Source organism: Arachis hypogaea, chromosome 17 (assembly GCF_003086295.3).
Source record: "Arachis hypogaea cultivar Tifrunner chromosome 17, arahy.Tifrunner.gnm2.J5K5, whole genome shotgun sequence".
In the NCBI taxonomy this organism is placed as follows: domain Eukaryota; kingdom Viridiplantae; phylum Streptophyta; class Magnoliopsida; order Fabales; family Fabaceae; genus Arachis; species Arachis hypogaea.
The window spans coordinates 11098544-11170632 of record NC_092052.1 but is presented as its reverse complement, the minus strand read 5'-3'; the positions used below and the strand labels follow the sequence as shown (position 1 = coordinate 11170632).

At 34.0% G+C, this 72089-nt stretch overlaps 4 protein-coding genes across 5 annotated transcripts; 3 read left to right on the top strand and 1 right to left on the bottom strand.

The window, feature by feature from the left end:
* Positions 1-5687: 5687 nt before the first annotated feature.
* On the bottom strand, positions 5688-8038 carry LOC112766847 (photosystem I reaction center subunit IV A, chloroplastic). The gene is made up of 3 exons (XM_025812746.2): positions 6936-8038; positions 6194-6259; positions 5688-5946 (listed from the first exon to the last, which is right to left on the bottom strand). The coding sequence occupies exons 1-3, from the start codon at positions 7218-7220 to the stop codon at positions 5842-5844; spliced, it is 456 nt and encodes a 151-aa protein (XP_025668531.1). The 5' UTR covers positions 7221-8038; the 3' UTR covers positions 5688-5841.
* A 16974-nt stretch (positions 8039-25012) lies between these two features.
* LOC112766494 (small ribosomal subunit protein bTHXc) lies at positions 25013-26255 on the top strand. The gene is made up of 3 exons (XM_025812391.3): positions 25013-25660; positions 25751-25815; positions 25939-26255. Exons 1-3 carry the CDS (start codon positions 25531-25533, stop codon positions 26074-26076), a joined length of 333 nt encoding a protein of 110 aa, XP_025668176.1. The 5' UTR covers positions 25013-25530; the 3' UTR covers positions 26077-26255.
* Positions 26256-28588: 2333 nt separating this feature from the next.
* Positions 28589-32649, top strand: LOC112766492 (probable LRR receptor-like serine/threonine-protein kinase At3g47570). 2 transcript variants are annotated; one of them, XM_072223610.1, is made up of 2 exons: positions 28589-31878; positions 32085-32649. In XM_072223610.1, exons 1-2 carry the CDS (start codon positions 31443-31445, stop codon positions 32441-32443), a joined length of 795 nt encoding a protein of 264 aa, XP_072079711.1. In that variant the 5' UTR covers positions 28589-31442; the 3' UTR covers positions 32444-32649. The 2 variants fall into 2 exon arrangements, 1 of the variants encoding a protein (XP_072079711.1); XR_011875684.1 differs by having other exon boundaries at positions 29064-31878.
* A 5883-nt stretch (positions 32650-38532) lies between these two features.
* LOC112766931 (receptor kinase-like protein Xa21) lies at positions 38533-42227 on the top strand. The gene is made up of 2 exons (XM_025812825.3): positions 38533-41384; positions 41687-42227. Exons 1-2 carry the CDS (start codon positions 38672-38674, stop codon positions 42040-42042), a joined length of 3069 nt encoding a protein of 1022 aa, XP_025668610.1. The 5' UTR covers positions 38533-38671; the 3' UTR covers positions 42043-42227.
* Positions 42228-72089: the final 29862 nt, after the last annotated feature.

Genomic DNA, 72089 nt, shown 5'->3' with positions numbered 1-72089 from the left:
TATGAATATTCTTGCATGGAATATTAGGGGTGCTGCAAATAAAGGTTCCATTCGCACACTCAAAGAAATTAAAAGGCAATATAATCCAGATATTTATCTTATTTTTGAACCCAAATGTGGGGGAGTAAAAGCCAAAGAAGTGATAAGAGACAGTGGCTATAGACAGTACTTTATTGAGGAAGCAAGAGGCTTTGCAGGAGGCATATGGGTGATGTGGAATGATGATTGTGTTAGCCTAGATATGATTGAAGTTCACAATCAATATGTCCATATGGAAGTGAGTAAACAGGGAATGCACATGTGGTGCCTTACTGCGATTTATGCGAGTCCCCAAGAGAGTACTAGGAGGGAGCTTTGAGAAAAATTATCCACGATAGCAAACAGAGAGATAGAAGCTTGGCTTTTGATGGGAGATTTTAATGAAATCGCTGATGAAGGTGAGAAAAAAGGAGGAGCTATAGTTGATCTCCAAGCCTGCAGAAGATTCAAGGAATTGATCAATAGAAGTAAGCTTATTGATTTGGGCCATGTTGGCTCTAAATTTACTTGGAGGGGAGGACAAAGAGAAGGCTTGGATAGAGTCTTCAAGCGCCTGGATAGAGCGTTGGCGAATGCTAAATGGAGAACTGAGTTTGCGGAAGCAAGAATAGAGGTGCTACCAAGAGTTTTTTCAGATCACCACCCAATCCTAGCTCGATTACAACCAGAAAGATTGGATAGAGGTCCAAAACCTATTCGGTTTGAAGCGATTTGGAAAACTCACCCCCAATTTAATACATTTGTTAAAGAAGTATGGAAAGGGGATATGCACTTTCCAGCAGCAATGAAGGATCTTACAAAAAGTCTGCAGAAATGGAATGTTAAAGTATTTGGCAATATATTCAGGAAGAAGAGAAGAATTCTGAATCGCTTAAAAGGAATCCAGCAAGCTCCATCATATGGAAGGAACCCTTTTCTTGAAGAGCTCTGAAAGACAGTTAAAGAATGAATTAGAAAGTATTTTGAACCAAGAAAAAATACGTTGGCTCCAAAAGTCAAGACAACAATGGATAGTGGAGGGTGATAGGAACACGAGGTATTACCATACTAAGACAACAATTAGAAGACGGAAAAATAGAGTGGTAAAACTGAGAAGACAGGATGGTGCATGGTGTGAAGATCAAGAAGAACTAAAGAACATGACAGTAGACTATTACAAGAATCTTTACGAAGAAGAGCAACAATTCAGGCCTGAGATCCCCATCTTTTCTACCTTTTCAGGTATTGAAGAACAAGCCCGGACTCAAATTTTGAAGCCCCCTGACAAAAGTGATATTGAAAAAGCCCTCTTCAAGATAGGCTCCCTTAAGGCCCCAGGGGAAGATGGCATGCCAGCTTTCTTTTTACAAGGAGAACTGGAGTCTTGTCAAAGAATCCTTATGCCAGTTTATATCCAGCATGTGGAGAAATCCTAGCATGATTAAAGAGGTAAATTAGACTCTTTTGACTCTTATCCCTAAGGTAAACCAACCTGAGTTTATCACTCAATTTTGCCCCATTGCTCTATGCAATGTAGTATATAAATGTCTCACAAAAATTCTAGTTGAAAAGATAAAACCTATCTTGAATGAAAACATCGCTCCAAACCAATCCAGATTTATATCTGGGAGATTAATACATGATAATATAATCATAGCAAAGGAAATGATCCATGATATGAAAAGGATGAAGGGTCGAAAGAAATTCATGGCTATAAAATTCGACTTTGAGAAGGCTTATGACCGGTTGAATTGGAACTATGTGGAAAGGTGCTTAATGGAATTTGGGATCCCTAGACAAGTTACAGATATCATCAAAAGATGCATAGCTTCGGTCACTTATCAAATTCTTTGGAATGGTTCTAAAACAAAGCTTTTCTACCCAACTCAGAGAATCCGTCAAGGAAACCCCTTTTCTCCATATTTGTTTGTCATAGCTATAGACAAACTCTCCCAATTCATAGAAGAAAGGGTGGATAGGGGAGAATGGTTGCCAATGAAAGCAGACAGAGATGAGCCACACATATCGCATCTCCTTTTTGCGGACGATCTACTCATCTTTGCGGAGGCATCAACAGATCAATTACAGATTGTTAACTCAACTCTTGAGGCTTTTTGTGAAGCATCGGGTCTAAAAGTTAATAAAGAAAAAACTGCTATCTATTTCTCCAAGAGCACAGATCATAGATTGAGGGAAATCATTTGTAATAGTAGTGGATACAAAGAGGTGAATTGCTTGGGAAGATATTTGGGGGCGATGTTTACTAACAGCAGAAGCAAGAAGGAGAATTTCAAGAACATATTAGAAAGAGTGCAAGGAAAAATGAAGGGATGGAAAGCCAGTTGTTTGTCATTTGCAGGAAGAATAACCCTAGCTAAATCGATAATGAGTACCTCATTGAATTTTGATATGTTGCACAGCAAAATTCCAAAAGATATATGCCAGCAGATTGAGAAACTTCAGAGAAAATTCATATTGGGAGAAGAAGAGAATACCAAGAAAATACATGCGGTGAGCTGGGAGTTATTATGCAAAGAACAACTGAAGGGAAGAATGAGCTTTAGAAAGTTAACCATCATGAATGAAGCTTTCATTATGAAATCCTTTGGAGAATTCTCACTGAACCAAACTCCTTATGGACCAGAGTCTCGATAAGTAAATATGAGAGAGGGCTAAATTTGGTGGAGCAATTTCAAATACATAGAGACGATTCGGAACTCTGAAAAGAGTTGGCAAAAGTATGGAAAATGGTGCTACATAACTCATCTTACTCTATTGGTAATGGCAAAAGAACTAATTTTTGGACACATAGGTGGTTACAGGGGGAAACAACAGCTCTCTCACAGCATACAATTATTCAATTACAAGACAGTCAACAACAAGAAACTGTAACAGATTATGTTAAAAAAATGGCAATTGGAATTTTCATAAGTTAAGTACATACCTCCCTGATCATATTGTAAGTAAAATTCGAGCAATACCACCACCATCAGAGAAATTTGGAGATGATAAAATCTTCTGGAGCTTGAGTAGAGATGGGGACTTCTCAGTTGCAACAGCCTACAAAAGCATCACAAGCACAAAAGAAGATCTAGATACAGTATGGGAAATAATTTGGGGCTGGAAAGGGCCCTAATGTATAAAATGTTTCATGTGGCTCGCCTTGCATAACAAATTTCTAACTGCGAAGAGAAGGAAAAGAATTATGGGAACAATACCTTATTGCCATAGATGTGTGGGAACGGAAGAAACCCTTTTATATGCGCTTCGTGACTGTTTAGCAGCATCGTGGGTTTGGTCCAGATTAATCCATCCCTCAAAAATTGAAAGCTTCTTTAGAGCTCCCTTCAACACTTGGCTAAGGTGGAACCTCACCTCAGAGCTTAGTAACAAACCAAATGACCCTTGGATGGATATCTTCATGGTAGGATGTTGGTGGATTTGGAAGTGGCGAAACACAGAGGTGTTCAACCCAACTGTGAGCAGACCCCCAAGTCTTCATCAGCTTATAGCTAACCATGTTGAGGAGATTCGCACAGCCTTCAAAAAAGAAAGCCTCTTGAATACCGTCCCAACCAGATTTCAAGTGAACATAAAATGAAAAAATCCTCCACGGGGATGGGTAAAATTGAATTCAGATAGGGCGTCAGCAGGGAACCCTGGTCCGGCTAGATGTGGTGGAGTTGTGAGAGATAAGAATAGGCGATGGATTGCAGGTTTCATGGGGAATATAGGGACATATTTAGCATATCAAGCGAAGCTTTGGGGAGTGTATTATGGTCTTAAAACATTGTGGGAGTTGGGATTCAGAAAGACAGTGATAGAGTTGGATTCCAAGACGGTGATAGAAGTTCTTGATGAAAAAAACAAAGTAAAAAATCATCCAAGTAGTCTAATAAATAGAATCTACTCCCTTATCAATAGGGAATGACAACTCAAATTCAGCCATACATACAGGAAAGGGAACCGTGTAGCTGACTGCTTAGCTAAGCTAAGTACAGAAAAGGAACCTGGTTATCATTTTGTGGACCTGCCTTTTGGTATCCTTAGAATGATTGTTGATGATGAATTGATGATACTAGAGGAGTCGTTTTATCCCGCATAGTTACAGTGTATCCTCTCAGTCTTCTTAAACTTCATGTTTAAAGTCTTAAAAAAAAGGGAAAAAAAAAACATTTTTAGAATTTATAATAAATTTACTGTTAAAAAAATTTATAATAGACTTTGCTAATAAATGTCCTAACAAATATTTTAAAAATATAAAAATAGAAAGTTTTGTATATACTCCATCTTTTTCTTTTCCAAAATAAAAATGAGAACTTCAACTAAAATTTTAATAAAGTAAATGAAAAAAATATATTAAATGATAATTTTTATTATCTATTTAAAATTTAGATAGCAATAGTCTTTAATTTATAAAAGTATTATTTCAAAAGTGAAAATTACACTACTAAATACTTAAAATTAATGAAGATATATATTACAGTTCATTATTTGATAGTCTTTACTTAACACAAAAATATTATTGGTGGGTTTTCTAGTATTTTTAGATAATAATTATAGATCAAGTACATTAATTTTGGTCACCTCAAAATCTTCTTAAATTATTTGGACCATCTTTTGTAGGCGAAGAAAGTTCATAACTATTAAAACTTTTCGTAATTATTAATAAAATTATTGAAAATTACAGAGAATACCTAGTATTATTTTTATGTAGTTATTCTCTCTCAAAAGTTGTATTCTTAATGTTTTAAATATGTACTTTCATGTCTCAACACATCTTATATTTCACCAAGACAAATGAGAAGATGTGTGTCATCATCATCCCACTTGTTAAATAATCTATTTTATCTATTTATATAAAAATTGATACATAAGACTTTTTTTATCATTAGAGATCACTAGAGATTGATATTTTATCTATTACTCTATTTTTACATCAGCATTTTTTCTAAGTTGTAATTTTCATAGAATTTTGATTTTTTTTTAAATTATCTCTCTACGTTTAATAACTTTAACTAAGATTTTTTCTAATTAATAATAAATTTAATCAATAACTTCTATTAACATTATTTTTTAATTAATGACTTTAATATTATTATTAAGTTATTTCATAAGAAAAAACTATCTTATTATTTTTTGTTATTAACTCTATTTATTAAAATATTATTTTATTTTTATATGTTTCATGTTATAGGTCAAATGTTCATATATTATATTTTTTAAAGATTTTTTAATTAGAAATGAAATTAAAAGTTGTAAAGTCAATTAATATTTAACAATATTAAAAAAAATTGTTACAAAATTTTTTTGGATTTATTTTAATTTCATTCAGCCATAAAAAATATTTAGTGAAGTAAAATCTATTTAAGTTAAATTAAACTTTATTTGAGTGTCAATAAATATACTATTTTTGTAATTATATATTTTTTGTGTAAATATAACTCATTTATCAAAATCAAATAAAAAATTGATTCTCTTTTTTATACTTCATCAAAAATCTACTCAAACAAATATTTTAATATATATAATAAATTATTAGAATTTAATTTTCATGATACTATATGATTGTATTATACTACATAATTTATTATGCTATAATTTATTAAAAATTGTATAGTATTTGCGTTCTATGTACTAATTTAAAAATAAATTCAAATCATGAGCAATTGCACACACAACATAATTTATAAAGATTAGAGGGTGATGGATATAAGAGAAAATATGATACATAATTTTTTTTTCTTTTGAGATGAAAAATTCTTAAGCTAATTGCTGCAATAGCATGATGACAATTGTCAAAATTACAAACTTAGAATGGAATCATGCAACTTCCTCAATCTCATCCAGTGCATAATTGTTTGTTGATACATTTGCATAATTAACTTTGTTGAATCGAACCACAACAGGGTAGCGAGTCTTGGGGTCCTACACAATAAACAGAGAAACCAATCAAATTAACAAACATGATTACATGACTTAGTTAAGCAATTTGCACAGATCGCTCTAAAGTAATATCCAAATCAGTCTCTAAAACATTTTAGCCAGACACTTTAGTGGTCAACAAATTTTAATCATCATATCAGTCACTAAATTTTTATTTCGTTAGAAATACAAATTGAGCATGTGGTTAATTGTTAATTTGAGTGTAATTTGGAGTAGGAATAGTAATAACCTGATCAACAGCAACAACTGAACCATAGCCTTTGTACCAGTACGATTCTTTCCTAAGAATCTTCACCTGTTTTGATGATGAGTGTAAACAAAAATTAGACGCATGTTATTATTAGTCTACATTATGATCTATATATATAAAAAATGAAGTCTCATATCATATAAAGCCACAAAAATCAATAAACATCTAAGTGGATTCATAATAGATTAAAGGTCTTAACTCTTAAAGATTATGTATTAAAAAAAGTTATACTACAGATCACTCAAGTTAAAAAAAAAAAAAAAAGTTATCAAGCCAGATTATCAACTCAATTAAACTAATTATCGAATAGAATATCAAGGATTTCAACACTGACATTAATTTTCATTCACTAAAATTCTAAATTGGATCAGAATTACTCGTTAAGAGTACGTTGTCCAATAAAAACTTCACTCTGAACAAAAAAGTGTTCCATTTGACGGATTTATCTAATAATTGATTCATAATATTACTACCCTACATGTATGTCAAGAATAATCCACCAAAGTATATTCGTTGAAATACAAAATACATGTTGAAAATAATAGATAATGATTGATTTGGCTACTGAATTTGAGCATAGCATTTTTTATATAATCTATAATCTTTCATGTACTTTTGTAAATTTTATTACAGTACTAAGTAAGAAGTAAGAATAACTGAACAAAAGGAAATTAAACATTAAATTATGTAACTAACCATAACTAATTAATTAAAACCCAACCTTAGTTCCTCTCTTGGGGCCAATTGGAGGTGGCTTTGGTTTCGGAACAGCAGCAGCTTCACCTTCAGCCGGTGGTGTTGCAGTTGCAGGTGCAGCAGAAGCAGCAGCAGCTTCGTCTTCAGCCTTCACAACAAGCCTGTTAAAAGAACCACCATTGTTGTTGTTGTTGAACCTTGAAGGGAACATCACTGTAGAAGTGACTCTCGAAGAGGAAGACGAAGAGATTACGTTGCCGGCTGACAGCACAAATCCAGATGCAGCTGATGCCATGTTGCAACTAGCCATAACTATCTGAGTTCAATTGAATTGCTCTCTTTCTTTCTCTTCTTTGTATCTCTCTGCTGATAATGGTTGATAAGTGTGATGACAAAGGAAGCAAAAATAATATTGAGAGACTTGGAAAGAAGGTAGATTTTCGTTGGAATCTGATCCACACAGAAACGGGAGTCAAAATCGTTTCCTCCACTAAGGTCATGCCACTTGTGTAACCATATCCAATTTCTTTGGATAACGTTTCTACAACTCATCCATTTCATCATGGTCGTCTACCCAACGAGTCAACTCGTTGAGGGCATACCTAGTACCTACTTCTACTCTATTGGAGTGGCAATAACAAAACAATAGCCAAATATTTAAGATAGATTTTGCATTCTTAGTTCATTAATGAAGTCACAAAGAGTCCAAGAGTACATCTTTTTGTGTGATACATTCAAAATTCTTATTGCAAAATTATTTGTATTCTAAATGTTTATAGGATTTTTTTAATAAATAAAATAACTTTAATATTTATCAATTTATGCAAATTCTATATTATTTATATTTTTATCTTTGTTACTTATTTTGTTTACACTTGTAAGTAATAAAAATTATGTTATTTATCCAGTTAATATTAAGTTCCATTAACTTTCTATCTTTATCATTGGATGTATCTCAAAATAGGATAAATTACATTATAAAATTAATTGTTTCTCTAAATTATACCATTACAATACCAGTATTTTTTTCTACATAAACAATTGAGTCGTAGGCAGTTAAGTATTGTTATTGTGCAGCTTTGTATTAGTGTGTATAGGTAGCTTCTATTGTTTAACTGTTTTTCATTTGCACGAGAATTTGCAATATGGCTAGCAGTTCAAGTGATGTTGAACAACGAAGATATATTGGGATTCAATAAGGAAGTTATTCTCAGCCATTCGAAGCGGTCACTTCGGAGTGACTTTTCCAAAGAGGATAAAGAAAGGAGGGACAAAGGGTTCCATTTGGAATCCTCTGTTAAGGATTTTTCAAAACTCAATAGTTGTAGCTATTTATGTGTTTAGATAATCGATATAAAATGTATGAAATCAAAGAATTAATAATAGAGATCAACCTCATTCATATCAGAGGATGTGAATAAGATATGATAAACTATAAAGTACTATCAAAATTCTAAAATAATTTTAGATAATAAAATTTATCAAGAGAGTACTTTTTCAATATATAATATTTTATATACATTTTTTATTACCTGTTATTTATTCAAAGATTTTTTGGTTTTTATTCACTATTTTTGTTACTGAAAGTGAAAATAAAAAAATAGATATGTATTCATAATAATAATAATAATAATAATAATAATAATAATAATAATAATAATAATAATAATAATAATAGCAATGACACAAATCACAGTACTATATAGAATTATATTTTTATGTAATATAATAAGAATAGTGCCAATCAAACAACTATATAAAATCATACAAAAATATATGTACTCTTCACTTATTAATAATAATAATAATAATAATAATAATAATAATAATAATGGTGTTAATTAAAGAATGTACGTACTGTATATGGTACATATTTAAGTTTATAGAAATTCATATGATGCAGCTCTTTTCGCAACACCTGCACTATTTTAGTATTTTATCTTTATGTTGGGGAAGTAACTTGGCAAGCTGCTGTTGCCTAAAAAGTTGATAGCTTGTCTAGGTACAACTAAGGAAAAATCATTCATGTTGATCCTTCTTTACATATAAGTTGGTCCTTGAGACCTTGACTCCTTGAGATTTTTTTGTTGATTGATTCTTTTTTCTTAACCGAACTAAAAAGAAAAACAAAGAGTTTTAATACCAATAACAATAATAATAATTAACTCAAATAAAAAAAATTATGGCATATGTGCTTTTTAATTGATGAAGAAAATTGGTAACTAATTCTATATATTATATATTAATTTTTTTTGTATAATTCAAAAATTAAAAAAGAGTTATGTGATTTTCTTTAATTCATTTGTAAATTAATATTCTAATTCAACTTACTATTTTTTTATCCATGATTCTATATCCTTTTTAATTATTTGCAGATTCATTATCTATATATATATATATATATAAAAGGGTAAGTTACCGAAATATATAAATTATTTGGAAATCAATATTATCATAATACAATGTTTATAAATTGAAGACGTAAATACAATTTTTATTATTCTATAGAAATTACGATAGGAATATAATGGATTAGAGTTTGCACGTAAATCGCTACAGAATCCTGCAATTTACATTGGACTGCGTGTGACCAGAAATCGCTACAACCTGCTATTTTTGAAAAAATTGAGCTAAGAAGAAACTGCCGCACTCCTATAGAAGTTTCTTTACGATTACCACATTAAGGAAACCGCAGCACCCCCTCTTAACAGTTTATGTTTGGTTAGAATTGCCTATAAATACCAAGCAGAGGGAGTGGTGTAGTTGTAGATTGTCATTTTCACAGATTTACAAATAGATAGTGAGGAGAGTTTTTGGTTCTAGTCCATTACTCTGGAAAAATTCAAAAAAACAAAAGGCACAGTATTTTTATCAGGGTCAACAAATACGTTGTCAGAGTTAAAAACGAGTATATTGTAGAAGATAGGGTTGTGTGGGACCAAGTGGGTGAAGAAGTTGTTCTACAAGATTCTAATTGTGATTGTGTCAACTGGTGTGAAGTATGAAACATTTGTAATAAGGTCGGACAAAGATATGCATGTTTTGTTTCATTGTCGACGTAGTTTTCCGGAAGTGAGAATACATGAGCTGTATGCCAAGTTGGAAGATGGCGTCGACAGTTTTGGAGCATCAGCGGCGAATCCTTAATCGACTATGGTGGGGTGCTTCGAAACTTCTAATTTTAAAATTTAAAATTTAAAATTTTAATTCTTAGTTTTCAAATACTATATTTAAAAATTAACCCTGCAAACCTTAAACACTATATTTAAAATTTGAACCCTAAATCTCAATTACTGAAAGATAAACATTCTACTCAAACCGCGACACCCCTCCAGCGATTTCCTCACGAATTCCTAAATTGTATAAACCGCGGCAAATCTTAAATTCTTAGATTCCTAAATTTTAAATTTTAAATCTTAAATTTCAAATACTAAGCAAATTTTAAATTCTGTATTCTAATTACTGCACCCTAAATACTACATATTATGTTATAAAATTTAATAAGAGATAAATATTGTTTTGGTCCTTAAAGTTTAGGATCAAAATCAAATTCGTCCCCAACGTTATTTTGGATTTAGAATCATCTCCAATGTTTTATTTGGTATTAAAATCGTCCTATTAACTTTTTATGGACAAAAATACCCTCCACCACCACCACTACCTTTACCACCACCACCACATCCCTTACTCCCACCAAATACCAATAATCAGATTCAAGAACACCAACAATCACACATTATTTAAATTCAGAAATAATAACATCAAATTTAACAACAAAATCAACACAGAACAACAATGTAATAAGAAAATAACAAATCAAAATCAGAATTAGAAGCAAAAACAGAAGTAGAAGCAGACACAAAAGTGCAGAAGCAGAAGCAGAAGCCAAAGCAAGAAGCAGAAGCAGAAGCGAGGCGCAGCAGCGAGAACGCAAAGTGGCGGCAATGGCGGAGCGTGACGGTGAGCTCTCTCCCTGGCTCGCGTCTCCTCTTTCCCTCAGGAGCTCTCTGATCATCCCCATAGCTGTTAATGCCAATGTGGCAAATCCGAATGGGGATGATCAACAAAGGAGAGTGCTTGGCTCTTACTCTGCTCCTACTACAGATCTTTATGAAAAAAGCATTGTGGTGCCTCCTATAGCTGCGAATTTGTGCAAGCTTCCTCTCCATCCTCTAAGCATTTCTGCCCTATATAGCCTTCTTCTCTTTTTCCGTGAAAGCTCCATCAAATCCAACCAAATGCTACCTAAAATAGACAGAATTGCACAATACTCAAAGTAACATCCATAGTGGCTAAAAGATAATTAATTCTTGATTAAACTCAACAAATTGAATGCAAATTTACTAGGAAAAGATAGAAAAAATGCTCACGCATCACTCTCTCTCCCTCTGGTTCTGACTCCCGATGGCGACGACGGCGGCGGCTCCAAGCTTCTTCTTCCCCTCCCCCCTTCCCTTCCCTTCCCTTCCCCCTCTTCCTTTTCCCTCTTCCTTTCTCCCCCCTCCCTCGCGTTCTTTCCTTTTAAAAAAAATTATAATTTTTTAGGGGTAATTTAGTAATAAAATTAAAAATTTTATTAAAAAAAGACAATTTTAATATGAAATGAAACGTTGGGGACGATTTTAAATTCAAAATAACGTTGGGGATGAATTTGATTTTGACCCTAAACCTTAGGGACTAAAATAATACTTATCCCATTTAATAACTAAAAGAAAATAAATTTACCTCTTCATTGATGCCACCGGCAACGTGTGCAATGCTGTTGAGTCAGTACAAGCTGCCTTCATCTGCCATGGTCCAGCACCTTAGAAATTTCAAGTGTCCAAATCCTCTCCAAGTCTTTTCCTCCTTCTCTCTCAATCCACAACTCTCTCTCTCTCTAAACAAACAACTTCTCTCTCTAAAATATTTGATTTTCAATAGAAATGAAGAATCCGCTACTAGGTCCGGTGGATTTATAGACAAGCATAAACCACTATACGGGTACCGCGGTTTATGTAATTTAAGAATTCGTGAGAAAATCGTTGGAGGGCTGCTGCAGTTTCTTTTTTGTTGCGTTTCAACGTAAACTGTTATAAGGTGTAGCAGTTTACGTGCAAACCCTAATTTACTATACCCGTATTGTGGTTTCTATAAAATAGTAAAAGTTGTATTTGTGTCTTTAAAGTATAAGAATTGTATTTTAACAATATTGGTTTCCAAATAATTTATTTTGGTGACTTACTCTAAATATAATGCTTAAAATTGTTAATAATAATAATAATAATAATATTTTATTTATTCAATTATTAAGTATATTTAAAAATTGAAATACTTCTAAATTCTAATAGTATTTAATTAAATTACTAGTACATGTATTAAAATGGATAAAAAATACTAACAAAGAGAAATTTTATAAGAAGAGTCTAATTATGCAAGGTTTAGATGTAAATGGACCTTGGGTTTGACGATAGTTAAATTGAGTTGAAATTCTTTTATATGTAAATAGAGAAATATTATTCTGTTACTTGTTAATCATCCTAACATATAGTGTTTTTTTTTTTTTTTTCATAGAGTAAAATGTTATGATGTGGAAGGTTAGGCGGCCATAGCGTATAATTAATTAATTATAGTAGAATGTTGAATTTGATTTTAGAAGCATGATTAGAAAATTGTTATATGGAACCATGCAAAAGGGAAGGAATGTGTGTATGATGTAATTTGACTAAAAAAAAAATATTGACTAAGATTGAGGGTTAAAGATTATTATTCTTATTCATAATCACATGATAATTATTAAGAATAAATGTAATTTATCAACTTTTATAAATTGAGAAAAGTAGTTCGACTTAATGAATCCTAATTTAAATGTGGTGACCTACTTATTAATTGAATTTTCAATTTAGTAAAAAGTTAATATTAGAAAAAAAAGATTAATTAATACAATTAATCTCCACGTATAAGCCTTTTTACTATACAAGTTTTACAAATTTTTAATATTCCTTATCCCTAAAACGCGTTTCTTATGGCACGTATGTTTCACGCGCCTCTGTAACAGATTTTTCAATCAATTAACGCGCGAATATATAACTTCCTTTTTCAAAAGGATTTTGTTTCCTTTTTCGAATTTTCTCTGCATTTTTCTGCCTTCTCTTTTCGATCTCTTTCGTGCGTTTCTCTCTGTCTTCTCCTTTGCCGTTTACGTAAGTTTCTCTCTCTATTCTCTTTCTTTGATTTTCTCGTTTTTCATTATTTCTGAAATCAAGCTCTGAAATCGTTTTGAAGATAATGGATGATTCAACTTCAGATTGTCAATTGAACCAGAGCAAAGTGGATTTTGAATTTGAATCCAATGAAGTTTCTGAGGTGTATAGTTTAATTCCAGTTAATAATTGAATTTGAATTTGAATCCAGTTAGTAGTTTATGATTGTGTAGCTGAATAATACGTGGACTTTGCCTGTGAAATTTGTTATTCATTGTTCCTTGTTTGAATTGAATCTAATATACTAGTTCTGATAAATTTTCTGCATTTTATATCAGACGTTCGGGTGTAAATCAGGAATATTTGGATGTATTTTAGAAAAATTTGGGTGTAACACCCTACCACACAGAGCTTTACACCTAGGATGTAAAACAAAGGCGGCGAGGCGCTATGACCTCTAAAATAAAATACATACGTATAATAACAGAAAGAATATAATAAACTAGGAGCCTTGGAAAACGGATAAACAAAAATCGCAAAATAAAAAGCGCATCGCTCAAGGAAAAGAAATATATATATATATATATATATATATATATATATATATCCCAACACCCAAAATACAGAATCAAGCCCCTAACTCTCCTGTATACTCTATGAGGAACAAAATAAACAAGATTCTTGGAGAGCAAGCTAAGTACATGAGTCATATATATACAAACATAAAGCCCAAAATACACCCAGGACTACTCCGGTTCCAGAATCCAGACGCCTAGCGAGGAGCCTCTCGACCTGCATCTGAAAAATAATAACACAGTATGGGTGAGAACCGGAGGTTCTCAGCATGGTAAAGGTGCTACGCGTATAATAAATAAGGTCCTAGGAATGCTGAGGCAATCCTAGAACTCCGTCATTCAGTTATCAAACTTAATTTCTAAACAGAAGCCATAAATAGTGGTAGGTAACCTAAATATTCCTGAACTTACTCACTTTTTAAACCTAACATAACTCCAAACCATTTCACCCTTCCTCTGTCCCTCCGCCATCCATAATTTAGCAGTGACAAGCAACCAAACAAGTTCACGCACAAATAATAAGCAGATAGTGCAAATAGCAAGTATAACAGGTAGCAGAAAATATATATTCAGTTAAGCAATCCCAAGTAGTGCATAGCAATCAAAACAAACAAATGCATATGATGTATGTCTGTCCTATGGCTGATGAGGCTCATCTGTCGGTTATCCAGCCAACCCGACAAGTCCGAAAACCTTAGACTGTCCCCCATTGTGCATCCCATGAGTCTATGCATAGATTCACATTCAATCATCATTCAAATCACTCAATGGGGCTATCCATACCCAGGAATTTATACGTGCCTGGTTACCCTTACGACATAGGGTCAACAGAGTATCGAGTTTCGACTTGGAATACGTGGTGGCAAGCCATGGTTCTTACCCAGAAAAACTCGTATCTTAGATATCATTATTCATAAGCCATTTCATTTTCATAATCAATATACAATCATTTATCAAGCCATGGCATTAAACTTTATTTAACATTCTCATCTCCTTCATATAACTCATCATTTTACCTCTTACTTCACCCCCAAGTTATCTTATTTTCCTAACTTCAACTAGCTACTAGACTTAGTACTATACCTTAAGTCTAAAAGGGAGAAAATGGAGGTTTAGAAGTGAAAATCTAATTTAAAGTGCCAAAAGTCCAGTTTTGCAGCAAACAGGGGTCAAGCATGCGTGTGGGTCACGCGCACACGTGGTGAGGATAGCATGTCACGTATGCGCGTGAGTCATGCGTACGCGTGATCATGCGCATTGGCTTCTCACGCGCACGCCTGGCTACTCGTGCATACGTCGTTAAAATGCCATGCCACGCGTATGTGTGGATATACATTTTCCAAAAATTAGCAGAATGCCCAGAAAGCTGCATAACTAGTACTTTAACACCTGCATAACACAATTTTATACACCAAACTTCTGTCGTCTATAACTTTCTCTATAAAATTTTGTTTTTCACAAAATTGATATCGTTCAAAAACTTATAAAACCATCTTTCATTTGAAATAAACTACATTTCCATCCAATATTTGAGGATCAAGTTATGAACTTCCAAAGTTCACCAAAATTCACTTTTTATCAAATAACACCCAAACCTCATTTTTACCAAATTCATATTCATTGCCCATAAAACCTACATATTCTTAACATATCAAGTCCCATTTCATTAATACTATCCACTAGTACATTAATATTCACACCAATAAATAAAACTCATACATTAATCATAAATCCACCCTTTCCAACCATAAACTTTCATTTTAAAATTCATTAATCCATTCCCTTCATTCATTCATAACCAATCATAAATCAACTTCAACTAATTAAACAAGCCATGACCACCAAATTCCATCAACATATACCAACATCAACATCAACCCATCATTAATAAGTCCAAGAGCACATATTCAACAACATCAACAACTCAAGCTCATAAGTTCCAATTCAAACTTAATCATAAATTTATCCAATATCATCACAAAGCTAATCATTTAATGCATTTAACCTTTTCAACTTAACCTATAGTTCTCTAGCCTAAGTTTTCACAACACCTTAAATGTTAAACGCGTGAAATCTAAACCATACCTTGGCCGATCACTTTATTTAATCCAAGGCAGCCTCACAAGCTACAAAACAGCCTCTCAAGCTTAGAGTAACTAGCCACAAGCTTAGCTTCAATCACCACCAAGCCTCCAAATACTCACTTTTCAATTCCAATGCATGTATATAAACCTAATTCACACCTAATATACATATATGCTCCAAATTCAGCTTCTTCATAATAAAATCAAAATTGATTAGGGTTTAGGTTGTTCTTACCGTATCCATACGCATAATAACTCAAGCCCAATAAGCTCCGGAAGCTAAATCGAACCTAAAACACCAAATTGGGCAAGATTTCATCACAAGAGTTCAATTTCACCATAAGGGGATAGAGATTCTGAAATGAAAATGGAGCTTACTGGTGAAATTGATCCAACAGAAATGTAAAGCTCGACGCGCTGGACGCGTGGCCGTGAACGGTGCGGCGATCGGAGCTCGAACGAAAAAGTTGTGGTAGTTGGAAGATTGATGAGGGTTAGGGAAGTTCTTCTCCCTCACCAATGCTGTTCAGCATTTATGATGATAATGGGGAAGAAGATGATTCTGTCCCCTTTTTAAGTATGGGTCCGGTTGGACCCACGGGTCCGGTTGGACCCACGGGTCCGGTTTGGGTCCCGGTTTAACTGGTTCGGCCCATTCAGTCCAATTTTAGGCCAAATTTTTTGAAATTAATATCAAAATTCTTGTTTTGAAGAGCTCTATCCTATTTTGATATTAGTTTTGTATTTTTTATTTTTCTAATTAAAATTTAATTTATTGACTAATTATTTACCAATTTTAGCGGGATTTACATTGGGTGTATTTACAGTTTATGACTTTTTATCTCACTGAGGGTGAATTGTCTTATTCTTTTAGTTGAATTGTTTTAGTTTCTGTTTATTGATGATTCATGAATCCGATTTTTATTATTTTTTATGATGGTTTTATAGTTCTATTTGCATTATATAGTTTATGCTTGTTTTAATATGGTGTATTTTGGATGTATTTTGCAGCCCCTCTATGGAATTGATGAGTTATTTGTTCTTCACATACAAGTATTTTTCTCATACAAGTCTTCTCCTCTTTTTATTGTTTTGAATCCAATCAAGTGGCTGAGGTGTGGTTCAATTCAGAAAAAAAATATAGCATTAGAGGAAATATTTTTCTATACAAAAATGCTATTTGTACACTAAAATCAGCCACCAATGTATTTGTGTATAAATACATGTGTGGTTTAATTTATTTTCAATGTATATTTGTATTCCAGTATGTATTTTATACTGGTGGCTGACTTTGGAGGCTAATTTTAGTGTACACATAGCATAACTTATTTCTGTATTTAAAGCAAATTTGGGTGTAAAACGAAGATATTTGGGTGTAACACGAAGATATTTGGGTGTATTTTAAGAAATTTTGGGTGTATTTTAAGAAATTTTGGGTGTATTTTATTCTGATAAGTTCTACATAATTTAGAACTCTTTCTCTTCCTCCTCCTCATCTTCTGCTATTTCTTTTTTTTTTTCATCATCATCACCATCTTCTTCTTCTTCTTTTCTTATTCATCTTTTCCTTTTTGTTTTACCTTCTTAAGTTTCTTCTTGTTTTACTCTCTTAACAAGAATAAAAATAAAAAAATCAAACAAAGAAGAAGGAGAAACACATATGCTCCAAAATTACTTGGAAAAGGATGAACTTACATTCATTTAACTAAAAGAAAGAAAGAAATAAGGAAAAGAAGAAGAAAAAAATACAGCATTAGAGAAAACATTTTTTTGTATTTGCAGTAAATTTGGGTGTAAAACGAAAATATTTGGGTATATTTTAAGGAATTTTGGGTGTATTTTTATTCTAATAAGTTCTGCATAATTCAGAACTCTTCTTCTTCCTCCTCCTCATCTTCTACTGGTTCTTTTTTTTTCATCATTATCACCATCTTCTTCTTTTTTTTCTTATTTATCTTTTTCTTTTTATTTACCTTCTCAAGTTTCTTCTTATTTTACTCTCTTAACAAGAATAAAAACAAAAAAAATCAAACAAAGAAGAAGAAAAGAAACACATAATGCTGCAAAATTACTTGGAAGAAGATGAACTTACATTTATTTAACTAAAAGAAAGAAAGAAATAAGGAAAAAAATGCAGCTTTAGAGGAAATATTTTTCTGTACAAAAAAGCTATTTGTACATTAAAATCAACCACTAAAATTATCCACCAATGTATTTGTGTATAAATACATGTGTGGTTTAATTTATTTTCAATGTATATTTGTATTCTAGTATGTATTTTGTACTGATGGCTGACTTTGGTGGTTGATTTTAGTGTACACGTAGCATAACTCATTTCTGTATTTGCAGTAAATTTGGGTGTAAAATGAAGATATTTGGGTATAAAACGAAGATATTTGGGTGTAAAATGAAGATATTTGGGTGTATTGTTATTCTGATAAGTTTTGCATAATTCAGAACTCTTTCTCTTCCTCCTCCTCATCTTCTGTTGTTTCTTCTTCTTCGTCTTCTTATTTTCTATTCTCATAATTCTTTTTGGGAGAAAAAAATCAAACAAAGAAGAAAAAAATACATAATGTTGCAAAATCAAAAGAAGAAGGAGGAAAAACACGACGATGAAGATGAAACACGCAAAGAAAAAGGAGGAGAAATACAAAGAAGAAGGAAGAAGAGGAGGAGGAGGAGAAACACGAAGAAAAAATAACGGTTGTGGTTTTCATTAAGGAAGAAGAAGAAGAAGAGTCGTTCATAATGGTGAAGGAGCGCTTTGGAAACGTGATGCGCGTGTTAACACGCTAAAGCGTAACTTTTGTTGAATTTGGCCTAACTTGTAAGACTTGTAAGTCAAAAAAACTTGTATGTGTAGCATAACTGTAATTAATATCTGTTGATTACCAATGAACATGTACATTATTATGATTGAAGATAATCTATGTTCTCAATCCAAACCAATAATAAAAATCTAACCTATAATTAGGTCAAATATTTTATCAAATAGTTAAAATGTATAAATATAAAATTTTATAAGGAACAAAAAATTATAAAATCAAAGACAATGTATATTTTAGGGATAAGTACCTTTTTCGTCCCTAAGGTCTGGGGTCAAAATCAATTTCGTCCTGGGCCTTTTTTTGGTTATCAAAATCATCCCCAACGTTACTAAACGTTATAAAATCGTCCTTTTATACGTCAATTTTATTTTTTTACCAAATTACCCTTAATAATTAATATAAATAATAAAAATAATATTAAAAATAAAAACAAAACCTCCCCCCCCACCCCCACTCCGTGCCTCTTCCCTTTCTTCTCTCCCCACCCCACCCCACTCCACTCCCGTATCTCTTTCCTTTCTTCCCATTCTCTATGCATGCCACCAATGGACTCACCATACTGCCTCAACCATAACTCACCACTAATTCCTTACTTTCACCTCCCTGATCCAACCCATATTCCTCATTCCCACCACCGTTACAAGACACTCCTCCGTGACGCCGCCATTTTTGAGCCGTTAACTGAAACGCTCTTCCTGAGGGACATCCGGCCTTTCCTCCCGCGGCGAGTTCTCTCTCTACCAGGCAGTTGATGCCTTCGACAACGACGGTTGGTGGTCCGGCGAGATCACCGACAGGCTTGGGCCTCGCCATTACTATGTTTATTTCCGTACAACTAATGAAGAGATCGCTTATCCTTCTAATAAGATTAGGGTTCATCATGAGTGGGTTAACGGCGACTGGATTCTCTCCCAAAGAGAGCAACCACAGTCACAGCCACTGCAGAATCAGCAACAACAGCTAGGTCACCAAGATTGAAACTTTGAGCCCTGGCCCTCTGCCTTCTAGAGGCCGTGCGCTCCCACATCTCCGCCACCGCGAGGTCTACGGGATCTTCACATGCAACCGCATCCTCTTCAACCACGCGCAAAATTACACGGACCGTTAGCCGGATCAAGTTCGGGTCTGCAGAGAAAGCTCTTCTTGTCAACGTCGAGCTCTATCACCCACAGCTGCGACTGCGCCAGCGCCAGCAGCAGTAGGAGAAATTTTTTTGTCACTTCCTTCCTCTTTTGGTGCTTCCTTTTTTTATTTTTTTATTTTTGAAAAACATAAAAAATTTCAATTATTTCTGATTTTGACCTGAAGTTGCAGTTGATATGATTGTTGAATTGTTAAATCTAAAGTTTCTGTTGATTTATTTTATGGTTGTTGTTGTTGAATTGGCCGAAAATGCTGAATTTGTTGTTGCTAAATCTAAAGTACTTAACCCTTGAAATTTATTTTGTGGTTGTTGTTGCTGAATTGGCTGAAGGGGAAATATTTTTTGTTTAAGCTGAGAAGAAGAATTGGGGTTTGGGGAAGGGGGAATTCGAAGAGAGTAGGAGAAACGGGATGGAGAGAGAACAGGGAAGAGATATCAGAGACAGGGGCGGGGGCGGGGTAGGGAGTTTGTTTTTGTTTTTATGGTTGTTGTTCTTGTTGCTGAATTGGCTGAAGGGGAGGGTGTTTTGTTTAAGCTTGAGAAGAAGAATTGAAGTTTGGAAAAGGGGGAGTTCGAAGAGGAGTAGGAGGAAGGGATGGGGGGGGGGGGAATAAGGAACAGGGGGAGTTCGAAGATGGAGGGGGTGGGGGTGTTTTTGTTTTTTGTTATTATTTTTTAATATTATCTTTATTATTTGTTAAGGGTAATTTGGTAAAAAAATAAAATTGAGGTAGAAAAGGACAATTTTATAACGTTTTATAACGGTGATGATGATTTTAATAAGAAAAAAAGATTGGGGACGATTTTGATTTTGACCCCAGATCTTGGAGACGAAAAAAGTACTTATCCCTATATTTTAAATACATAACTCTCCAATTTTTTATTCCAAATTTTTTCATTCATGTAATTATTTCACTTAATTACAAATTAAAAAAAAAATTCAACTCGATTTCACCACGTTCAAATCCAAGATCCATTTACATATAACATTGCATAATTAGACCTTTTATAAATTTTTTCTTTGTTCGTCTTTTTTAACTATTTTAATACATATACCAGTGTATAAATTAAATACTATTAGAATTTAGAAGTATTTAATAGATTAATAAAAAAAAAGTTAAATAAGTATATAAATAATTGAAAACATGCCAATTTTTAAATATACTTAATAATTGAATAAATAAAATGTTATCATTATTATTAATAATTTTAAGTATTATATATATATTTGAATAATATATATGACATAATATAAATATATGGATAAATAAAATTGCAAGTAACTAAAAAGGATATAGAATCATGGATAGAGTAATGATAAGTTGAATTAGAATATGAATAGTGCTACAAGATTAACAAATATTATTATTTTTTATCAGTACTTGACGAACAATAATTTGCACTCATATTTATAGACATTTTGTACATAAAAAACATATAATTTGTACCTATATTTATCAAAATTTTGCAAACATGAATCGATAGTTTATACTAATATTTTTTAGAATTTGGACACATGAATTAGTAAAATTTATTTATTAAAAAAAATTTATTATTTGTGCTGGCTAAATGATGGACAAAACTACTAAAAATTGGTAATCTCAAAATTTTTTCTTAAAAATATTAATTTACAAATGAATTAAAGAAAGTCATATAAGTCTTTTTTCATTTTTAAATTATACAAAAAAAGCTCTCTTTAGTTACCAATTTTTTCCATGAAAAGCATCAAATCCTAGCACACACAGAGAGAGAAATGAAGGGAAGATTTTGGATATAAAAGTGTGTGTATTATGTTGATTAACTAATTATAACTATGGACTTAATGTATTTATATACACACTTTACTAACTTTACTAACTATAACTGATTATTGGCTATATAGGTTATTAGTAGCTAATTACAAGCTATATATACTTTACTCCTTTCACCCCCCCAAACTTAGGGTGTTGAAATTCTACCGCCTAAGTTTGTTACGAAACTCCAAAAATTTGGTGGAGGAGACAGCTTTGGTCATAACCTGGGTATCACCAGGAATGTGAGTGACTTACAGTTTTCCTTTTGTAACATTATCTCTGAGAAAATGAAGATCAAACTCAAAGTGTTTAGATCGTGAGTGCTGCACCAGATTGGCTGCTATAAGCACTGCTCCTTGATTATCATAGTATATCATAGGGACAGGTAGTGTAATATGAATTTCAAACAAAAGCTTCTTGATAGCAAGTAGTTTAGTGACTAAGTTGCACACCCCTCTGTACTCAACCTCTGTGCTACTGCAAAAGGCTGAGGCTTGCTTCCGGGAGGAACAAGAAATTAAGTTCGGTCTGAAGTAGACACAAAAATCAGAGGTGGACTTTCGATCTTCAATGTTCAAGGCCCAATTTGAGTCAGTGTAGTCGGCAAGCTTGAAAAAAGGTGCTGATTGAAGATACAAGCCTAAAGTAATTGACCCTTGAAGATACCAAAAAATATGCTTTACGGCTTTCCAATGTAGCTCTCAAGGATACTGCATGAACAGACAGACCTTATTAACTGGATAAGCTAATTTAGGCCTGGTCACATTAAGATACTAGAGGCTTCTCATAATAGAACAGTAGAGACTTGTGTTCTCAAAGAATTCACTATCAGTGGATGTTAACTTCAAATTAGACGTCATAGGCGTGGAAAATGACTTGCAATTTTTTAAACCAGCCTTCTTCAGAACATCCAAAATATATTTGGATTGGGTAAATAAAAGACTGTTGCTAACTGGTCTAACTTCAACTCCTAGAAAGAAATGCAAATTACCCATGTCTTTAAGAGAAAACTAGTATTAACTTGCTGAATAAGAGTAGAAATAACAGTGGCTAATGTCTCTGTGACAATAATATCGTCCACATAGAGTAGAATGAAGATGGTGCCTGAAGATGTAGCCCTGTAAAGAAGAGAGACACCGAATTTTGTTGCTGTAAAACCAAGCTTTTGTAATTCACCTGTCATCCTTTCAAACCAGACCCGCGGCGCTTGCTTTAAATCGTAGAGAGAGCGGATCAGTTTGCACACTAATTTAAAATTACCAACTTCATAACCATAGGGCTGCTGCATATAAACTTCTTCACAAAGCTCTCCACTAAGGAAAGCAATATTTACGTCTAACTGTTTGATAGGCTAGCCATGAGTAAGTGCAATAGTGAGCAGAATCCTTATAGTGGTAGGGCGAACAATTAAAATCACTCCCTGGTCTCTGGTGAAAACCTTGAGCTACAACGTGCCTTGTATTTGTTTATAGAGTCATCCGGGTGATACTTTACTCGAAATACCCACTTATTACCAATGGATTTTCGGTTTATAGGAAACTCAATAACATCCTAGGTATAATTCTTCATTAAGGCAGCATATTCTTCATTTATGGCTTGCTTCCAATGAGGTATGGAAAAGGGCTTCTTTTTCTGTTTTTGATGCAAACTGCTTGAGTTCAGCTGAAAATAATCTGGACCTGAGTTTATCACTTTTAGCTTTCGTGATCATAGGATGAGTGTTTAGGGTAGGACAAGGTCAAGGTGGAGACGAGGGAGGATTAGGTTGAGTTGAATGTGGTTCAAGTTGAGGGGGTAATAGAGGTGGGGACTGTGTGGGAGTTAGTGTTGGGATAATTGAAATTGTTGGTACAGGTTGAGGTATAGGGATAGGTTCGGTGGTGGTGGTAAAGATGCCATAGCTGGGATCTTTGAATGGGAACACTTTTTCTTTAAATATCACATTCTGGGTAATGAGTATTTTGCCAGATTTTGTGAGGCACTTGACCCCCTTTGTATTGAGGTGCCAGACTTAAATAAACACTAGGCCTCTGACCGAATCTACAGCTTAATTTTGTTATAGGGCCTAGTGGTGAAAAAACACAAACACCCGAAAACTTTAAGCATGTCTATGGACTGAGTTTTGCCAAAAAAAAATTGGTTTGGGGAGCTAAAATTCAAAACAGTAGTGGGTAATAAATTGATGAGGTAGGTTGCAGTAGCAAAAGCTCCTCCCCAGAATTTTATTGGCAAGCCGGCTTCAACAAGAAGAGTGAGTCCCATTGTAGTGATGTGCCGATATTTTTGCTTTGCACTACCATTCTGTTAGTGGACACAAGGACAAGAGAACATGTGTTGTATACCTTCATCACAAAGAAATTTCGTCAAAGCAACAAATTTTTTAGCATTATCAAATTGAATTTGTTTAATCTTCACACCTAGTTGAAACTCTACTATTTTTCATAAACTGCATATAGACATCATGTATTTGAGATTTACGATGCAACAAATATATCCAAGTGAATTTAGAATAAGTATTAAGAAAATGTACGTAATACCGAAAATCATTTATTGAAGGAATGGGGGAAGGTCCCCAAATATCATTGTAAACAAATTCTAATGGACTAATAAATTTTGTACTTGAAATATTGAAAGGAAGCTGTTGAAATTTTTCAAGACAACAAGAACTACAAATCAAATCAGGGACTTTGAAGGGAATATTGCACGACTTCAAGACTCTTACTAAAACATTAGTGGAAGGGTGGTCTAATCTCAAGTGTCAAAGACAAAAATTTTTATTTTCTTAAACAGTGGTGACATTTGCAGCTGATGAAACTGAGCTTTTATTGTTCGGTTTAAAGGAATAAACGCCATGATCAACTGTTCCTTGGAGAAGCATCTTTTTAGTATTCTAACATTTCATGTAACAAGCATCAGTATAAAATTCAATCCAGACTTTATTATCATAAATAAAGTTATGGACATTGAAAAAATTCTTTGTTAAATTAGGTACATGTATTAATCTTTGCAATTTAAAAATTCTTAAAGCTGAAAATGATTTAAGTAAACAGCTACTAATATTAAAAGGGTGTAAAGAATTATCATTCTTGCACTTGCTTATTGCCTCTATATGAATGATATTCTGTTAATTGCGAAGAATCTAATGTCATATGATGAGTTGCTTCTAAGTTCGGGTATTAATTCGAATCAAATATAGTGGATGATGAAGTTTGTGTGTCTTTGGTGGTGAAATTGACTTATGCTTTAAATTGTTTACCATAAAATTTTTTATTGAATCTGTACCAATAGTCTATGACTGAGTAATTATATTTCTGACATAGTTAGCATATAAGACTCTTCTAAAAAGATATGCCTCTCTTCCTCTAAAATTATAATTGCTGCCACCTTAAAAAAATTTATGTATTAATTTTTTACAAAAAAAATATATATACTTTAAAATAATTGAAGAGTAATTTGGATAATTATTCAATTTTAATATTTCGGCAGCGATAGGTTTTTGTTTTTTTTTTTGGTTGTACACACTCACACACACTGAAAACTCTATCGCTACCTAGCCAATCATAGGTGGAATTTGAATTTGGGATGTGGCTTCTATGTGGCCATTGGTGCAATGAAGTATCAAGTAGCAGGAAAATCCAAAAATTTTAATGAAATAGCGGGGAATGGATCTTCTTCAGTTTTTCAACACTTGAAAAATGTAATGTGATTTTTTATCATTAACTTTATAAGTGGGGTCAAAATTAAATATGAGAGAGAATAATAAAAAGTAAAAGATCACAATTGACACCATCCAATTTTTTTTTTTTACCAGAAAAAATTCACTCCAAAAATGGCGAACATTGAAGTCCAATAACAAAAATTTAAAAAATAAGGAAAAAAGAAAAAAAATAGATAAAAAGTTAAAAACGAGAATTAATCAAAGAATGGCGAAAAAAGTGTTACGGACCTACGACTGCGAGTCTACCATTCCCTGCTTCATTCGGCGGTGAACTATGAAGAAGAAGAAGAACGATGTCAATGGCGACGAAGCTACTACCAACACTTAGGGTTTCTCCACAACCAAACAAAAGTCTCTCCCCTTCCATGCCAAGCTCTTCCAATTCGCTCGCCTTCTCTATCATTTCTCCAACACTACCTACAAGTTCGTCAATCCCTAAAACCTACTTATCGATTTTGTTTTTATTATCATTATTTTTTAACTAATTGCTATGCGGTTCTACTGTTATCTCAGTTTACTGCGGCAGAGGTGATCGAAAAACAGCCAAAGGAAAACGCTTTGCTCACTCTTTTGGAAATGTCAGTTCTCATTTAATCTCTTAGTTAGACTCATTGTGTTATGTTGAATTGTTGATGTTGGTCAATTTGGAAGAGATTTTTCCTCTTGTGATTTTCTGGTTCGAATTTTTGTGGTTTGAGCAGGCAAGACCAAAGGATAAGAAGAAGGGGAGAGGACCACCGAAGCCCCCTGTGCCACCGACTCCACCGAAGAAGGATCGCTTCACTGATGAAGATAGATCGCTGCCACCACTGAATTTATATAAGTATTTTCTCAACTAGGTCTTTGTTATTTGAATTTTGAATCCAAGTTGCAAGTTTGATAAATTCAATAGGTCGATAATGCTTCTAGCAACTTGTGAAGCATGAATGAAACAAATCATGTGCAACGTTGATTTTGGCTCCATTAGAGTGTGAACTTACATAATGTGTATGAATTGGGTTGTTGAGTGGATTAACAATTCTATTCTCTTTTAGTATGCTTTATTTGAATTGCAGAATATATTTTTTGATCCCATTTTAATGCACAAGAGAGAAGAGACTAGTGATGCTAAACTGGTCACCCTGAATTTTTAAGCTATGAAGATTTTTCTTCTCTTGAGTAGACTTGACTCAACTTTATCAATCTTGAAATTGTTTTAAATTATGAATTACTAGTAATACTCATATAGTAAAAATGTTTCTCTGTTAAGATACATGTTGGTATAAAATTTTATTAACCCTAGCAGAAGACACTACAAAATTTTATCAAAACAACATTGATGGTCAAACCATCAGAGCATCCGTGGACATACAGAATTCTTTTATAATCTGTCCTAAAAAGGAATGATAACGTACTTTTTATAATTGAAGAGTATACTACTATATTTTGGAAAAGATTAATATAAAATTCAGTGAACAAAGATCATGGTTTACTTGGAATTATTGGTCATCGCAAGCCAGACAAGATAGCCTCCGGTTTTGGACTTTGGTTGTAGCATTTGGCAGTTCATTTTCCCATTGCGTTCTTGGCGATTTCTTGGAACTTCTCGAAATACCATGTGCAATAATGATAATGATAATAATGGTGATGATAATGATGATGATAATAGATCTAGAAAATTTTGACAGTGGAAAAAAAATAAATATATATAACATAATGATAATTTGGGTTTAGCTAATATGTGTTTTAAAGACACATGATAAGTTTAGTATTAGTAGAAGGTTTTAAATTTGGGAAAGTCTAGGGCCAGCAGATTTATTAAAATTTGGCCAGTACTTAGCCAGCAAAAGAAAAATGATTGATTTTTCACCATTAGATGAAATCTCACACTATTAAATACACTATTGATGGTTAATTGATGGCTACAACTCATAAAATCTGCTGGTCCTATCACTCTTCTTTAAATTTTTTTATTTAATAACTGCAAAATAAATACATTAAAAACTTAAGTTTTTTGTATTTTTAATAAAAATATTTTCAATTTGCAATCTTAATATGGATCTTTAGGACACAAGATAAATAAATTTTAATAATTTTTATAATAAAAATATTATATTGCTTAAAAATTTAGCTATAAAATTGTTCATTAACCATTATGTATTTGTGTATAAATATATTTATTATTTAATTTATTTTTAATATGTATTTTATATTTCAATATGTATTCTATACATGTAGTTACTTTTTATGTACATATAATATAATTATTGTTATAATTATATTTTATTATTGTAAAATATGATTAGTCTTCAAAATATATAATCTACAAATTAAAACACTAAAATAATAATATATAATTTATAATTCTATTTTTTAGGTTTCATATTTTAAAAAAATAATTTTTTTTAAACAATACAATCGAAATGTCTCTTTATATATATATAACTAAACAATTATTTAAAAATTCACTTCTCATACAATCAAAAGCCAACTCTCAGTGATATTCATAGTTGAAAAAATTCTTTCAACTAATGGAGTTGCTACAAGTTGCTACAAGAAAAACTAAAACTAATTTTAAAGAAAAATAAATAATATCTTTTGAGTTTATTTTTAAGAAAGAATACTAATCTAGTAATCTTATTTAAATTGAAAATTGATCATTCTAATAAATATCTAATATAAAATTTTTATACTGACTATTAAGTATCAAAAGTTAAGTAAAAAATTATTATGAGGTCAAATTCAATAATTTAATGGGAGTAAATAAATATTATTATTATATACTACTTAAAAAAATTCAAATTATAGTGGGGGCACTGCCCCTACTACAATATATATACATCCGTCTTTGTTGATGATGATAATGATGATGATAATGATAATGATAATGACAACACGATGATCATGATAGTACCAATGATAATGATGGTGATAATAATACAGCATTTAGTCCACATTGGAATGAACCATGTCTCCACCAAAGATTGGCATAATAAGGGGTTTTTTTTTATTATTATTCTTGATCTTAGCACCATAATTAGCTAACCAGTTTGCTGCAGTGTTTGCTTGATGAAGAGTCCAGATAAATTGAATTTTCTATTGCCGAATGATGATCTCTTGAATATTAGAGACAAGATCATACTCTTCACATTTGTTGGGACAATACAGATTCTAAAGAAGGATGAAAACATCAAAACAATCAGTTTTATAGATAACTTTCTTTACGCCACTCTCTCAAGTCAAAGCAAATCCTAGGATAATTTTAGTAAGAGTGAAGACTGGGATAATTTTAATGATCTAGACGTGAAGAGTAAAAATAAAATTTTAACGAATTGAATGCATAAATAAAAACTCTCTATCTTTAGATTCAACATTTTTAGATTGATTTGTGTGATTTATAAGCTGAATTTGTCACTTGGCTGAAGCGTAAATTAGAGAACATTCAAAAGGAAGATTTATTAGTTGTTTACTTGAACCAAATATGTAATTTCTTCACCTTCGTTTCTCCCTAACCAAATAGATTTAATTTTTGATGTTACTTGTTGCTGTTCATCTTAGCTTGTTGCCGATTTTCGCTAAAATATTAAAATTAAAGTACACAGAAGAAAGATCGTGGAGTCCTCCCAACTCCCAAGTCAACTTGCAAGTCGTGATCTTCCGATATCATCATATCCGTTCTTGGTCCACCCAAGTCAGTTTTCCATTCACAAGCACAAAATATCAAAAATTGTTTTTAATTTATTAATATCCGTTTCATTTCTTAAGTATTATTGTAGTGTTGTACAGTAACGCTTTCAGATTGATTTTTTATTAATCCTACAATGAAGCAATATAACAGAGTATTCAAGCAACTACTATAGTATACTTTTCTTCACCATTGCTCTCTTCTATATAACAGTTAGAGCTATTGAAGCAACAATACTAGTACTACATTTTTCTTCACCATCGTCCTCTTCTATATATAACACTGTAACACAATGCTCATATTGTCACGGTCACCCTACAACAAAATAATGATGGTGTTTCTCATCATGTTTCTCCTATCTATCACTTCACAAACCTTAGCTGTGAATGTGGCCTTGGAGTTCAGAGACCGATAAGATTGCTTTGCTTGTTTTGAAGGACAAGCTTACCAATGGCGATCCTCATGCTATACCATCATGGAATGAGTCTCTACATTTCTGTGAATGGCAGGGCGTTACATGCAGTCGCCGCCACATGAGAGTCTCATCCCTACAACTGCAAAATCAATACTGGGGTGGTATTCTTGCGCCATCCTTAGGAAATCTAACGTTCCTCAAGGAGATCAATTTTACTAACATCAACTTGCATGGTGAAATTCCAGGAGAAGTTGGTCGTTTAAAGAGGCTGAAGATTCTTGACTTGAGGAACAATAATCATGGTGGTCATATTCCTGTGGAGATAATAAATTGTTCAAGCCTTGAGGTGATTATATTGATGTACAATAATTTAACTGGCAAAGTCCCTTCATGGTTTGGTTCTATGGTGCAACTCACTCAATTGGGGCTTGCAGCCAACGGTTTTGTTGGCAATATCCCGCCTTCTTTGGGGAATCTTTCATCGCTCGAGAAGTTGTCATTTTTACAAAATCATATGGAAGGAAGCATAACTCCGGCTTTGGGTAGATTGTCGAATTTGAAATTTTTGGCTTTGAGTGCAAATAGTTTTTCTGGCCTATTTCCTCCTTCACTTTACAACCTTTCAAATATTCAAACTTTTTATTTAGCGGGCAACCAATTAGCGGGTAATCTTCTCTCAAATATACCTCTGGCTTTTCCCAATCTTCAAACTTTTGCGTGTGGAAGGAACCAATTCACTGGTATTTTTCCATCTTCAATATCCAATCTTTCCGAATTGCAATTTTTTGATATTGCAGAAAATGATTTTCATGGACCAATTTCTCCTACTTTGGGAAGTTTACACAAACTCTGGAGATTCAATGTTGGTCTTAATAGATTCGGGAGCGGAAGCACTCACGATTTGGATTTTCTTTCTTCATTAAAGAATTGTACTCAATTGCAAAAGCTAGGCTTTTATCACAATTCTTTAGGCGGTGTATTGACCGATCTCATAGGCAACTTATCAAGCAATCTCGTTTGGCTTGCTATGGGGTCCAATCAAATATCCGGAAGGATACCTGAAGGAATTGGAAAACTAGTCAACCTAGCATCACTTGATATGGAGTTGAATTTTCTTGAGGGAACAATTCCAGATTCAATAGGAAAGCTAAAAAATCTTGGAGTGTTGTGGTTGGATGGAAATAAGTTCTATGGCAACATCCCTCTTGTCATTGGTAACCTTACTGTGCTGTCTGACGTTGATCTGAGCTCAAATAAATTTGAAGGACTCATTCCCTTTACACTTGGATACTGCACCAACATGCAAAAATTTGCTGCATGGGGAAACAACTTAAGTGGTAATATACCCAATCAAACATTTGGCTACCAGCAAGGCTTAATAGAATTGTTTCTATACTCCAACTCTTTTACCGGCCCCATTCCTTCTGATCTTGGAAACTTGAACCATCTTTCCATCTTGGATTTACAAGATAACAAGCTCATTGGTGAGATTCCCATGAGACTTAGTGCTCGTACTAGAAGGAAACTCATTCCATGGAAGTATACCTTCATCCTTGGGATCTCTACTATCCCTTGAAATCTTAGACCTTTCTAATAACAACTTCTCAAGCTCAATCCCGCATCAACTTGTGAACCTCACCTTGCTGAATACTTTGAACTTATCTTTCAACCATCTCTCTGGTGAAGTCCCGGTAGGAGGAGTATTTAATAACATCACAGCAATATCACTCACTGGAAACAAAGATCTTTGCGGCGGGATACCTCAATTGAATCTTCCTGCATGCCCTGTGTTGCCATTAAAGAAGAAACACAATAGATCTATTAAAAGGAGAGTTATCCTCTTCATTGTATTTGGAGGGATACTAATCTCTTTTGTAGCTTTTATAAGTATATATCTTTTCAAGAAAAAGGTAAAAAAGTTACCCACTACTTCTCTAGCTTTGCAATATCGCTATGTGAAGGTTTCTTATGGAGAGTTACATCAAGCAACCAATGGATTTTCTTCATCCAATTTAGTTGGCACAGGAAGCTTTGGTTCTGTGTATAGAGGAACCCTTGTGCATTTTGAGAGACCTGTGGCTGTGAAGGTGTTGAAGCTTCAAACAAGCGGGGCATCCAAAAGTTTCATGGTTGAATGCAATGCTCTAGGAAAAATCAAGCACAGAAACCTTGTCAACATATTGACTTGTTGTTCAAGTGTTGACTACAAAGGGAATGATTTCAAGGCTATAGTGTTTGAGTTCATGCCTAATGGGAATCTAGAAGCCTTGTTGCACAACACTATTGAAGATAGCGTGTCCACAAATCTGAGTCTCAACCTAATGCAAAGAGTAAATATTGCTCTTGATGTAGCTTTTGCATTGGATTATCTTCACAATGATTCAGAGAAAGTTGTAGTTCATTGTGATATAAAGCCAAGTAATGTTCTACTTGATGACGAAGTTGTTGCTCATTTGGGAGACTTTGGATTAGCTAGACTCATTCATGGTGCCGCAAGTCGTTCTAGCAGTGGTCAAGCTACTTCCTCTACAATTAAGGGAACCATCGGATATCTTCCACCAGGTATGTGTGCTTTGGATCGCTTTTGGTAATTTAATACTATTTCTTTAATTAATTCATGTATTGTTAATGACCTGGTATTGTGTTCTATATTATGTTAGATTCACACATTAAGAATTAGGTTTTTTACCTTAGAATAATTAGTTAAAATCATGATATTGTATTATATCCATTGTACTCCTTCCTTCATTTTTTAGCTTTTCCAACAGAGTATGGAGCAGGTGGCTCAGTGTCACCGCAAGGAGACATGTATAGCTATGGAATTCTCCTTTTGGAGATGCTCACTGGAAAGAAGCCAACTGATACCATGTTTGGTGAAGGTCTGAGCTTGCACAAGTTCTGTAAAAAGGCAATTCCTGAAGGAATCACAGAGATTGTTGATTCCCGATTGCTGGTTCCATTTGATGAAGGAGAAAGAAAGATCACACAACATCAAAATATCAAGGAGTGTTTAGTTTCGTTTGCTAGGATTGGAGTTGCATGTTCTGAAGAATTTCCCTCTCAACGGATGAACATTAAAGATGCCATAATGGAATTGCATGCGATTAAACAAAAATTGCTACATTAAGGGGTCAGTTTTATTAAATAAATTTAGTTGCTTTTGAATATCTCAGTTGGATTGCTCTCGTATCCATTTGTTGTTTTATGTGAAATTGTGAATTGTGAATTATTATTTGTTGTAATGTACAACGCTTCAATTAATCCATGCATCAAATAATTGTAAAAACGATAACTTGTTCCATGCATCAAATAGTTTATGTTTCTGATTATTCTTTTTTCTGGTGCATTTGTATTATGTTGATGTTTATCAATTCGGAAGAGATTTTTACTTTGAATAATTCAAAGTGCTTATAGGCTTATAGCAACTTGTTAAATGATATTGGAATTTGGATAATAAGATAAATATGAAAAATGACTGAATCGAATCACTTGCGAAGTTGTGAACTTACAGTGTGTGTGGAGTGCATGTTAAATTGTTAATGTTGGATGTCATGCATAACAATGCAACTAAAATTTGTAAACGAGAGAGATACAATTGAACTAAATAATTTAGACAATGATAAAAATAACTATGACTAAGTAGTAAAAATTATAATTTTTAAAATATATAAAAAAATTATAATACCCTCTTATATATTACAAAAATTATATAAAAAAAAATCATACATAAAAATTTTTACTATTTTTTTCTTTAATTTTTACTCACTAATTTTTATTCAAAACTTGTCATACAATAGTAAATGTTTTACCGATCTATATATAGTTTAACAAGTGGATGAATATCAACTTGAACCGTAACATCTTGTTCAACTTGTGCTTTATTATCTTATTTATTTTGCTAACAAATTGTTTTAAATTGCTTTATCCAATTTGACTAGGATTTCAACCCAGCATCATACAACTTCCTTCTTTAGTCATCTACATGATTCTATAATATATTTGTTTTATTTGACTAAAAAAATAATAAAAATATTATTTTCATATCAAAATTAACTATTAAAATTAATTATTAGTGTATTTGTGTATATATACATATATAATTTAATTTATTTTTAATATATATTTTTTATTTTGATGTACATTTTATATTTATAATTTATTTTAGTATACAATCAGCATAATTGAAAAAATAATTTTGACTCTTCACGGTCAACTGGATTGTTGAGTTGATTATCAATGCTATTTAATTTTTTTTTAGCATGCTTTCTTTGACTTTCAAAAAATATCTTTTGAGCACACTAATTTTTAGTTGAATGTTACATGTTAGATTCTGGAGAATACTCCAATAAAGTTATGAAAAATTACTTTTGTTAAAATTCAAAAGTTATAGATATGTGTTTTTTTATTGACCCGAAATCAATAATTAGTCCAGCATAAATTTTCTATTCTAGTTTAATTAGTGTTAAATAAACTTAGTTGGACCATTGTATAAATATATCAATTTGTGATGAAAATTATATTTAATTTTGATTATTTTTATTAATTATGAGTTCTTTCAAAAACTTCTAATCCCACTCTCTCTCTTTTAAGTTATCAATTTCAAAAACTCTCAATCCCACTTTTTCTTCTCTGCGTTGGTGGGTATGCCAAAGCTAGTTTTATAAAGAAAGCCTTAGATAATTACCTTGATAGGAGTCGAGGGTTGTGCATTTTAGGTGGTAATGCCAATGCCAGCATAAGCTACATGTTTGAAAAAGTCGTTGTTGATCCTATGGCTATGATGCGATATAGTTCTTTTTTTTTTTTTTTTTTTTTTTGGTCAAGTGGATTGGACAACCCCCAATCCTAGGCATTAACCCCATGTTTCACACACTCACACAACACACTCACACACACTACATGGGTATTATGGGTTCTTGCAACATCCAGCCTCAGCTGGGATTTGAACCCGGGTGCAGCTTGATGAGAGGCGTAGAAATCCACCATCTGTGCCAAGCCTCAGCTGCTGCGATATAGTTCAATTACAAAAGATCGGTTGGATAGTTTATTTTGGGCCGATAGAATATGTGAATTGATCAATATTTTAGTGACGTTATTGCGTTTGATGCTACATACAAAAAGAATAAGTACAAAAAATCTTTGGTAATTTTTTCTGGGAGTAATTATTACAGACAAATGTGTATATTCGGGGTTATCATACTTGATAATGAAATGACATCCACGTACAATTGGCTACTAGCTAAATTTTTGGAGGTCATGATGAATAAGCATTCTAAAGTTGTTGTAACCGATGCAGATGAGGTTATGAGAGAGGCGATTAATGAGATTTTTCCAAATGCAACTCATAAACTATGCAGATGGCATCTTTAGAAAAATTCTACTATAGGAATGAAGTACCCAAACTTATATGAGGGGGCACGCAGATCGGATCGGATCGGATATGGTCAAAATTTCGATCCGATCCACACTAAAATCATCGGATCGGATCGGATCCAATATCTGCAGTTTTTAAGGTTAGATCCGATCCGCACATTTGCGAATCGGATCGGATATCGAATATATCCGTAAAACACAAAAATATTTTTAAAAGCTTATTTTTATTAAAAAAATATCAATAAAATTCATTTTTCTATTCTTTTAAATATGTTTACTTTTAAAATAATATTAAACATATTTTTTTAAAATAATAAATTAAAATACAACAACATATATGATAATTCTTAGTTGAAATAAAATATAAAAAGAATATTTACTTATTTATTTCTTTATTTTTGCGGATACGCGGATACCAACACAAAATCCGCAATCCGATCCGATTACTGTGTGGATCTGATCCTATCCGATTCGAAAGCCTTGCGGATTGGATTCATATCCGCAGTTTTCGGATCGGATTCGGATAAACACTGCGGATATGCGGATCGGATCCAATTCATGAACACCTTATGTGAAATATTTAAAAAGTTCATTTATGCCAAGTGGAATGTTGTTAAATTTGAGGAGGAATAGTCAAAATTGGTTGAAGAGTTTGATAGTAACGACACATCATGGATAGACAAACAATATAAACAAAAGAAAGTTGGGTTAGGGCATTTCTTTCGGATAAATTTGTGCTAGTTTTAGAATCACTTCATGATGTGAAGATATTAACAACCTCATAAAGAGATTTGTTCATTCAAGGCACACAGTATTTTAGAGTTGGTTGAGAATCTTGAGCGGATTTTACAAGATTATCGCAACAATGAGATGGTTGCTCAATTCAAGACAATAAATTTTGATCCTGTTTTGACAATTGACTTACAGTCTCTCGAGCTCTGTGCTGCAAATAATGAGCTCCTTTTCACAACAAAAAAAATATTCAGACGAATGAAGAAGCAAATTAAAGAAGTGATTTTTTTAGACATTATACATAATGAATTCCTTTTCACAATTATGGTATATAAGATTTGTGCTTTTTAAAAGAGGAAAAAAATATTTACGGTTGCATATGATCACAATGAGAAGAAATTGGTGTATAAATGGTATCATTGGGATCACGAAGGAAAAGAGATTACGAAGAGTATTTTTGTAGTCATATGTTATGTGTGTTGAAGTGAGAGGATATAAATAAATTGTCACCAAGTCTAATTCTTAAAAGATGGATTCGAGATTCAAAGAAGTATAAAATAATAAAAAAATCAAAAGCACTACAATTGACACTGAAAAAAAAAATTTAATGAGATATGGTGCAATGTCAGTTGCTACAATGTGGATGTCATTTTTTGTCGCTCAAAAAATTTCACTTTTTTATGATACAATGTATGAAGTGACTAGATGGACCAAAAATCTAGAAAGAATGTGCAGCATTAAAAAGCAAAATGGGGTTACTTATGTACTACATTTTATTGCTGAATTTGTTGGTGATCCTTGTGTCGCTAAGAGCATCTATAATGGTGAGTTTCTCTTTCACTTTTTTCTAACACATAGGAATTCTAACCATTGGAAGAGAGAAGGAATGAGTTCCTGCACGGGTTTCAAGGTGAAGGAGTCCCTCTAAACAGGGACTCAAGTTAACCAATAATAACTTGCTATTTGGCAAATTATTTTAAAAAAATAATAATATAAAATCTGAAATAATTAAATAATTATATTAAATAATGAAATAATAATTAAATTAGTAATAATTATAATAAAATTATATTAAATAATTATATTTTTATTTAATTAATAATTTATATTAATTATTTAAAAAATAATTAATTAGATTAAATAATTATATTTTTATTTAATTAATGATTTATATTAATTATTTATATCATAATTAATATCGAATATTATTTATATTATTATATTAAATTATAATTAATTAAATTTACTTACATTAAAAAATAAATTTAATTTTTACATCTTACAAAATAATTCTTAGTTGAGTTAGTTATTTTTATTTTTAAAATTTAAAATACTAACGATATTATTAAAATTAGCAATTGTAAACACAAAACTATAAATTAGTGTAATCCCGAATTATATATTGTGTATTATTATTATTATATATGAATTTATTTAATATTAATATCTTTTAATAGTGAATTATTTTTAAATTTATAAATTTAAATAATATTATTAAAAAAATCAATTAATTAATTTTAAGTATTTTAATTAATTAATTAAGTGGGACCACAACAGGGACTAAAGTTAGTTCCTCCTAATGGAGAAGAGAGAGATGCTTTGAGATCCTATTTACCGTTTATGACGCAAAAGCTGATGTGGAGTTACTTTTTATAATAGGTGGGCCATAAATAAGAATTGAAATGAGTTCCCTATTAGAGATGGTCTAAGACTAAAGGTGCATCCAAAATAAAAAAGAATGAAACTAAAAAAATGTCATGTTCAAATTGCTTCGTGAAGGGTCATACAAAGAGGCATTGTCAAAGGTTATTTAATGAAGGTGATAAGAGCTAGGACCATCTCCCTTTTCAATTTATGCACACAGATATTGTATTTTGAGATATTGAATGAGTGTATTTTGTAACTTCTTTTATAAGAAGGATATAGAGACATTAAATAGAGACACACCTTATTTTTTATTCTTTCTCTTATTATCACTATTAAATTTTTATAATTATATTTTTATCATTTTATTTTTTATTCTAAATTTTGTGATAAAAAAATAAAAGTAAATTATACTTTTTTTATTATTTGTTCTATCTTATATTCAGTTTGCCACTAAATAAAATACAAAAAATACTAATTTTTATGTTTTTAACATTTATATCTTATTTTTAATGTCTTGTCTTATTCTATTTTTAAAATTAAATACAACCTAAATGATTAGGCCAAATCATAATACTTTGAAATTGATATTAAGAATTAATTAACACTTTATTTTATTGTTATGATTATGAATTTTAAATTAAATTATGCTTAAATTTTTATTTGATCATATCACTAATAATTATCATTTATTTACATGTATAAATAAAAATTTTAAATCAAATCATACTCTAAATTTAATTTAAATCATTACTTTATAATTAATTATAAGTTAACTATCCGTTCATGTTTTAAATTTAGTTCAGATTACTAATATACAGTTAATTATAATTAAAATAGTCTACTTTAAATGAAATAATATTTTATCTTAAATAACAAAATTATACTTAACACTTAATTAAAATTAAAATAGCATCATTAACTTTAAATTAGACTTCTAATTTTTATTAAAACAAAAATATTTCAATAACTAATGAAATTGTAATTACTAACACTTAGTAAGTATTTATTTAATTATAAATATAAATAATTGTCTAACTTTTTACATTTAAATTAACCATTTAATTAATTAATATTTTCTTTTTAATATGATTTATTTTAGTATAATTTATTTCTATTTAGATATATAAACTATAACTCATTCTTTAGTTTCTCTATTTCTATTATTTAAGATAAAAGATCAAGTAAATTTATTAGCATAAATATTAATCTAAAGGTATATTGATATTTTTAAATTTAGACCATATAATTTAAACCAACAATTTGATTCAACCCAGTCCAATACAATCAAAACTAAACCCAAGTTTAGAAGCAAATCCTCCTTTGACTAAAGCACTTGATTTCAACACTTGCACGTAACAACTTCAGCGGAAGACAGAAAGTTCCGAAACAATAATGTCTTCATTTAAGTGGCGGCACGTCCTGCTGCTGCATAAGACAAAGACTACAATGCAAAGAGAGAATAGAGTAATAGACCTATGACGCTAACATTTTTTTTTTCATTTTCTTTTTGGATTCATTTTGTTTTATATAAAAAAAAAATTGTTAAACCTTTGAGTGCCAAAATTTATTCTAATCTTCACCTTCCTTCTTTCTTAACAACTCCATGCACTTGTCGCACTGCATAATGATAATGATCATCTTCATTATGTTTCTCTTATCTATTGCTTCACAAATAGAGTACATGACATCTGCTGCAGTGACCATGCCCTTGAGTTCAGAGACCGATCAGATGGCTTTGCTTGCTTTGAAAGACAAGCTTACCAATGGGGACCCGGACGCTCTTCCATCATGGAATAAGTCTCTCCATTTTTGTGAATGGGAGGGGGTAATATGCAGTCGCCGCCACAAGAGAGTCACATCCTTGCAACTACAAAATCAAGATTTGGGTGGCATTCTTGCACCTTCCTTGGGTAATCTAACATTCCTCAGGGAGATGAGTCTTACTAGCATCAACTTACATGGTCATATTCCAAGAGAAGTTGGTCATTTGAAGAGACTGCAGATTCTTGATTTGAGGCAAAATAATCTTCATGGAGAGATTCCTATAGAGATGATAAATTGTTCAAGCCTTCAAGTAATTATATTGCTATACAATAATCTAACTGGCGAAGTTCCTTCATGGTTTGGTTCTATGATGCAACTTACTCAACTGGGGCTTGGAGCCAACGGGTTTGTTGGTAGTATCCCACCTTCATTGGGAAATCTCTCATCTCTTGAGAAGTTGTCACTTGCATACAATCAATTGGAAGGAAGCATAACTCCAACTTTGGGTAGGTTGTCAACTTTGAAATTTTTGGGTTTGGGTGTAAATAAGTTTTCTGGTCAAGTTCCTCCTTCACTTTACAACCTTTCAAATATTCAAGTTCTTGATTTCACGGAAAACCAGTTAGTGGGTAATTTTCTCTCAAATTTACCTATGGCTTTTCCCAATCTTGAGATACTTTTGTGTGGAGGGAACCGATTCACCGGTACTTTTCCATCTTCAATATCCAACCTTTCTGAACTACAACAGTTTCAAATATCCAAAAATGTTTTTTATGGACCAATTTCTCCTACCGTAGGAAGTTTACACAAACTCCAGATATTTAATGTTGGACGGAATAGATTTGGGAATGGAAGAGCTCATGATTTGGATTTCCTTTCCTCATTGACTAATTGTACTCAATTGCAGAAATTAGGCTTTTATGAAAATTATTTAGGTGGAGTATTTCCAGATATCATAAGCAACTTATCAACAAATCTCGTTTTGCTTGGTATGGCGTTGAATCAAATATCTGGAAGGATACCAGAAGGAATTGGAAAACTAGTCAACCTAGCAACACTTGATATGGAGGGCAATTTTCTTGAGGGAACAATTCCAGATTCAATAGGAAAGCTAAAAAATCTTGGAGTGTTGTGGTTGGATGAAAATAAGTTCTATGGCAACATCCCTCTTGTCATTGGTAACCTTACTATGCTGTCTGACGTTGATCTGAGCTCAAATAAATTTGAAGGACTCATTCCCTTTACACTTGGATACTGCACCAACATGCAAAGATTTTCTGCATATGGAAACAACCTAAGTGGTAATATACCCAATCAAACATTTGGCTACCAGCAAGGTCTAATACAATTGTCTTTATACTCCAACTCTTTTACTGGCTCCATTCCTTCTGATCTTGGAAACTTGAACCATCTTTCCATCTTGCATTTACAAGATAACAAGCTAATTGGTGAGATTCCCGTGAGGCTTAGTGCTTGCACTGCTTTAACGGAGCTGGTACTAGAAAGAAACTCATTCCATGGAAGTATACCTTCATTCTTGGGATCTCTACTATCCCTTGAAATCTTGGACCTTTCTAATAACAACTTCTCAAGCACAATCCCACATGAACTTGTGAATCTCACGTTTCTGAATGCTTTGAACTTATCTTTTAACCATCTCTCTGGTGAGGTCCCGGTAGGAGGGGTATTCAATAATGTCACAGCAATATCACTCGTCGGAAACAAAGATCTTTGTGGTGGAATACCTCAATTGAATCTCCCTACATGCTCTACGTTGCCCTTAAAGAAGAAACACAAGAGATCTGTTAAAAAGAAAGTCATCCTCATAATCGCATTTGGAGGGGTTCTAATCTCTTCCGTTGCCTTTATTATTAGTATATATCTTCTCAAGAAGAAGCAAAAAAGGTTATCCACTCCTTCTCTAGCTTTGCAATATGGCTATGTGAAGGTTTCTTATGGAGAGCTACATCAAGCAACCAATGGATTTTCTTCCTTAAATTTAATTGGCACAGGAAGCTCTGGCTCAGTATATAGAGGAACCCTTCTCCATTTTGAGAGACCTGTTGCTGTGAAGGTGTTGAATCTTCAAACACGCGGAGCATCGAAGAGTTTCGTGTCCGAATGCAAAGCTCTAGGAAAATTGAAGCACAGAAACCTTCTCAATATATTGACCTGTTGTTCAGGTGTTGATTACAAAGGGGATGATTTCAAGGCCATAGTGTTTGAGTTCATGCCTAATGGGAGTTTAGAAAGCTTGTTGCACAACAACATTGAAGATAGCGAGTCCACAAATCGGAGTCTCAACCTGATGCAAAGAGTAAATATTGCTCTTGATGTAGCTTTTGCATTGGATTATCTTCACAATGATTCAGAGGAAGCTGTAGTTCACTGTGATGTTAAGCCAAGTAATGTTCTACTTGATGATGACATTGTTGCTCACCTGGGAGACTTTGGGTTAGCTAGGCTTCTTCATGGGCATGCCACAAGCTATACTAGTAGTAATCAAGCTAGTTCCTCTGTTATTAAGGGAACCATCGGATACCTTCCACCAGGTATAAGTGCTTTTGATCGCTTTTGGTACTTCTTTAATAACTACATGTATTGTTACTGACCTGGTATTGTTTTCTATGTTATGTTAGATTCATGATAGTATAGCAATTTCATCATTTACTTTCAACTAACCAAGTCCTAAGCGCATTAAGAATCAGAATTTTACCTTTATCTATCGACCCCTTAACATATTCATTTGATCTTAGTTTTTAATCATGATGTCATTGCATTTTATCTATATATACACACTCGTCCTTTTTCATCCTTTTTTCTTGTTTAAAGCATTGTTATTGGAATCAAACAGAGTATGGAGCAGGTGGGTCAGTATCACCACAAGGAGACATCTATAGCTATGGAATTCTTCTTTTGGAAATACTAACCGGAAAGAGACCAACGGATGGCATGTTTGGTGAAGATTTAAGCCTACACAAATTCTGTAAACTGGCAATTCCAGAAGGAATTACTGAGATTGTTGATTCAAGATTGATAACTCCGTTTGATGAAGGAGAAAGAAGGATCACACAACAGAAAAACATGGAGTGTTTAGTGTCTTTTGCTAGGATTGGAGTTGCATGTTCTGAAGAGTTCCCCACTCAACGGATGAACATTAAAGATGTCATAATGGAGCTGCATGCAATTAAACAGAAACTGCTTCCTTAGATAGGTGTCATGATTATGAAAACAAATTTAGTTCTCAGTTGGATTACTCTCTTGTCCATTTCTTGTTTTATGTGAATGTTGTAGTTTAATTTACATAGCTTCAATTTCTATACGCTAATGAAATTGCTTCTTGTTGTTTCTGTACCCTACATTACAATAATCAAGGAACAGTTTTTTATGGCAAATCTTTTTTCTTTTACACTTCAATAATGTTGTTACGATGGGTAACCGGAGATCAGTGGGCCGGATGACGTTGGTTGACCCAAACGTGTGAGGGAGGTGGCCAGCTGGTGCACCTGAAACTCGGTGTTCCTCCGTTTGACTTGCGCGTCTGGGAGAATGGGGGGTGGTACCTGCAATGACACTCCAATGCCTAAGTTAGCAAGAGTGTGAGCAAGTTGAGAATGTATTGGGACTTAGTGATACCTGAGGGATGTCAGGGTATTTATGGAGGTGAACCAATAACCACCGCTGAAGTAGTGCCACCTTTTTAGGTGGATAACCGTTCCCATATCTTAGGGAGGTTAAGATATGACTCTATGAAGTGGTTAGAGAGTTTCTAGGGGCGGTTACTCATTCGAACGAGTGTTATCTGCCAGCTAACCCTCGTATCCGACTTCTTTGGAGTAGGTCGTGTTCAGTACCGACTTCTGGGGATGAAGGCCGGTACTGGGGGAGGGCCAACCCCTTTGGGTTGGGCTTCTTTGCTTGGATCCTGGGTCCTATTTATTGGGCCAGGGTATGAACAGTGCCCCTACTCGAGCCCAATTTATTTTTAAGAGTTGGGTTCGAGTATTCAACTCGGGGTCGTAGCCGATTTGTGAGAGGACCGATGTGATGGTTTGAGAACCGACGTGATTTTTCGTGACCTTTTGGTTCTGACAGTTACGTCTAATCAAGCGTCGTGTCCGTTAGGGGTGTGCGTAGGGATTTAATAGCCTTGGTAACAGTGCATCCTTATTAATGATTGCCCCGATTTTACCGTTATGCCCCTAACGTTCTTATAAATATTTTCCCTCTCTTTCGTTGTTTCGTTTCTGCGATCTTTCAAATTTTCCTTGCCTTCGTTCGTGCTGCGTTCTTGCGTCTTCAAAGGCTTTTTGCTTCCAACCCTTATTTCCGAATAAAGGTTAGTTCTTTAATATGCCTTTGTAGATAAATTTGATTTGTAGACTTTAGTTTCGCATCCTCCTCCCTTTAGAGACCGTGTTGGTGACATTTCTTTTTCCTTTGTAGGTTTGTTACCCCCTTTTTTATAAAAAGAAATGGCTTCTGTAGATGCTCTCTCTCACTGGGTTGATGTCACGGTCTTAGGGGAGGAGCCCTCAGTCGATTCTGAGTTCATTACCAACCTTCGCACTCATCACAGAATTTGTACTTCTGAGGATGACGAACCAAAATACGAATTGGTAGTCCCGGGTCCTGAAGACCGGGTTTGTTTTGGAAGAGTCGATGAGGCGGCCCCTCATTTTTTCTTTATGTATGAGTGCATGATCACCCGTTTGGGTGTTTTTCTTCCTTTTTCGAATTTTGAGATATCTGTTTTGCGTCACTGTCGAGTCGCTCCCACCCAGCTTCACCCCAACTCTTGGGATTTTTTGAAAATTTATCAATTTGTCAGCCAGGCTTTAGAGTTCCCGACTTCTTTAAAGATTTTCTTCCATCTTTTCCATATGACAAAACCCTTCAGTGGGCTAAACAATAAACAACAGTGGGTGTCGTTCCGAGCCATACAAGGTCGGAGACTTTTTACCCTTTTTGATGAGTCCTTTCATGACTTCAAAAACTACTTTTTCAAAGTGCAAGCTGTAGAGGGTCACCACCCCTTTTTCCTGGATGATCATTCTTCTCCCCGATTTCCTTTATATTGGCTGGAGGCCTCCCCTTGCGAGAAATATGGTCTGGATGATTTAACTGAGGTAGAAGCAGCCATTGTGGGGTTCCTCCGAGAAGCGTGGGGGAGGGCCCCATACTTGGATACTAAAAAATTTCTCCAGGGGTCGCCGTCCTTTGTCCAGTCACAATTAGGTAGCTTTTTGCGTTTCTTGCTCGTTTCCGACTTGCAATTTCTTTTACCGACTTTGTCTGATTTCGGCTACCAATTTGTTTTTTGTAGAGATGGCAAAGAAAAACGCTCAAGAGTCTTACCAGAGGGTTCAGGAAGCCAAGGCAAAGTCTCGAGCCAGGTCTGGAGGTGTTAGGATGGTTGTCTCTCCTCCTCCTCCTCCTCGGAACGTTGGGACTCCTTCTCAGCCTATCGTAATTTCTTCCTCTGCTTCCTCTCTGCCACCCCCTTCCGTCCGACCTACTCCCGAACCAGAGCCAAAGAAGCGCAAGACATTAGAGTCTGGCGCTTCTGGTGAGGCGGACGCTCTTGCGTTCGTCCGAAAGAACATCTATCCTCATGCTCGTATGAGTATGGATGATGTTTCTGTTCGGCACTACCTCACTACTGTGGTTGAGGAGAGTCTCAAGACGGCGGGGGTTTGTGGCAAACTCTTGGATATATTTGAGAAGACTCCCATCAGCTCTTTAGGGACGACCTCGAGGGTCGAGGAGCTGGAGGGTAGGCTCCGTATATATCAGGAGCATGAGAAGGAGTTGGAGGGGAAAGTCGCCAAACTGGAGGGGGAGAGGAACAGCCTCCGAGAGAAGGGGCAGAAGTTGCAAGCCCAATGCAACATGGAGGTGGAGTTGAGGAAGGCAGCGCAAGCCAGCTACAATAGTTTATTTGCTGATCTTGTGTCTGTAAAGAACGACTTACTGAACGCTCGGAAGGCCTACACCGAGTTGGAGGACTCTATTGCGGATGGTGCTGATGAAGCCTGGAGGATTTTCAAGGAACAGGTCGGGGTTATTGCTCCTGACTTGGACCTTTCTCCTTTGGACCCTGATAAGGTTGTTATTGATGGTGCCATCGTGGATCCTCCTGTCCCCATAGTGGAATCTGAGTCTGATTTAAAGACTCGGGGGCAGAGGATCGTAGAGTCCCCTCCTCGCTCTAAGGACGCTCCGAGTTCTTCTACCGTTCCTCCGACTTCTTCTTCAACTCCTACCCCTGGCGTTCCCCCTGATCCTGCTGGTGGTGATCTAAAAAAGTGATTTTTGGCTATCGGGGCCCGGCTTGTGGGCCCCTCTTTTTTGAACTCTTTATATTTATTTGTTTGGTGTTTTGAACAATTTTGGCCTTTTAAGGCCGTAAACAAAACAGTGATGCCCCCTTTTAATAGGGGTTTAATTTAGCGTTAAATAAATGCCCTTTTTGGATAAGGGTTTTGAGTTACCTTATGCGCACATGCTTTTCGTGGTTTATTTGACTCTTTGATCTTTTGTGGAGAAAACCTTTTCTTTGGGACTTGCTTGCTTTTCTGAATCCCCTTGATTCTCAAAGCAGCCTTTTTTCTTAGTTTTTCCTTATCTCTTTTGGTATTCCTAGTACTCAATTTTGTTTTATTGAGTTTTTCGTGACTTAGGCTACTTTTGCGATTCATTTTAATTGTACTCGGTTTCGCATTCCGCCGATCCCGAGTTTATCATGATCGACTTCTATAGCCTCTTTACACCGACTTGTACCTCGTCGTTTTATCCTGACGACCATCTAGGTCGGTTCATGGGATTTTTACGTTTTGTCGAGCTTAAATCGGCGCGTTTCGTAGAAAGAAAATTTAAAAGGGAATTTTGAAAGAGATTTTTAAAGATGGAAGAAAATCTTTATTAATTGAGGAGGTACCTTATTGCTACTAAGGGCTTTTGCTAATTTATTTCCCTTAGCCCCTACTGTGATGCCTCGTTAAAAACCCTTCTTCAGAAAAAACCCTTTGATTCTGGGAAAAAATCATGAAGCTGGGAAAAGAGTACATCAGGGAGTAGGGTTTGCTTTTAACTGTAGTACCTTTTCATATTACAAGCATGCCATGACCTTGGTAATTCGGTGCCGCCTAAGTCGGTCACCTTATAATAGCCTTTTCCTAAGACCTCCTTGATTTTGTATGGTCCTTTCCAATTGGCGGCGAGCTTTCCCTCCCCAGATTTGTTGACCCCAATGTCGTTTCTGATTAAGACTAAGTCATCTGGGGTGAAACTCCTTCGAATGACTTTTTTGTTGTACCTTGTAGTCATCCTTTGTTTCAATGCTGCTTCTCTTATCTGAGCTTCTTCTCGGACTTCAGGGAGCAAGTCGAGTTCTTCTTTATGTCCCTGTATATTCCTGATCTCATCGTGGAAAATCACTCTTGGGCTTTGCTCATTGACCTCTATTGGGATCATGGCTTCTACGCCATAGACTAGTCGGAAGGGTGTTTCTCCAGTGGCGGATTGGGGAGTTGTTCTGTAGGCCCATAGTACTTGTTGGAGCTCTTCAGCCCAAGCCCCTTTCGCGTCTTGTAACCTTTTCTTCAGTCCTGCCAGAATGACTTTGTTGGCTGCTTCGGCTTGCCCATTGGCTTGTGGGTGTTCCACCGAGGTGAATTGGTGTTTAATTTTCATACTGGCTACCAGGCTTCTAAAGGTGGAGTCGGTGAACTGGGTTCCGTTATCTGTGGTAATGGAATAAGGTATCCCATACCTTGTGATTATATTTTTGTAGAGGAACCTCCGACTCCTCTGTGCAGTGATGGTGGCCAGTGGTTTTGCTTCTATCCACTTTGTGAAGTAATCTATTCCCACTATTAGGTATTTAACTTGTCCTGGCGCTTGGGGAAAAGGACCTAACAAATCCATTCCCCATTTTGCAAAGGGCCATGGAGAAGTGATACTAATGAGCTCTTCTGGGGGAGCCACGTGGAAATTTGCATGCATTTGGCATGGCTGGCACTTTTTCACAAATTCTGTGGCATCTTTCTGTAAGGTTGGCCAGTAAAATCCAGCTCGGATTACTTTCCTGGCCAATGACCTGGCTCCGAGATGGTTCCCGCAGATTCCGCTATGTACCTCCTCCAACACCTCGGTGGTTTTTAAGGTCGGTACACACTTTAACAATGGTGTTGATATCCCCCTTCTGTAGAGAACATTTTTCACCAAAGTATAATGTTGTGCTTCCCTTCGGATTTTCTGGGCTTCTTTTTCCTCCTTAGGGAGGATGTCGAATTTTAGGTATTCGACTAAGGGGTTCATCCATCCGAGGTTTAATCCGACCACTTCAAAGACTTCTAGTGTGTCTTCTGTTTTTACCACTGAGGGTTCCTGGAGGGTCTCTTGAATCAAGCTTCTGTTATTTCCTCCGGGCTTGGTACTTGCTAGCTTGGATAGGGCGTCTGCTCTGCTGTTTAGATCCCGAGTTATGTGCTTCACCTCGGTTTCTGCAAAGCGCCCCAAGAGCTCCGAGGCTTTCTCCAAGTACCTTTTCATAGTTGGGTCTTTTGCCTGGTACTCCCCACTTATTTGAGAGGTCACCACCTGGGAGTCGCTGTATACCATCACTTTCGTAGCACCGACTTCTTCAGCCAGCTTCAATCCTGTGATCAAGGCTTCGTATTCTGCCTGATTATTTGAAGCTGGGAATTCGAACTTGAGGGAAACTTCTATCTGGGTTCCCCTTTCATCTACCAATATTATGCCTGCGCCGCTTCCTGTTTTATTGGAGGATCCATCCACGTAGAGTTCCCAGGTAGTCGGTTTGTTCTCTTGATCCCCTGCATATTCAGCAACGAAGTCGGCGAGGCACTGGGCTTTAATCGCCGTCCGAGTTTCATACTTTAAGTCGAACTCGGAGAGCTCTATTGCCCATTGTACCATTCTTCCTGCAATATCCGTTTTTTGGAGGATCTGCTTCATGGGTTGGTTCGTGCGGACTCTTATTGTGTGAGCCTGAAAGTAAGGTCGTAGCCTTCGAGAGGCTATTACTAAGGAGTAGGCAAACTTTTCTAATTTGTGGTACCTTAGCTCAGGGCCCTGTAGAACTTTACTGATGAAGTAGATTGGGTGTTGCCTGTCCTCCTCTTCTCTTATCAAGGCTGCTGAGACAGCCCTGTCTGCCACGGAGAGGTATAGGATGAGGTCTTTTCCGGCTATAGGTCGGGTCAAGATAGGAGGCTGGCTCAAAAACTTTTTGAACTCCTGGAACGCCTCCTCGCATTCGGGGTCCACTCAAACTGGTGCCCCTTTTTTATTAGGGAGAATAGTGGAAGGGATCTTAATGCTGATCCTGCCAAAAATCTGGAGAGAGCTGCTAGTCGGCCATTCAGTTGTTGGACTTCTCTCAAACAAGTCGGGCTTTTCATCTCTAGGATAGCTCTACACTTGTCGGGATTGGCTTCGATCCCTCTTTGTGTTAGCATGAATCCTAGAAATTTTCCTGCCTCCACCGCGAAGGCGCACTTTGCAGGGTTTAGTCTCATCCCGTGCAACCTTATGGTATCAAAGACTTGTGAGAGGTCGGATAGGAGGTCCACTTCTTCCTTGGTTTTTACCAGCATATCGTCGACATAGGCTTCCATTAAGCTCCCTAAGTGGGGGGCAAACACCTTATTCATCAGCCTCTGGTATGTGGCCCCTGCATTTTTCAATCCAAATGGCATGACCACGTAGCAATAGTTGGCTCTGGGCGTGATGAATGATGTTTTTTCCTGGTCTAGTTCGTACATCGGGATTTGGTTATACCCTGAGTAGGCGTCCATGAATGACAGGTATTGATACCCCGAGCTAGAGTCCACTAGGGCGTCAATGCTTGGTAGTGGATAGGGGTCCTTGGGACATGCCTTATTTAAGTCGGTGTAGTCGACGCACATTCTCCATTTACCATTTTGTTTTTTGACTAGCACTACATTGGCTAGCCATGTTGGGTATTTGACTTCTCTGATGAAGCCGGCTTCTAGGAGCGCCTGCACTTGTTCTTCTACTACTAGGGCTCGCTCTGGGCCGAGCTTGCGTCTTCTTTGCTGTACAGGTCGAGACCTGAGTTGACCGAGAGCTTGTGAGACATGAGCTCGGGATCTATCCCAGGCATGTCGGAGGCCTTCCAGGCGAAGAGATCGGAGTTATCTCTTAGGAGCCTAGTCAACCCTTGTCTTAGGGTTTTTCCTAGGTTGGCTCCTATGTGAGTGTTTTTTCCTTCCTCTTCGCCGACCTGAATTTCCTCAGTTTTTCCCCCGGGCTGTGGTCGTAGCTCTTCTTTAACCCTTGCTCCCCCGAGTTCTATTGTGTGGACTTCTCTGCCTTTTCCTCTCAGGTTTAGGCTTTCATTGTAGCACTTCCTTGCCAGCTTCTGATCTCCCCTCACCGTCGCTATTCCCGACGAGGTCGGGAACTTCATGCATAGGTGGGGCGTCGATACCACCGCTCCAAGTCGGTTAAGGGTAGCCCTGCCGATTAAAGCATTATAAGCCGGCCCCACATCGATGACTATGAAGTCTATGCTCAGAGTCTTTGATTTTTCCCCCTTTCCAAAGGTGGTGTGGAGGGGTAAAAATCCTAGTGGCTTTATCGGCGTGTCACCTAATCCGTATAAGGTGTCGGGGTAGGCTCTTAACTCTTTCTCATCTAAACCTAGCTTGTCGAAAGCGGGCTTAAAGAGGATGTCTGCTGAGCTTCCTTGGTCTACTAGGGTTCTGTGTAGATGGGCATTTGCCAGGATCATAGTAATTACCACTGGGTCATCGTGCCCAGGGATTACTCCTCGCCCGTCTTCCTTTGTGAATGAAATGGTCGGAAGATCGGGGGACCCCTCTTCGACCTGGTAGACTCTCTTGAGGTGTCTTTTTCGGGAGGATTTTGTGAGTCCCCCTCCCGCAAATCCTCCTGAGATCATATGGATATGTCTCTCCGGAGTTTGTGGTGGTGGATCTCTTCTATCCGCATCTTCTCGCTTTCTTTTTCCATGACCGTCCGACCTTTCTATGAGATATCTGTCAAGCCGACCTTCTCTGGCTAGCTTTTCTATCACATTTTTAAGGTCGTAACAGTCGTTTGTGGAGTGTCCATATATCTTATGGTACTCGCAGTAATCACTGCGGCTCCCCCCTTTTTTATTCTTGATGGGTCTGGGGGGAGGCAGCCTTTCAGTATTGCAAATTTCTCTGTATACGTCTACTACAGGAACTTTCAATGGAGTATAAGAGTGATATTTTCTTGGCCTATCAAGGCCGAGCTCTTCCTTCTTCTTCGCTTCCCTCTCCCTTTCTTTCGTTGAGGGAGGGGGCCCGATTCACAAACTCGGGTCTCTTAGCCTAGCGTTTTCTTCCATATTGATGTACTTTTCAGCTCTTTCCTGTACATCATTTAAAGAGGCGGGGTGTCTTTTTGATATGGACTGTGAGAAGGGACCTTCTCTAAGACCATTGACTAGCCCCATGATGACCGCTTCGGTGGGTAGGTCTTGAATCTCCAAACATGCTTTGTTGAATCTTTCCATATAGGCCCGTAAGGACTCCCCGACCTCCTGTTTTATTCCCAGGAGGCTTGGTGCATGTTTTACTTTGTCCTTCTGAATGGAGAACCTCATCAAGAATTTTCTTGAGAGGTCTTCAAAACTGGTAATTGACCTCGGAGGGAGACTGTCGAACCACTTCATCGCTGCTTTGGACAAGGTTGTCGGGAAAGCTTTGCATCGCGTAGCGTCTGAAGCGTCGGTCAGATACATCCGACTTTTAAAGTTGCTCAGATGATGCTTTGGATCGGTGGTTCCCTCGTAGAGGTCCATATCGGGGCTTCTAAAGTTTCTCGGAACTTTTGCCCTCATTATGTCCTCGCTAAACGGATCTTTCTCTCCTATGGGAGAATCTTCTCTATCGCCTTGGGAATTCCGACCCTTGAGGGAGGATTCTAACTTTAAGAGTTTTCTTTCTAACTCTTTTCGTCGCTCCATCTCCTCTTTTAGGTTCTTTTCAGCTTCCCTTTGTCGTTCCCGCTCCTGCTCTAGCTGCTCGAGGCGGCTGTGAATTAGCCCCATAAGCTCACTAGCGAGAGGGGGTCCTTCTTTTTCTGACTCGCGCCCCTCCGAGGAGTTTGCATTCGGATTTTTGATTCCGGAAGTACCTTCCTTATTTTGATCATTAGTTTCCTGGTGGAGGTTCTGATCTGCTTCATTGTTTCCGGTGTTCAAATTCTCTTGATCAGAATCTGTCTCCACATGACCTTCTTCAGGGGATCTTTCCGCCATCACTGGTCAATCTCTCGGGTCCCCGGCAACGGCGCCAATGTTACGATGGGTAACCGGAGATCAGTGGGCCGGATGACGTTGGTTGACCCAAACGTGTGAGGGAGGTGGCCAGCTGGTGCACCTGAAACTCGGTGTTCCTCCGTTTGACTTGCGCGTCTAGGAGAATGGGGGTGGTACCTGCAATGACACTCCAATGTCTAAGTTAGCAAGAGTGTGAGCAAGTTGAGAATGTATTGGGACTTAGTGATACCTGAGGGATGTCAGGGTATTTATGGAGGTGAACCAATAACCACCGCTGAAGTAGTGCCACCTTTTTAGGTGGATAACCATTCCCATATCTTAGGGAGGTTAAGATATGACTCTATGAAGTGGTTAGAGAGTTTCTAGGGGCGGTTACTCATTCGAACGAGTGTTATCTGCCAGCTAACCCTCGTATCCGACTTCTTTGGAGTAGGTCGTGTTCAGTACCGACTTCTGGGGATGAAGGCCGGTACTGGGGGAGGGCCAACCCCTTTGGGTTGGGCTTCTTTGCTTGGATCCTGGGTCCTATTTATTGGGCCAGGGTATGAACAAATGTATTGTGTCAATTTTTCAAGCACAATCCCGCATGAACTTGTGAACCTCACGTTGCTGAAAACTTTGAACTTACAATAATGTATAACTAGAGTGAGACCCGCGCAATGTGCGGAGAAGTAGATAATTTATACTATATAGTATATTTTAATAAATATTAGGGCAAAAGACATAAATAAGCCAAAGGGAGAATAATTTTATACAAATCAGCCAAAGTAAAATCTGATTCATCAATCAACCAATATGTAGTTCGAATCTACCTGCTTCGAACTTGGATTGCATATAATTCGAATTCAGCTGATTCGAATTAGGCAGCAACATATAATTCGAATTTTCGAACTACTTCCATGCACGTCATTCAACGTAATTCGAAGTGGATTAATTCGAACTACACCTGAATACAAACTTTTATAGTACTCCTAACATTTTTTAAGCCATTTTTTTTAAATTGTTTTGCATAGAATAAAGGACATTTTAAGCCATTTTAAGCCATTTTCTATGCAAAACAATTTTAAAAAAATGGCTTAAAAATATTAGGAGTACTATAAAAGTTTGTAATATTCTAGTAATTTAGGTAAATACTGGTTATAACTATATTTATTTTAATTTTTAAATTATTGTTGACTATGTAGAGTATTTCTTTAATATCCTAATTCATTAGTACATTACAAATTTTTATAGTACTTCTAACATCTTTTAAATCAATTTTTTAAATTATTTTGTATAGAATAAAATATTTTTTTGTGGTATAATTTAAATAAATTTATTAAAAAAATTTATAAAAAAATATTCAGGTGTAGTTCGAATTAATCCACTTCGAATGACGTTGAATGGCGTGCATGGAAGTAGTTCGAATCAACTTGATTCGAATTACATGTTGCTGCCTAATTCGAATTAGTTGAATTCGAATTATGTTGCTTTGAGTGTCAGTGAGTAATTCGAATCTATGTGATTTGAATTACATGCAATCCAAGTTCGAAGCAAGTAGGTTCGAACTACATATAAACGTGGTTTGGTTGATTGATGAATTAGATTTTGCTTTGGCTGATTTGTGTAAAATTATTCTCCCCTTGGCTTATTTATGTTTTTTTCATCAAAAATATTTTAGAGATTATAAATAGATTTTGAATTTATTTATTTTTAAAAAAGACATAGGTTATTTATATTAGAGTTATACAAAACTGCATTTTCATTTTTTTATTTTTCGATTTGCATTAATGGCTACACTTTGTCTTTTCTTGCGGTTTTTTTGTTTGTAAATAATTAAAAAAATAAATGAATGAGAATGAAAAACATATAAAAATGTTATATTAAATTTAAGAAATTTTTGACAATTAGTATGAAAAATTAAAAAATAAAGAGTAGTAAGAGTCTTAATATGTATAAGTTGTAGAATTTGAATATTTGTAATTAAAATTTTTTATAATTATTATTATGACACTTTTAATGTATGTTTATTGCATTTAATTAGTACTTGATGATTCAATTAAATAATAATAGATCAAAGTTTTTGTTTTAATTTTTTTAAAATATTTTACTAAATAGTAATTTGTTGATTTTCATCTTTTGCCAAATTATTAGAATTGCTGATGTGGCATCATTAGCAAAAAAAAGATGGCTTAAATTCATTGTGGAGAGAGTTGATATTAATTTTTATATATTATAAATAGATAGATAAATAGATTACACCAAATTAGTTACATCTCATTGTTCCCTATAGGCCTATATCCTGAGCAATATAATTAAAGGATAAGTTACAGAAAGAAAATAGTACCATAAGTAGTTATACTTACAAATTTTAGAAAACAGGCCTGCTACACATCTATATAACCATATAACCAAGTTGGTCTAAGTTTAAATTGATTCAAGCGCATTAAATGGAGACCGAAAAACACGCGCCAGACACAAAAAAAGTCTCGTTTTCCATTCACGCTTCATTATGAACGAACGTTACATCTTCAATACGAAACTAATACACCAAAACACTCACTCTCTTCGAATCTCTCTGAACATCACTCAAACTTCAATCACATTCTTTGCGAAAATCACTACTGCAAACGAATCGGAAGAAGATTTCGCAAGCAATAAGAAAAAACAAACGAAAACAGCAACAAAGACTACAAAAGGTATGAGAAAACTACTGTTCATTTAAAATCTTGCAATGTCGCGTTTCGCCTAGTTTCATTTTAGTTTTACTAGTTTGATTTGCTTCATTTAGTGGATTGAACTATTGTGAATGATTTTTACAGTATAACTAGGGCTTTAAGATATAGTTGCTTGTTCTTATTGGTTTGGATAGTTTAATTAGAGCTTTGTTACTATCTTCAGTACTTATTTTTTATTGAAGAACACTATTCTTGTTGATTAAAAATTGATAATGATTTATTAACCACATGAACGTTTTTCGATTCGGTGGGCTGTGTGATTTTGGTTCTATGCATGAAGGATTTTCGGTTCGGTGGGTTGTGGCATATTAATTAACTTGATTAAGATATACATGCTTGTGGTTATTGATGTATTGAATGAGTTTTATTTAGTACAATTGACATTAGAGACAACTCTTTCACTTTGATAAGCCATACTACTGTAATAGTATTCTTGTTGATTGAAAGTTGATCATCATTTATTAACCACATGAATATTTTTCGGTTCGGTAGCCTTTTTTATTTTGGTTATGTGCATGAAGGATTTTTGGTTCGGTGGGTTGTGGCATTTTAATTGAGTTGTTTAACATGCATATGCTTGTGGTTGTTGATGTATTGAATGAGTTTTGTTTAGGACAATTCACATTAGAGACAACTCTTTCACTTTGATAATCCATACTACTGTAATAGTATTTTTGTTGATTGAAAGCTGATCATCATTTATTAACCACATGAACATTTTTTGGTTCGGTAGCCTTTTTGATTTTGGTTCTTTGCATGAAGGATTTTCGGTTCGGTGGATTGTGGCATTTTAATTAACTTGTTTAACATACACATGTTTGTGGTTGTTGATGTATTGAATGAGTTTTGTTTAGGACAATTGACATTAGAGACAACTCTTTCACTTTGATAAGCCATACTATTGTAATAGTATTCTTGTTGATTGAAAGTTGATCATCATTTATTAACCACATGAAGATTTTTCGGTTCGGTAGCCTTTTTGATTTTGGTTCTGTGCATGAAAGATTTTTGGTTCGGTGGGTTGTGGCATTTTAATTGACTTGTTTAACATACACATGCTTGTGGTTGTTGATGTATTGAATGAGTTTTGTTTAGGACAATTCACATTAGAGACAACTCTTTCACTTTGATAAGCCATACTACTGTAATAGTATTCTTGTTGATTGAAAGTTGATCATCATTTATGAACCACATAAACATTTTTCGGTTCGATAGCCTTTGTAATTTTGATTCTGTGAGTGAAAGATTTTCGATTCGGTGGGTTGTGGCATTTTAATTGACTTGTTTAACATATACATGCTTGTGCTTGTTGATATACTGAATGAAATATTGACCAAAATTTTTTATTACAGCAAAACACAACAAGAAGATGGCAACAATGAAGGAGAAGGCACATTATAACGTAAGCAGATTCAATATATTTATCCACTTTCATTTGAATAATATTTATTTTGTATTATAAATATATCCTCACATTCTGTTTCAAAACTTACAGAAAACTCACTATTGCAGATGCCAAACAAAGGCAATAGCAACAGTGTACAGGAAAATGAGTCAAAAAAAGAAAGATATTGTGGAAGAAATGGGATTTGGTGGTCTGGCACATGTGCCAGAAATGAATGTCTCTAATATACTGTTGATAGAATTGCTTGATCGGTTTGATGTAGAGAGAGGATGCCTAAAAACTCTACAGGGAACAATATATATAACTCATCGGAAAGTAGCAGCTGCCCTCGACATAACCAACGGAGGTAATACATTTTTCACTTATTGCTTATTTTCAGTTCATTGGTATCCGGATAATTAAACTGACCGTTTTTGTTTTATTTTTGCTATTAAAATATTGTAAGGAATCTTTTTCTTGAAAAGGTTGATTACAACAAACTGAATCCAGCAGACAAGAAAATATTTAACAGCATCAAAAATATTTTCTTGGCAATTTTGGCAAGAAATATGCTGGATATGAGAGTAGAAGGGGAGGAGAACCAGAAAATTATTTAAATTCTAAAAATGAAGTCAAGAACAATATTCTCAATAACTATTTTACCTTATTTTCCCGCAAGACATCACTTAGATCCTTTTAATTCCATAATCTACTCGACTTTCTTGGTTCTTTGGGTGATTTTTCTCGAATAATATTTCTACCCAAATCTCTCAACAAATCATGGATAGTGATAATATTCCGCTTATAAGTTATGAGTGACTTATCAATGAGAATTCTTAAACAAAAAAAAATCAGGTTGAAATCCTCGAATGCTTAAAATATCTTTTACTTACCATTCTTCATTCCCAGCGGGAAAGAAACATGCAATATCAAGAAATATCTCCTTTTTTATCTCCTCAAGGCCATCATAATTGATTCTAAGCATATCTAGAATGTCTTTTGTTAGATTTTCTTTTAGTCTAACTAATGCACTACTCCACTCAGACACATTTCGCCCAAACAAAAATGAGCCCAACACTCTAACTGTTAATGGAAGTCCATTAGCATATGTTAATGCAGAATTTGTCAAACGTCTGTAATCTTGTGCAACATGATTACATTTGAAAGCTTTTCTACCTAGGAAAAGGGAAGATGAAAGGCCTTCCTTTAGTCTTGAGATAAGTCCACCAGCATCTCAACCAACTCAGCCCTCCCAAGAGAGTGATTCACAACTTGAAATCCTAGCAGAGGCGGTGGTAGATGCTGGAGTGACAGCAGCATTAAAATTTACTGAAGGAACATCTTTAGAACCAACCTTAACAGCGGCTCAAGTTTACAAAACCCCGCAGAAAAAGACAAAAATTACGAACGAGCTGATCGAAAAGTGTTATCATTGGATGACACATGTGAAAGAGACAAAAGATGGTACCAATGAATATGAACCAATATTTGTCTTGAAACACGAGGGACTCTACGAGGGATTAAGACAATATTTCATGTCTCTAATGCCCAAAGAAGATGTGCATGCCGTGGTAAATTATTTTCCAATTGCGTTAACATTAATGATTTTTTTAAACACTCTTATATAGTATATCTCATAAATTTTCATCATGTAGGTGATTAGTATACACAGCATCATTCTCAACGAAATAAAAACTAAGCGGTATCATGAACAAATATACATTGTGCCGCAAGATATTGTGGTAACCTAAATTTCCTATTCACTGCTGATTACTTTTCGGTTCGGTCGGAATATAAATATTGGTTCACCTGATTCTTATGTCTTCTGTTGAGTTCTTTTGTATTAAGAAAACTTTTCTCTTGATGATTGAATGCTTTTCACGTTTTATTCAGCATATGATTTGTGTTCGGTTCAGTGGAAATGTGATTTTACTGATGTTTATTTTGCAGAATTTTATGTTAGGAACACATGGCGTGAAGTACACTGATAAGAGCACAAATAAAGCCTACAGGTTTGATATTCCGCCATATGCCCACCACCGCCAGTTTTTTGACAAAAAAAAACTTGCATCGTATCCATTTGTAAGTTGTAATATCTAAAAATTCTTTGATAATTCTCTTGTTTGCTATTGTTTCGACTGAAATATTCTATAATTTTTCGAAACTTCAACTATTTGTCCCAATTTGCAATGGAGGGCATTGGTGGTTGTGGATTGCTGATGTAAACAAAAAAAAAAATTCAATGTCCTTGACCCTATCAACAAGAAGCTAAAAGATATACCTGATTCGAGAAAGGAACTGAACAAATTTGTTGTAAGTTATTTTCTTGTAATTGTTCAAATTATTCTGTACATGAGAGAGTTTGGTTGACTGTTGTTGTTCTGTTTATTTACTTTTTTTTTGTCTCTTTCAGGGTTTAATAATTTCCCAAATGAAGGTGTACGCTGGGGCGGAATTTTCAATGGAGGATGAACTGGGAGAGGAAGCAGAGTATATCCAATTGAATGGTCAACGAACAAAGTAAGAATCTTTCTCTTCTATAGTGCTATTTTTAATGTGTTTTATTTTATAGACTATTGATCGTATTATACTCAAGCTATGATTGTTTTATTCTCTCTCTCTAAAATCACAACAACATCATCACTGAATTTTAATAAATGGTAAATCTAGAGACTAGAGAAGAAGAAAAGAAACTGATGATTATTGATTGGAGTCTGAAGAAAATTAAAATAAGGTGGAGGCTGCTGAGTTTAGTTGGGACTTTGCACTCTCTGTATATACAATGCTAGTGACTAATTAAAGATAAAGATTAATCAAGAAATACCACTGTAACTTAGGGGTGGCAAAACGGGTCGAGTCCGTCGGGCCGATCCGCTAAACCCGTTAAAAAAAGCGGGTCGGACTAGGATTCAGAGCCCGCCAAATTAAAAAATCCGCCAAAGCCGCACCGTCAAATTGGCGGGTTTTGGCGGGGTGGGGCGGGCCGGTCCGCCGGGCCGAAGATTTTTATTTTTATTTTTTTTATTAAATAAAAGAGTGATTACTATTAGAAAATTAATAATTATAGAATTTTTAAACACTTTTTTTCATTTTTTTGTTTTTATTCTTCTTTTAGTTATTAACTTTATTTATTTTATTTTACAATTTCGTATATATGCTCAAATTATGTGACTTATTTTTAAAATAAAGATGATTCTATTGACAAATATTATTTTGAACAATTTTATTGAAGTTAAAAATAAAAAAAAATAGTAAAAAAATTATATTATAATTTGACTATTTTTTATTTGTATTTGATTTTTTAATTATTATTTTTTGGTTAATTTTAATAAATTTTATTTTTCAAAAAAAAAAGAGTCAAGCAGGCTAGCCGTCAACCCGCCAATCCGCCATAAAACGAGGCGGACTAGCATTTTAAACCCATTTTAGTTGGCGGGACGGGCCAATCCACCTCGTTTATGGGGCGAACCTAGACAGGGGGACAGATTGGGCGGACCGACCCGCTTTGCCACCCCTACTGTAACTAACTTAGCAAGCTCAATCAATTAACTGCTCAAAACTGACTAGTTATCATCATAAATACTGTGTAGTTCTATTTATACCGTTTTAACAAATTCTACTCTTCTCCTTTAATACTGTGTAGTTCTCTATTCTGCTCAAGACTGACCTAACGTAGATAAGAAGGAGAAAGCGTAAAATCAGTTGAAAAATATCAAATGATGACTTGGTGACACGGTTAAAAATATACACAACTACTTGTTCATATATAGTTATAATTAATAATAATCAACTAGTTCATGAACCTGGATGCTTTTTTGTAATGCTTCTATAATAATAATAATAATAATAATAATAATAATAATAATAATAATAATAATAATAATAAGGGATTGAATAATATTTTCTCATTCTTATAGTTTTTTAATTTGAACTAATTTGAACTTAATATATCATTTTATATGTCAAGCAGATATTAGTTTAATTTATGAGAGATCTAATTTATTAACCTTTTGTAAAGTTCTTTAAGAGATTTGAATATATAATTACTATTTCATTCATCTTTTTTTTTTAATTTTTTTGTTTTTAATTTTCTTTATCTTTTTAAATCAGTTACTTCCAACCTTCACAGTTTAGAGAAAAAATTTGTATTACTATACGAGAGGCTACATCTAATTTATTTTAATTACTGAAAATATGGTCATAAAATAGATGTTTACTCAAAGAAAAATTATAAAAATTTATCTAAAGAAAGTACGATTATAGATGTTGGTAATCAGAATTCTATAAACATAATTCATTCTGATAATCAAAACCAGTAACAGGGGATGAAAAATGAAAGCCAAAAAAAGAAAGTAAAAATAGAAGGTGAAGAATCTGGATCAATAGAAGACGAAAAATAAATCAATATTTATATATGATGCCATTAATTCTTTCTGCTAGTGATAATTTTATCCGTTAGAATATACTTAATGAGGCCAACAACTTTTACAAGACACAAAATTAGAATAATATCTCTGAATCAAAAGGAAGAAAATATGTATGAATCATGAATGGTTATTAAGAGACAAAAAAAAAACAAAAATCAGGAGAAGTAAAATAGATCAAGAAAAAAAAATTATTCCGCATATTTAAGCTCTTAAATATCATGAATGATGAAAAAGGAAAATAATCTCAACCTAAAGAGGAATTGCAATCCAAACTGTATTTCTAATTAAATATAATTATTGTAAATAAATTAAAAAATATAAATTTAATATTAATTTTTAAAAGTTTTTATTAAATAATTTCTAATAAAAATTTAATTTATTATAGTTCTGCACAATATGCATGTTTAAATCTAATAATTATTTTAGTTTACATAGTTCACCGTTAAATTAGATTAAATTTTTAATATGGTCCCATAAATTCATGACTTTCATTATTTTAGTCCCATAAATCTAAATTTTTTTATATTAGACTCTGATATTTAATTATGAGTACCATATTGGTCTCTATCCTTTTTAGCACTGAATCAGTGAAGAAAGTATTAAACTAGCTAGCTATGACTTACTACACTAGACACATCGTTAAACAATGTCATTTCGTTTTGGCGCTTAATTAAACAAGACAAAAATAAGAGGGAAAAAAGTTTATATGATATGCAAACTATTTTATCCCTCTACATCATTTAATTATATGTTTAGCATGACAATTTAGAACAAGTTCAATATTTTGTTTGTTGGCTCAATATAAAAAAGGATCCACAGACCAATATGGTATTTAAAAATGAATCTCAACTACTAATATAGCTAGAGAGTTTGCTTTCAATTCAATATGCAGTTTTCTTCTCTTAATTTAGGTAATTTAATATAATATTAATTTTATTATAAAAAGTTGTGTATGAAAGTTGCATATGAAAGTATAATAATAATAATAATAATAATAATAATAATAATAATAAGTGATTGTATAATAGTTTCTCATTTTTACAGTTTTTTAATTTAAACTATTCTGAACTTAATATATCGTTTTATATGTCAAGCGGATGTTAGTTTAATTTATGGGAAATTTAATTTAATAATCTTTTGTAAAGTATAAAATTCTCTCCGAGATTTGAGTATATAATTACTATTTCATTCATCTTTTTTATTTTTCTATTTTTAATTTTCTTTATTTTTTTAAACCAGGTGGTTCCAACCTTCTCAGCTTTAGAAAAAAAATTCATTTTAATATACGAGAGGCTACTTCTAATTTGTTTTAAGTGCTAAAAATATGGTCATAAAATAGATGTTTACCAAAAAAAAATATAAAAATTTATCTAAAGAAAGTGCGGTTATAGATGTTTTTAATTTGAATTCTATAAACATAATTCATTCTGATAATCTGAAGCTAGTAACAGGGGATGAAAAATGAAAGTAAAAAAAAAAAAGAAAAAATAGATGGAAAAGAATCTAGATCAATAGAAGGCAAAGAATCTAAATCAGCATTTACACATGATGTCATTAATTCTTTCTACTAGTGATAATTTTATCTGGTAGAATATGCTTAACAGGGCAACAGCTTTTACAAGACATAAAATCAGAATAATATCTCTGAATCAAAGGAAGAAAATATGTATAAACTATGGATGGTTATTAAAAGACAACAACAAAAAAATAAGCAAAAATCAAGAGAGGTAAAACAGATCAGAAAAAAAAGAAAATTATTTCACATATTTAAGGCCTTAAATATCATAAATGATGAGGAAGAAAAACAATCTCAACCTAAAAAAGAATTGCAGTCCAAAATGTAATTATAATTAAATTCTACTATTGTAAATAAATTAAAAAATATAAATTTAATATTAATTTTTAAAAATTTTTATTAAATAATTTCTTATAAAAAATTAATTTATTATAGTTCTGCACAATATGCAAGCTTAAATCTAATAATTATTTTACATTATATAGTTCACTGTTAAATTAGATTAAATTTTTAAAATGGTCCTAAAAATTCACGATTTTTATCATTTTAGTCTCTTAAATCTAAAATTTTTTATATTAGACTCTGAGATTTAACTATGGGTACTATATTGGTCTCTACCCTTTTTAACACTGAATCAGTGAAGGAAGTGTTGAGCTAGCTAGCTATGACTTACTACACTGGACACATCGCTAAACAATGTCATTTCGCCTTGGCGCTTAAACAAGACAAAAATAAGAGGGCGAAAAAGAGTTTATATGATGTGAAATCGTTTTAGCTCCCTGCATTCTCTAAAACGACCTCATATGTCTTGTTTGAGAGCTAAAATGAAACAACATCATTTAGTCCTGTGTTTAGCATGATAATTTAGAACTAGCTCAACATTCTGTTTGTTGATTTAATATCAAAAAAGATTCAAGAATCAATATAGTGTGTGAAACTGAATCTCAGGAACCAATATAGCTAGAGGATTTGCTTTCAATTCAATATGCAGTTTTCTTCTCTTAATTTAGGTAATTTAATATAATATTAATTTTACAATAAAAAGTTGTGTGTAAAAATTGCATATGAAAGCACAACAATAATAATAATAATAAGTGGTTGAATAATAGTTTTTCATTCTTATAGTTTTTTAATTTAAACTAATCTGAACTTAATATATCGTTTTATATGTCAAGCGGATGTTAGTTTAATTTATGAGAGATTTAATTCAATAATCTTTTGTAAAGTACAAAATTCTCTCCAAAATTTGAGTATATAATTACTATTTCATTCATCTTTTTTATTTTTCTGTTTTTAATTTTTTTTTATTTTTTTAAATCAGGTGGTTCCAGCCTTCTCAGCTTTAGAGAAAAAATTCATTTTAGTTATACGAGAGGCTACTTCTAATTTGTTTTAAGTGCTAAAAATATAGTCATAAAATAGATGTTTACCAAAAAAAAATGAAAATTTATCTAAAAAAAGTGCGATTATAGATGTTGGTAATCTGAATTCTATAAACATAATTCATTTTGATAATAGAAGCGTAGCAGGGAATGAAAAATGAAAGCCAAAAAAAAAAAGAAAAAATAGATGGGAAAGAATCTAGATCAATAGAAGGCGAAGAATCTAAATCAGCATTTACACATGATGTCGTTAATTCTTTCTGCTAATAATAATTTTATCCGGTAGAATATGCTTAACAGGACCAACAGCTTTTACAAGACACAAAATCAGAATAATATCTCTAAATCAAATAATAAAAATATGTATAAATTATGGATGGTTATTAAGAGACAACAAAAAAAAAAAGAAAAACAAAAATCAAGAGAGGTAAAACAGACCAGAAAAAATTATTTCACATATTTAAGGCCTTAAATATCATAAATGATGAGGAAGGAAAACAATCTAAACCTAAAAAGGAATTGCAGCCCAAAACGTAATTATAATTTAATTCTACTATTGTAAATAAATTAAAAAATATAAATTTAATTTTAATTTTTAAAATTTTTTATTAAATAATTTCTTATAAAAATTTAATTTATTATAGTTCTGCACAATATGCAAGCTTAAATCTAATAATTATTTTACATTATATAGTTCACTGTTAAATTAGATTAAATTTTTAAAATAGTCCTAAAAATTCACGATTTTTACCATTTTAGTCCCTTAAATCTAAAATATATTATATTAGACTATGAGATTTAACTATGGGTACTATATTGGTCTCTACCCCTTTTAGCACTGAATCAGTGAAGGAAGTGTTGAGCTAGCGCTAGCTATGACTTACTACACTGGACACATCGTTAAATAATGTCATTTCGCTTTAGCACTTAAACAAGAGAAAAATAAAAGGGCGAAAAAGAGTTTATATGATGTGAAAACCGTTTTATCTCCCTGCATTCTCCAAAACGACCTCATATATCTTGTTTAAGAGCTAAAATGAAACAACATCATTTAGTTTTGTGTTTAGCACGACAACTTAGAACTAGCTCAACATTCTGTTTTGTTGACTCAATATAAAAAAAAATCCAAAAATTAATATGGTGTTTGAAACTAAATCTCAGGAACCAATATAGTTACAGAATTTTTTTTCAATTCAATATGCAGTTTTCTTCTCTTAATTTAGGTAATTTAATATAATATTAATTTTACAATGAAAAGTTCTGTGTGAAAATTGCATATGAAATAATAATAATAATAATAATAATAATAATAATAATAATAATAATAATAATAAGTGGTTGAATAATAGTTTCTCATTCTTATAATTTTTTAATTTGAACTAATCTGAATTTAATATATCGTTTTATATGTCAAGAGGATGTTAGTTTAATTTATGAGAGATTTAATTCAATAATCTTTTGTAAGATTTGAGTATATAATTACTATTTTATTTATCTTTTTTATTTTTTTGTTTTCAATTTTCTTTATCTTTTCAAACCAGGTGGTTCTAACTTTCTCAGCTTTAGAGAAAAAATTTATGTTAGTATACGAGAGACTACATCTAATTTATTTTAATTGTTGAAAATATGGTCATAAAATAGATGTTTAACCAGAAAAAATTCTAAAAATTTATCTAAAGAAAGTGCGATTATAGATGTTGGTAATCAAAATTCTATAAACATAATTCATTCTGATAATCGAAGCCAGTAATAAGGAATGGAAAATGAAAGCCAAAAAAAAAAAGAAAAAATAGAAGGTGAAAAATCTGGATCAATAGAAAGCGAAGAATCTGAATAAGCATTTACACATGATGCCACCATTAATTCTTTCTGCTTGTGATAATTTTATCCGGTAGAATATACTTAATGGGCCATCAACTTTTACAAGACACAAAATCAGAATAATATCTTTGAATTAGAGAAAGAAAATATGTATGAACCATGAATGATTATCAAGAGACAATAACAAAAAAATAAACAAAAATCAAGAGAGATAAAAGAGACCAAGAAAAAAAAGAAATTATTCCACATATTTAAGGCCTTAAATATCATAAATAATGAGAAAGGAAAACAATCTCAACCTAAAGAGGAATTATAGTCCAAACTATAATTCTAATTAAATACAACTATTGTAAATAAATTAAAAAAATATAAATTTAATATTAATTTTTAAAAAATTTTATTAAATAATTTTAAATAAAAATTTAATTTATTATAATTCTGCACGATATGGATGTTTAAATCTAATAATTATTTTACATTACATAGTTCACCGTTAAATTAGACTAAATTTTTAAAATGGTTCTATAAATTCACGACTTTTACTATTTTAGTCCCTTAAATCTAAAACTTTTTATATTAGACTCTGAGATTTAACTATGGTAGAGGGCTAGCAATGGGTAGGGTAGGGTAGGGTTTAGACTTTACCATAACCCTACCTGCGGGTTGAAAACTTTCTTAAAACTCTACCCTACCCTACCTGCGAATTGAGAATCTCTCAACTCTAATCATACCCGCACCCTAAAGTTCTAAACCCTACCCTACTCGACCCTATCCGCAGAAACAAATAAAAAATTCAAATAAATATAAAAGTCAACCATTCCAAATTTTATACATATTAATAAAATAGAAAATAAAAAACTAAGTTCAAATTAAAATTAAAAACAATAAAATATTAAAAAAATCCAACATAAAATTACAAATAATATGATCATTAACTAGCTTAGTGATCATTTCAAGTTTTTATAAGAAGAAGATTGTGAGTACAAGACTCACTTTCTTCACTACATACATAACTTTTACATATATATTATATAATATATTAAGGATGCGGGTAGGGTAGGGTAGGGTAAACCCTAAACCCGTACCCTACCCTACCTGCAGGCAAATTTGCACCCTACCCTACCCTACCCTACCCACAGCGGATAGGGTCCGAATGAATTGGTTTGGGTTGGGTACCCGCGGGTAGAATATATATTGCCAGCCCTATATAGGTACCATATTGGTCTTTACCCTTTTTAGCACTGAATCAGTGAAGGAAGTGTTGAGCTAGCCAGCTATGACTTACTACACTGAACACATCGCTAAACAATGTCATTTCACTTTGGCGCTTAAACAAGACAAAAATAAGAGGGTGAAAAAGAGTTTATATGATGTGCAAACCATTTTATCTCCCTACATTCTCCAAAACGACCTCATATTTATGTTGTTTAAGAGCTAAAAAGAAACATCATTTAGTCCTGTGTTTAGCATGACAATTTAGAACTAGCTCAACATTCTGTTCGTTGACTCAATATCAAAAAAGATCCAGGGACTAATATGGTCTCTGAAACTGAATCTCAGGGACCAACATAGCTAGAGGGTTTGCTTTCAATTCAATATGCAGTTTTCTTCTCTTAATTTAGATAATTTAATATAATATTAATTTTACTATGAAAAGTTGTATGTGAAAATTGCATATGTAAGTACAACAACAACAATAAAGGGGTTGAATAATAGTTTTTCATTCTTATAGTTTTTCAAAGAACTTATAACACCTTAATTTTTTGAAAAATTAAATAATGAGTTATCATGATTTATTATTTTATTTAAAGAAAATTATTCTCCTAAAAGTAATTAAATTAAATTTTATGATGCTTTGAGTTTAAAATCTATTAGGTGTTTTAAATAATTTTTATTATAATAAAATATTTCAAAAGAAATAAAAGAATTATTATTATTAAAATATATTTTTTGTCCCTAAAATTTTGAAAAATTTTAAAAATACCCTTAAGTTTTAATTTATTTTAATTTTATCCTTAATGTTTTAAATATGCCTTAATTATATCCTTTTTGTTAATTTTTTTATAGTCAACCAATAGTCAACCTTTTATTTCCAATTTTACCCCCTAATTCTAACTGTGTTTGGCCCATTCCCTAACTCATTTCAACGCCTCCACCTTTCTGCTCAACCTCATTTCATTTCTACACGGCTACACCTCCACCTTTCTTCCCAACCATCACCCATCCTCTCTTCATCTCTCTCGTTGCAACTGTCGGCGCCATCACCAACCAGCACCACCAATCTCCATCTTCGCCTCCAACATCATTCATCCGTCTTCCTCACCACTCATCCATATCTATTTTCATGATCATAAAGCAGCAAAAGACAGAGTCCGAATACCAATCATTCATCACGTTTCTCTTCTCCTAGTCCGACACACTCAAGTCTCATACAACATCACCATTCACGGCACCTCAAGCTCGTACTCCACCGTCCACGATTAACTGCTGTAAGAACCGCAACTAATCAACTGGTTAAGTAAGGGATTAATTGCCCTAATTAGACTTTGACAGGTTAGAGTGAGAATTTGAGGATTTAAAGGTAATTTTTAGACTCAGTAGGTTTTTTCTGAGTCAGAAAATGTGCTTTCTGTGAAAAATCGTGAAAAACCACAAACCGGCAGTTGAACTGGTTGAATCGGTTCAAGTCTGCCCGGTACCGCAGGAGAAAAAGTAAAAACCGGCGAAAACCTTAGAAATGGAAAATCGGGCGGTAATTTTAAAGGTTTGATCCGAAGTTGGGCCAAGCGGGCTAAAAATGCTAACGGTTTGGACCGGGTCCAAGTTGGGCCCAAGCCCAACATATAAAAGGCTCATTAAATGAACCAAACCAGCCACAACACTAAACAAACACACTTATACATGCTGAAAAGAGAAGAAGAGAGAAACCTTTTTGGTTACTATTCATCATCTTCTTCCAAAGCTCATATCTTGAGCTAGAGAGCTTCGATCGCCGCACCGTTTGTGGCTACGCATTTCTTGTGAAGAGCTCTACAAAACCCACCCAAAAAACTCTCAAGATAATCACGAAATCTTTCCAGTTTCTCTCTTGAAAATTTTGGGTACTTAGGGTTTATGCCTAAGTGAGTTTTTGTGATTCTTGGTGTATAGGTTTGCTCTAATCCTTGCTTAGCCTTGGATTCTTGCTAGTAAATCTGTTAGAGAAAGTAAGAGTCACCAAACCCTTGTGAATTCATGTTTAATTAGAACCCTAGGTTGATTTGAGGTGATTTATATGTATATAGTTTAATTTTGGTGGCTTTGGGAGCTTTTGGAACTTAATTGTGCTTATTGAAGTGGATTTGAAAGCTTGGATTTTGGTTGGAAACTTATTAGTGCTAAGTTGGATTTTGGGTGCAAAAAAGGAATCGGCCAAGGTATGGTTTCAGTTTCCTCTATGTAGTATATAATATTCATGGACACATAGGCTAGTAACCAATAAGATAGGTTGAACTAAAATGATGGTTGGTGTGTTATATGTTGATGAATTGATGAATGTTGGGTTGATTGTGATGAATTAAAATGATGTGATGATGTTGAATGATTGTATAGATTGGGAGTTAGTTCCTTATAATAATTGTAGAGTTATGATTTATGAAATGCTGAGTTTGATGGTGATTTAGATCCTAATTGTTATAGAGTTGATGTTGGAATTGAAAGTAATGAAATGAGAAGGAGAATGTGGTAAGGTTGGTGTATTATGGTATAACTAGTACATTTTGATGAAAAGTGGTATTTTGAATGGCTTGATGTGATTTGGTATGGGTATGGTAATAAATTTTGGGAATTGTGAAGTGTGGCAAAATTGGGTTTTTGATGAACTTTGTACGATCATAACTTCTGCTTTGTTTTTCAAAACTGGTTGCAATTTGTTTAGATTAAAGATCTTTGAAAATTATTTAAATCGATATAAAATTTGCGAAAATTAGAATTTTGTAGAGGAAGTTATGATCCTTCAAACTTGGTGTTAAAAATCTGAAATTTTGCAAAGTTGCAGAATTTCATGATTACTGATATGTGCGGGCACACACTCTCGTGCGGACGCACACCATGTAAAAATTTCAACCTGTGTGGACGCACACACACCTGTGCACACGCACAGGCAGGGAAGTGCGTTCTGTTCGCAGCACTAGCACAGCTTGTGCGCGTACATATCCAAGGAAAAACTTCAACCTGTGTGGACGCACAGGTCTGTGCAGGCGCACACGTCGGGAAGGTCAGTCTGTTGGAGGCGCTGGCACGGGTCGTGCGGGTGAACAGATTCTAAAAAATTTTGTCCCCTGTGCGTACGCACACCCTGTGCGTACGCACACATTTTAAAACTTTCTAGACGTGCGCACGCACACACCTCTATACGGCTGCACACGTCCTGTTTCTTAAATTTTTCTTGTTTTCAACAATTCTACCTTCCCAACAAGGTTGTAAGCTTCTAAAACACCATTTTAAGAGTTTTGGGCTTAGTTTTGAGTATTAGAACATGGGATATAACTTAAGGGTTCTAGAACATGGTTTTGAGATAAATTAGAAAACGGAGGCCTAGGATTCTGGTATGTTGATAAGGGGTTTGACGTTAGGTAAAGGATGAATGATATATGAGATAAGGAATGATGAATTGTTGACATTTGGATACTGAGTTATGAATGGACAGTGGTTGAGATGAGTCGGGAATTCGGATTGAAGTAATGGATCTATGTATACTGAAAATGTTTTTGAAAACCACTGAGATAATATTTTTATATGATATTATGAGACGCTATGCGCCTGGCAGGGACGGTGGTTAATCCCGCCTGTCGAGGTAGCGGCGGCGGCGTAAGGGCGGTAGTTCATCCCGCTTGCGTTGAGATATGAGGTCTGTGGCAAGAGTATCCCGCTCGCATCCCTTCGGATCTATAGGGCGAGCAGGCACCGGTACCTGGACAGTGATCCGGGTACTATATCTCAGGGGTTCCCACATGAGAAATCCGAAGGCCGACGTCTCCATGGAGATGTGTCGGGTTGGCAGTTGAACCGACAATGTGATATCACAACTAGTAGGGCAGGCATCCATCATATGCATTTTCTACTTGTTTGTATGCTTTGTTTACTTGTAATGGTTTACCTAATTGAATAACATGCCTAATTGCTATCTGAATTAATTGCCTTATATGCTTATACTTGTGAGTTACTAGCTTTGTATATTACTTGTACTTTCTACTGGGATTGAGGAGGTTCGGAAGGCGGTGGCGATGGGATCGCATGGAGGATCGGTTGGTAAAGGCTGTGGGACAGCGGTGTTTGGTTAGAGTAGATATCCCTAAGATAGATTACCCCATTTATTAAGTTAAGGTGGATATATTTATGCTTATTTGTTTTAGAATGCTTTAAGCTTGAATCTTGTGATCGATATGGAGTTTAGGATTGCCTTTGGCGTCCTGGGGTCTTATATCCTACATCACTGGAAACTGTTACCATACCAAGAACCTCCGGTTCTCATACCATATCTTTGTTGTGTTTTTCAGATGCAGGTCGCAACCCACCTCGGTGAGTCGCTTTGGATGGTGACAGGAGCGGAGGATCCTGGATTCTTTTGGAGTCTTTTTAGTTTATCTATTTATAAATCTCTCTTTTGTATTTTGTTTAGCCTAGAGGCTTGTATTATGAGAGAAAAACTTGTATAAGCTGTTTTAAAACTGTCAGTTTTCTGTATAATTCTGTATACTTATGTATGGCTAGCCGGCTTAAACTCCGCGAGTCAAGGCTAGTTTTCTATGATATTATATACTTATATTTTGTTGTATCTCATCTGTTTCTTATGCCTTAAGATAGTGCGTTTTGCGCCTTTGAAAATCCTGTTTTGAGCTATATTCTTCATCGGGCTTCTAGATTATATTATTTCTTCTTTATATTATACGTATGAGCTTAGAACTGTCGTAACCTTTGATTAACCTTTACTTTATGGCGCGAGGTAAGTCTTAGGCTAATTAGGGTGTTACAACTGCGCCTAAAGCTCCGTCACTCATGACTCATCACGCTCAGAGATCCACTGTCCGCGTTTCACTGTGCCTTGAGGTCCGCCGTTATATGCGCTATGGCTTCCCTCTCCGACAGCCTCAACTCCCCTTCTTCCTCTGCCCATGTCCAGATCTTGAACATTAATTGGTTTCAAAAACAGCCCAATAGAAACCATGAGGTTTAATTTCTTGTTCAGATCTACAATTAGGGTTCAATTCTTCGAATGATTTTCTATTAGTTTGTCAATATCACTCTTTTATATTTAATTTTGGTATTTTTAACTCGTTGCTGGGTTGTAATTTTGGTACTTCATTTTGCAATTGAGCCAAATGTGTGAATTGATAAAGTTTGTCCACACTTAAGATACTGAAATAGTTAACATATATGGTTGTGATTAGCAATATGAATATATAGTCAATGCCTTGTTGTCTAAAATAAAGGTTTATGCTGAATTTTTTAAACTATTGCCTTTTAGAATATAGATAAATTTAAAAATTTTAACCTGGCAAGTGCGGCGGCACAACAAAGAGAAGAAGGGCGATGAGTGGCAGTGGTTGTGCAAAATGGTTGGTGAGACAATGAGAAGTAAGAGAGAATGAGAGTTAGTATGAGAGAAAAGGCAATGGGAGACGGAGATAGAAATTGGTGGTGGTGGCGCCTGTGGTTGTCGCGAGAAAGATGAATGAGAGGATGATCGATGGTTGGTAAGAAAAGTGGAGGTGTTGGAATGGAATGAAGTTGGAAAGAAAAGGGGAGATGCATTGGAATGGATTATGCAGCGTGCCAAACACTGTTAGGATTAGAGGGTAAAATTGGAAACAAAAAGTTGATTATTGGTTGATTATAAAAAAATTAACAAAAAAGATATAATTAAAGCATATTTAAAATATTAAGAATAAAATTGAAACAAATTAAAATTTAAAGATATTTTTAAAACTTTTTAAAAATTTCAGAGACAAAATATATACTTTACTCTTATTATTATTGTTGTTGATCAAAAGAAAAAAAAAGAAGAAAAAAGTGGCCGAATGCTTTAAGGAAGTAAAGATAAAGATAGCCAAAGGTTCCTTGCATGTAAACATATATATAATCATGACACATGTCATTCTATTTATTAATCATCATCATTTTTACTTCATTTGCTTCTTTGTATCACCAAACCAATATGAAAGAATAAGAGAAAGAAAATTGACTGAGAGAGAAAGGGAGAGAACCGAAGCTCCTTCCGGCTTTGATTTTTTGTGATCCGTAACTCTAATAAAAAATCTAATCCAATAAAAATGTTTGTATCTTTCTTTTCTATATGTTGGTATCACTTTTTTCGGTGAAAGCTGACGGTGACATAGCTCTCCTTCTCCTTGAGTTCAGCCAATTAGAATTTTAGGAGGCACAGATAATTTCTGACATTTCCTTCTTCAGCAGCTCGATCAAAAAGTTTTTCCGAAGTTTTTCGTTGTTTTAATTTCGTATGGAGGTAGAATTTTGGTGATTTTATAATAATTAAATATGAATTTGATCAGTGAACGTTGGTTTGATTAATTATTGTTTGAGTTTGAATGAGTTTATGTTGAATTATTGTTATTTACTTGAGATTTTGATTCGGTTATGTATGAACAGCCACTTGGGGTATTTTTTATTATTTTGGGAGTAAAAAT

What these genes read in the sequence shown, in the direction of transcription:
- LOC112766847 (XM_025812746.2), bottom strand. Translation starts at nt 7,220, where the DNA reads ATGGCTAGTTGCAACATGGCATCAGCTGCATCTGGATTTGTGCTGTCA. An exon ending in GCCCCAAGAGAGGAACTAAG is followed by an intron (nt 6,260 to 6,935) that starts GTTGGGTTTTAA and finishes TCATCAAAACAG; the next exon opens with GTGAAGATTCTTAGGAAAGA. An exon ending in CAGTTGTTGCTGTTGATCAG is followed by an intron (nt 5,947 to 6,193) that starts GTTATTACTATT and finishes TTTATTGTGTAG; the next exon opens with GACCCCAAGACTCGCTACCC.
- LOC112766494 (XM_025812391.3), top strand. Translation starts at nt 25,531, where the DNA reads ATGTCAATGGCGACGAAGCTACTACCAACACTTAGGGTTTCTCCACAA. An exon ending in TTCTCCAACACTACCTACAA is followed by an intron (nt 25,661 to 25,750) that starts GTTCGTCAATCC and finishes CTGTTATCTCAG; the next exon opens with TTTACTGCGGCAGAGGTGAT. An exon ending in TTGCTCACTCTTTTGGAAAT is followed by an intron (nt 25,816 to 25,938) that starts GTCAGTTCTCAT and finishes TGGTTTGAGCAG; the next exon opens with GCAAGACCAAAGGATAAGAA.
- LOC112766492 (XM_072223610.1), top strand. Translation starts at nt 31,443, where the DNA reads ATGGTTGAATGCAATGCTCTAGGAAAAATCAAGCACAGAAACCTTGTC. An exon ending in CATCGGATATCTTCCACCAG is followed by an intron (nt 31,879 to 32,084) that starts GTATGTGTGCTT and finishes CTTTTCCAACAG; the next exon opens with AGTATGGAGCAGGTGGCTCA.
- LOC112766931 (XM_025812825.3), top strand. Translation starts at nt 38,672, where the DNA reads ATGCACTTGTCGCACTGCATAATGATAATGATCATCTTCATTATGTTT. An exon ending in CATCGGATACCTTCCACCAG is followed by an intron (nt 41,385 to 41,686) that starts GTATAAGTGCTT and finishes GGAATCAAACAG; the next exon opens with AGTATGGAGCAGGTGGGTCA.